We start from the raw sequence: 72089 nt of genomic DNA, 5'->3' as shown, positions 1-72089 counted from the left end.
GCTTCTTCCACACTGTGAGAGAAACAGGCTTAAAAACATTCTGCTGGAAGAAAAAAAAGTTAGGAAAGTTGTAGACCATGTGAGTTGTCTCTTTCTAATATATATTTTGTGACAGAGAACCATCACTAAATAGGATGGAAATACAATAAAAGGCATTGAAATGTCAACCCTAGCTTTTAAGAGTTTTTTGAGGGAGGACGCATGTGTGCAGTAAAGAAACCCTCTTACCGCCTCAGCACCATGGACAGTTCCGGTAGGGGAGCTTACCTCAATGCTCTCCACGGGAGCCCAACTTGGCTAATAGGCTCTGTGTGTGTCAGGCCGCTCCCCATTCACTTTTTAAGGCGAGATGGATGGACATGTGTCCTTAGATAATCCTCGTTGTGTGTGCGAGTGATGGTGCTGTGTGTGTCTGCGTGTGTGTGCATGTATGGAGGGGTGGGGGGTGTCTCTTGCGCGCGTGCCAATGCGTGTCCCTGCGTTATTTGGATGTGTTGTTTATTACAATAAGTCATTTTGAGTTATATTAGATGAAAATAAACTTTCATCAGTCGCTCACTTTAGCTGCTAACAGTCCTCTAAAGCAAATACAGCAAATTAAGGCTATATAGAAAATATATATATTGTTATTTTTCTTTTTTTTAATCATTATTTTAGCTGTTTGTTGTCACCTTTTCAAATGTCTGAAGTTTGCAGATGGAGACAAAGTTTTTTTTACGCGCACCTGAGTGTCAAAACTGTTTCCTTATTTATAAGCTGCATTTTTTTTAACCTTTTTTTATCCCGCACAGTAACGATTATATTAACAGGCGATGGAAAACAAATATCATCTCAATCCCTGACAAATTAAAACCAACTGCATTTCTCATTATCCCCGTTAAATTGTCGAGGGAACTTTCAGGCGTGCGTTTATTAGACAATCAGTTTTTTGAATAAGAAACATAGTAGACTTCCCCCCTCGTGAGGAGGAGGAGGTTCAGCCCCTAAAATAATTCCCTGTTATCTAATTCATTGATCTCAAAATGAAGCCTAAGCTGCAGTGTGTGTGTGTGTGTGTGTGTGTGTGTGTGTGTGTGTGTGTGTGTGTGTGTGTGTGTGTGTGTGTGTCAGCAGCCTACATGTCAAATTGCATACGCTGTTGGCTGAAAGATAGCACAACATAATTTAAAACTTCAAAATAACCTGAACATACAGTGGGAGCATGCAGCAGTATACTACCTCATGGTGGCTGATGAACATCACAACGCGCCGATTGGGAGGATTTGAGGAGCTTTTTCTTTTTGCAGGCATCCGGTCGGCTGTTTAAAAAAAAAAAAAAAAAAGAAAGAAAGTCGGGGGCGTCCTCAGCTGAGGGCTACATTGTTCTGCAGGTCGGGGTGAGGAGGATTTTCCTCCCAAAACGGGCGTATTTTTTTTTCTATAATTTCAGGGTTTGTAAAGAAAGATATGATGGAAATCTTCTTGTTACAAGCTGCCGATTGACGCATGCGTGTGAGGGGCCGGGGAGCGGAGAGGGAGCGTGAGAAAGAGACACAGATGGTGCTGAAATATGGGAATATCACAGGCAGGAAAAAATAACTCCATTTTGTCCTATTTTGGGTGCTAAATTAACCTGCTTTGGCCCTGCGCATGAGCGTGTTTTTCTCCTGTTTTTGCGCAGAATAAAACCTTAAAATACACGCGCCATAAATGTATTTAGCTTTAAGGTGTTCTTCATCTTTTAAAGTATTTTTATTTATCATGCAAACATATGAGAGATATTATGTGAGTGTGATGTGGTGACATTTTAAAGAATCTTTGAAGTGTGCAGCCCATGAACACACACACACACACCCACACACACACACAAACACACACACATACAGAGAAAGATGAGCTGATAATTGCAGTAGGATGTGGTCCACAACATCCGCGTGTGCGTACGCGCGCGCATAAACATATACATTTATAGGCATATAGGCAAAGACAAGCTTGAATAAATGTACTTAGCAGTGTAACTAACCGGAGAGGACTCCAGTGTGTCTCCAATCAGCGTTTTGACGCTGTTGGAAAGAAAGAAAAAAAATCATCTGTCTGCGTTTGGTTTAATAATCACAGCTGAAGGAATCATATATCACGCACATTAGCCCGAGGGCTATTAGGCAATGGTCCTCATTGAAATTTGCATTTTAAAACGATCACTCTGTGCCTCCTTAAAACCACACTGTCAAACTGATGCGAGCTAATGCAACAATTATAGACGCACAATGGCGGGTTTTTCTAAACGTTTAACAGTTGATGTAATATTTTCTTGCTGTTTGTAATTCTGTCACTTGCGCAGTTTTGAGCTCCACGTATATAGCCCACGGATGGCACGCGCGGGCTTACTATCATGGTTTTGCTTGTTGTTGTGGCATCATTTTATTTGGAAGTGTTGGAGAAGGCTGCTGAAACACTGCAGCTAAATGTGATATATTTTGCATCCTCCTAGTTTAAACACAGGGGTTTATGTGTGCGTGTGCGCGCCCTGCAGCTGGAGGACAGAGGTTAAAGTCCTGCTGAAGTGTCTTTGAGCAAGACTGCTGCAAAATGGGTGCCATGTTGTGTTTTATAAGAGGGAATGTTTTCATTTTAAATTATTTTTAAAGGCATAAAACTCTTCTTCTTATCATTAATATTATTACGCGTAGAATAAATGAAATAACAGCTGTGTCTGTGTGTGTTTAGGTGACAGCCCTCCCATATGCTCCTGTGTGAAGCTGTACAGTAAATTGGTTGCACGGTATAGTCACCTCTCTGGATTGAAGTCAGGTTTTAACTGGAAAAGAGGTTGAAGGTCCATGTTTGTTGCGATTCATTACATTAAATGGAATCGGGGAGGGATCCTGAGCATTACCCCCCTCCACACACACACACACACACCCCACACACACACACACACACACACACACACTNCACACACCCACACACACACACACACACACACACACACTCATCTTTCCTTATTTTTTTCTCCTACTACCACCCGCTCTTTGTTTATGTTGTAATGTACATATATTTTTTCGTGAAGGTATTATAATAGCCGGTCTTGGTGCTGATTGGGCGCTCAGGTTGGTGAGTGAACGCCCTGCAGATTATGTCAGATTGCGTGCAGAAACCAAACCAGCCCAGCCTTTGAACTTCACCGCTTTTGGCTCGTATTCACGCTCTTCCGCTCATTTCCAAACCAGGTGCTTGACGACAAACCTCAGAGAGAGAGAGGAGGAGTGTGTCGCAGAGAAAAAAAAATAACACTTTTACGACTCCTGCAAACTGACTGCGGAACATTGCTTTCACCTTTGTGGATTTTTTTTACGTGTGTGCATCTTACATGTATTTTTTTCCTGTATTGCTGCCGCAGGTCTGAAAGAGAGTTGTAACCGGACTTGAACGACCGCGCGTCAGTGTTTTAACTCTGGGAAAAGCAAACCGGGCGCTGGATTTTTATTTTCTTCTCTTTTCTTTTGGCTGTTTCGCAGACTCACAACATCCCAGACGTGGCATGACTGGTATCTGGCATCTAGACAGGTGAATAGTTTCCCTTCCTTCCGATAAGAACTTTTCCTCGTCATTAACATTGGGGATAAAAGTACACTTTTGTTAAAGATGTCAAAGCCCGCTGATCACATCAAGAGACCCATGAACGCGTTCATGGTCTGGTCCCGGGGCCAGAGGAGGAAAATGGCACAGGAGAACCCCAAAATGCACAACTCTGAGATCAGCAAAAGACTGGGCGCCGAGTGGAAGCTGCTTTCCGAGTCTGAGAAGAGACCTTACATCGACGAGGCCAAGAGGCTGCGGGCTCAGCACATGAAGGAGCACCCCGACTACAAGTACAGACCCAGGCGCAAACCCAAAAACCTGCTCAAGAAGGACAGGTACGTTTTCCCTTTGCCTTACCTCGGGGACACCGACCACTTGAAGGGACTCCCGGTGTCGGCCGCGGACTCTCTGTTGAGCCACTCGGAGAAAGCCAGAGCGTTTCTGCCGCCGACCACCGCTCCGTACTCCTTCCTCGACCCGAGCCAGTTCAGCTCCAGCGCCATCCAGAAGATGACAGAGATGCCGCACACGTTGAGCACCAGCACTTTGCCGTACGCGTCCTCGTTGGGATACCAGAACGGCGCGTTCGGCACCCTTGGGTGCCCCAGTCAGCACACCCACACCCACCCGTCGCCCACAAACCCGGGCTATGTCGTCCCGTGTAACTGCACGGCCTGGTCAGCGTCAAGTTTACAGCCCCCGGTGGCCTACATACTTTTTCCAGGTATGACCAAGACTGGGATAGACCCATATTCATCCGCACATGCCACTGCCATGTAACCCTAAAGACTCTTTTCTTTTTCTTTTTTCCTTTTTTTTAAATTCACTTGAATACTGAAATGCATGTAAATATATTATGGACAGCGCGCCCCATTAAAAGGCATGAACAGTATTAACTGCCTTGGACTTGTTATGGCAAAAAAAATGATTAAAAAAAAAAAAGACAAACTTTTCCAGAAATCCAACAAGTTCCTGAGCGGAGCAGAGGAGCTGGTGTAAAGGACGGTGCCCTGTGAACTGTAAGAAATGTAAATGTTATAATGGCAGCCAGAAAAGGAGGCCTTTAACTTTATTTATTGTGTACATTTCAATGCTGATATGCTGATTTGTGTTGATTATTGATAGGCTAACTCCTTTGATTTTGACAAATTTGGCTTGCACAATTAGCATTCTTATTTCCTGTATAGGCCTAAAGTAGTCTACATTTTGGCACTCGTGATTTTATGATGTTTGGATAGGGTCAAAATCAGGACCTATAGGCTGGATTATATACGGGTCATATTGTTTATATTTATCAAAAACTGGCACATAAAACCAGACGGTCTATTTAAAGATGACAAAAGAAAAGTCATTGACATCCAAATGTTTTTTTAGTTTGCATTTTTTTCCTGTGGTTCAGTGCTAATATCGCGTCATTTTTTAATTTTTATTATTATTATTTTGTTATTTCTAAGGATAACTTCTATTTGAATTCAAGGAGTTATATGTGTATTATCATCTAAGATGGTATTTTAAAAACCTGTCATGTTATGGAAAGGATAATGTATCTAGAAGGTTGATACCTCCTGCTCTTTGTTCAACTGCTGAGCAAAGGCATTTCGAATAAAGACAATCTGTCTTCAACGCTATCAATTTCCTGTATTTGGAGGTTACTGGGTGCTTGAGATGACGGAGATAGTGTGTGTAGCTGCTGCGGGGGAGCTGGGTAGATTTAAAATGCAAGAAATAAAAAAAGGCAGAATAAATAATTAAAAATAAAAGTTTGGAATATTTTTAATAAGACGCAATTTATGCATTTTTAATTTTAGACCCCAAACTGATCACTACAGCTCAAATCGTGGCAGAACAATAAGATGAGACTCCAGTTTTTGCACATCGATCCTCTCCCTGTGTCTCTGCAGTGTTTGATGTGTGTGGGGCTTAATTACCTGCGCGTTTGGCTGCTGCTGCTTTTCTCTTTTTAATGATCTGAAACAGGTTTGAGACATGCTCGGCGGTGAGGCAGTTTTTTTGTGACACCGGGATGAACCGGTTGTGATCTTTAGATGTTTGACAGTTCAGGAGAGGCCTCCCTGGAGGGATTCCGCCCGTCCGACTTGTCTGACTGCTTAATCACTTCAAGGAGGGAGCCTTCTGCTTAATTATAGGTTTAACTAATGGAGCAAACTCAATGTGATGTGATTTCTTTTTTTCCCTTTGTAACTTGCTGGCTGTTAAAGCAAAGCAGCCCACCACTATAGTGCGGTTTAGATATCTGTGTTTCCAAATTCTTTTAAAAAACAAAGGTGCTGCAGCCAAAAGCTAAAACCTATTATCACCACTCACACGTGTTTAAACCTGTCCAAACTTGTGAGTGACTCTCATTAAGACAATGCAGAGTGAAAACAGCTTACAGCAGGAATTAAAAGAGCATTTAAAGATTTAAAAAAAAAAAAAAAAAAAAAAAAAATCCTCCTCCCCCTCCTCCTCTTCCTCTTCTTCACTCCCAGGGTTTGCGGACCGCGGCCTCACATTAGACGACTGTAGTATTAATTAAAAATTTCATTCCACATCCAAATTGTTTACTTATCTGCCAGGAACATATGCTGAGAGAAGTTAAGATTCACGATTCTGCACTATTGCCCAAGGTGCAATTCAATCCTGGGGAGGAAGGAAGGGAGGAAGAGGAGGGGGAGGAGGAGGAGGATAGATTTTTATGACAGACTTAGTCCTTATCTGCAGCTGTAAATTAGGGTGATACTTCATTGAACCGAATGTGAAGTTTTACATCAAACCCCTAAAGCGTCCTAATTCAACTTTGAAATTAGACAATTATAATTACTTTCAGGAGTAACTGCATATCTTTTTCTTATTGCGTCATGAGCCGAATATTCTTCCATATATATATGTTATTTTTTAATTTTTATTAAAGCTGTTTCCGGGTGCGTTCACTACACCTGTAATTATCCACCTCAGCCACGGGAGTTGACTGTGGTTACAACGCCCTGGAATAAATAACCCCGACGATAAACGGCATGTGAGAGGTATAATGGGAGGGAAATTATGATTTGAAATTATAGGGAGGCTTTTAAATCTCTCTTTAACTCCCCCCTCCTCCTCTTTGACGTTTTTATTGGAGCACAACAGAGAGAATTCAATCTGCCTTATCTCTCCAGGACTCCTTTTCAGCGCCAGATCAGAGAAAAAGGAAGAGGATAATTGTTCTTTATTTTATTTAATTTAACGCGACAGCCGGCGCTTTCAGGTCATTTATATGCTTCATTTAGTGATAAAAGTCAACGAGGAGGGGGACACCGAGGAAAGCTTTTACTTTTCCCTTCACAACACTTCAAAAATCCCACCAAAAAAAAAAAAAAAAAAAATGTTAAACAGATGAAACAAAAAATAGCGGGAGGAGGGGGACAAGACATTTTTTAATTAAAAGCCATGGGTCATTTACATTATTGTCTTTTAATGTTACCCTGAAATCATCTTCAGCAAATGGAGTTTGATAAGTAGCTGTTGAGAATGTGGTTTTGTATTTAGGCGTGCTAATTTCCCCAAAATCAAAAGAAGGGGAAAAAGTCCCCTGAAGGAGAGGTTAGAAAAAAATACTCTTGATGATGATGATGATGATGATGATGATGATGACAGTGCCAATGTTGCTGCTTCCTCCCTCTGATGAGAAAAAGACACGATTATATCCCAAACACAGCCTCGCTTATCAAACATTCATTTCTGCCTCGTGTCAAGGCGAGATTTGACACAAATATATATTGAGAAATTATTTTTTTTGGTGGGGGATAAAAACTGATCTCATTTCAGCATATTAAATATTGTCTCCGGAAGACCAAAAAAAAAAAAAAATCATCACTGGCTAAATCCTGGTCTATCTAAAATTGAATCTGGGATACCATTTTGACGGGAGAAAAAGTAAAACCGTACAGTTGTGTTGTTTGAAGACGCGGGGGCTTGAATTTGGGGGTCCCTGAATTCTCATTTGAAAGAAATGAAATCGTGAAGGAGCTGATAAAGAAAAAAGGGAGCGGATGAGCTGAGAGAAAAGGAATCATGCCACGGTTGTTTAATGCGCTGTGCCAGTCGGAAAAGTGATTTACAACCAAGACTTTATTCCCCCGACACATATAAAGACAGTCCCTGTTTTATTTACCGGCCGCGCACACGCTTACGCACGCACGCAAGGGCCCCTATATGTGGTCAATTCTCTGGAGTTCATCGGACACAGATATGGAAAGCATCGACTATTACACGCTTCGCTCGGAGGCAGGCGCGCGCGCTCGCATCCATCAGGTTCATTTCCTGCAGCGGAAAGTTCACTCTGTTTCATGACTCTCAACAATTCTGCAAAACACTAAACTTTTTTTTAAATGTATTTCTTAATAATGCTCGTTAGATTCTGCAACTTCTGTGCAGCTGTCAGGCCTTCAGAGCTGCAGCCTGGTGTCTGGTGCTGATGCTGATATCTGCCCGGGCCGCCCTGCAACAAACACATCTAGTGTTAATCCCCTTATTACTGCACATTTATATTTATAAATTATCAGTGCTAATATTTCCACAAGAAGTACATCAATTAATCACAAGTTTTGCACACTTGTTTAATATTTAGATTATTTTATTTCCTCTACATTTCTTGAATAAAACGCCACCAAATGATTTTATTATCATTATTTATTTATCTCAGCAGGCAGGCCTGTAATTTAAGGCAGATATTAAATATAATTTAACATTTAAATCCCCAGGTTTCCTCAATTTGATTTTTATTTTGCTACTTTTTGTCACATTTTTAGAAAAAGTATTTAAATGTGTTTCATTGAAGCCAACACTGATCACTGATGTCAGTTTAATGTCACTTCCTTTAAAGTCTTTGGTTAAATCAGAAGTCACATGTGACCTCCAACCTTCCCTGTGACACCTTTATCTTCTGAACAAGTGCTTCCAATCTTTTTAGTGTGACCACTTAAAGTGAAGCCATATCTTCCTGGGTTCCATCATGAGTTATTCAGTTCCATACAATTTATGTGAATAGTTTTTAGAGACATAAAAAAAAGTTATCCAGTGAGATGAAATAAAAGTCAGAAGAATCCTAATTTTTGTGTGACAGGGCTAAGTGTTTTCTTCTTTCTTATCTTAACTATCTCACAACCCCTTAAATGTATCCCGTGACCCCTCACAGGGGCCCTGACCCCCATGTTGGGAATCACTTTTCATATCTTCTACATTTTCAGGCAGGATTAACATTTCCTTCGTGCGACCCAGCTGCTTCATTTATGGACAGTGTTTCAGCTCACACACTCTCAGTATCAGCCCGCGTGATTCTCTCATGCATATTTATTATCACTCTGCACGTCCTGCTTGCTCAGACACCTTCCATACATTAAAATGTGTGTCATAACTTACAGTACGCGTGGGCGTGTGAGACGTCACACACGTGTGTGAGTGTAAGTGTGCCTCATCTTTTTGAGTTATTGTGTCTTTTTGATGCTCGTGCACTCTCTGAATTTTCATGCGGCATAAACTTTCCATACATCACATCAAGCGGCCGCAGGAGTTTTTTGTCGCTGTCTTTGCTCATTAATACTCCAGATGCCTCTAGAGTCATCAAGTTGTTTATTTTTTTTACATGCATCCTCTGCATTTGTGTGTCATTAATTAAAATATAACAACTGCAAATTGGTCAGCGTAGATATGAGGTGTCATGAAGTCACTGAGTTTAAGTTATTCAATTCTAATAAGCTCCTTGGTGGTGAAACAGTTATGTGATATTAAATAAAGCAATTCTGCTGCACATATTCAGTAAAATTTGGATTCCATATTAAGTCAATTTCTTTACAATAACAAGATGTTTTTCCTCAAATCATCAGAGGTTACTAAAAGTTTAAGGCTGCCAATCTGTGACTCAGAACTTCATCTGACCACCCACCGCTACCCGTACCTTCATAAATAAAGTTGTATTTCTCAGAAAATTCATTGCATTGATTTGTTTTCTTTACCCGACACATTCAGAGTAGTTCAGAGTGTGATATGTGATTTATTTCTGCAGAGACTTCCTCACACTTTCCTTTGACAGCTTTATAATCATCTGAAGGTAACTGAGCATCTGAACAGGACGAGCTCACACACGACTCTTTAACAAAACTATCTCTGTAACATATCTTTACAAACGACCTGCTGCTGAAAAAACACAGGATCACGCCAGACGACACTTCCTGCTCGGATCAAATACATGATGGTGGATGCTGAACAGAAAGATGGATTCAAACTTGAGTGAATTCTTCCATTTATGTCCATTAGGAGTGGGAGAAATCAATACAGTGTAGTAGTGCGATATTTTTATGTGGCAATATCATATCAACATACAGATGTCAAATGTTGATTTCTTATTATTTTTTAAACTTAATTTTAAAAATACAAATTAAACTTTTTGAAGCCCACTGGAATAATAAAATCAATTATGTTTTCAGTCCAATAGATACAGTTTTCTGCAATAAAAAGTTTGCTTTGGGAACATTATTTACAGTTGATAAAAGGGTGATAAAACACAATAGATATTACTGCAGTACTCCTAATATCACAAATTGTGATAATATCGTATCGTGATTTAAGTATCGTGATAATATCCTATTGCAGGGCCTCTGATGATTCCCACCCCGAATGTCCATAGTAGCTGATCGCAGTATCTTCCACTTCACTCTAGTGTTAGCTGAATTTGTGTGTGCAGAGCCACGGAGGACACCGAGGTCACGGCCCTGCTAACATCTCTGAATCTGGTTGATATTACGACACAAGACGAGTTTACACTCTTGCACCCATGTTGCTCATTCAGGCTGTGAGACTAAAATGTGACTAAGTAAGGAAGAGGATTTGCCCCCAACCCACATGACAGAAACTATAAGTGAGGAATTAGATGAAAAAATAACGTGACATTTTGTGATCTCTTTATTAGAGTTTGTTACCAGAGCCTCCACGATACGATATTATCACGATACTTTTTAATTCACGATACGATATTATTGAGATAACATATATTGCAGTTTACGTCCCCAAAGGAAACTTCTCTGTTTTTATTATTCAATAGTACAAAGTTTTGGGTCTTTTCGTCTCACTTCAATCTTTTTTTAATGGCAGCAAACTGAATCTAATGGATGGACTGACCAATTGATTTTATTAGGGACTGTTTGTTATTTATGAGGGGGGAGGGGTGATGCAAAAAGGGGGAGGCATGTCAAATAATTTCTTTAAGCACTGGGGAGGGATTTATGTTTTGATTTTGGCTTAAGGGAGGGGCATACACATTTAAATGGTTGCTTTATATTTATTTTACCGCCAATTTAAAGATGTGTTCAACATTTAACTGGGCAAACTGTGCATTGACACCAAGAGATGGAGACTAAAGGGGCCTCTGAGTTTTACTGACGTGTCACAAGCAGTACAACCAAACGAATTAGGGGACTGTCTTTGGTTTGATCTTAAGGCAAAATGGGTTTGTGGTCTGATTGAATCTCAGATCAGCTGATAACATTTCCCTGTTTCCACTGTCTTTAACAACCAGCAAGAGCAACAGTGGAAGGTTGTGTTTATACTGGGAGTATGTCAAGTGTCACTGTGTCCAACTGTCAACATGTGAATTAAGAACTGCCTCATTCCTAGTTTGGCTCTTGCTATCTAGTGAGCTAGTGTTTAATGTAAGGGCATGTTTAGTACTTGTGAGGGGGGAGCAAAAAGGGGAGGCATGTCAAATAATTTTTTAAGCACTGGGGAGTGACTTATGTTTTTCTATTTTGGCTTAAGGGAGGGGCATATGAATTTGAATGCCTGCATTTTGTATTTATTTTACTGCCAGTTTTTAAAGAAAACATGGCTTCAAACCTGCCTGCATGTTCTCTTTAAAGATGGAGGGCGTATTTTCTTTAAAATTTGCCAAAAATACACCATTTATCACAGCTAGAAACTGTGAAAACAGAAATTATCATTGGATTTTCAAATTTCCATCAGACACACGCTTTCATTGGGAAAAAAAACAAAACAGATCTGAGTTTAAAAAATGCCAATATTTAATCAAAATCACTTTATTCTACGTCTCGTTTAAAATTTGGCAAGAAATGAACTGTTAGCACAAACTAACTAACATGAATGATAAGAGCGAAAAACTGACTCCAGGATTTCATCTTCAACTTTTAACTTTCAAACACCAAAGGGTAAGTTTTAAAAATCTAATTAATGATGGAGGGAGGGTTGTGCGATTTCCGCCAGTCACTCAGGGAGGCACAAGGAAAAATATTTGTAGGTTTGGGGAGGATCAAAATAAATAAAACAGACAAAAAACAAAGTCACACTGCAGCCACCCCATCCTCTGATAAATAAAGAACAGTCCCTTACTCTAGTAGACTTCCAAAAGTTTAATTTGTATTTGCAATATTGATCATTTAGACTTGCCGTCTGTGTATCAATGCAATATTGCCACACAAAGCATCACAATATGCTGTATAGATTTTTTTCCCCACCCCTACAGTTTGTTTGGGTGGGGGTGGCTCTGCTGCGGGAGTTTGAACTCATGACCTCAGTGTTTCCCCAATCCTTGACTTGGCCCTGACACTTCAGTCATATCATAAAATAAAGGCGTGCGTTGGCAAAACTGCCGATCAAGAATATTTAAGATGATATATGACAAAGAAGAAAAAATAGAGGCTTCTTGTGATATCAACACACACTCATGAAGGACGGATGCAGAAGCGCACACACACGCCACACACAGAACTACCTGGCTGATTTAGTGCCTTCAGCGACTCAGGTTGAGGGCAGCACTGGCAGTCCGAGCCAATGGAATCCCTCGGTAAAGAGGATGCTAATCGTAGCTTCTTGTGCCTGAGCATGTCTTCCTGGGCCAAATGAGATTAGAGGGAGTGGGATATGGCGAAGCGACGTGCGTGGGGTTCTGGAGGTGAAAGGTAAAGGCACTTATCAGGAGGGTTCCCCTCGGGGTCCTCGACGGCTGACTCAATCAAAACCCTGCACGCACTTCTCACTGGATTAGACTAATCAGGAAGGAGCAGGGGATGTATAGACCACTTATCTGAAAAAAAAACATTGGGCTCTCTTTCCCTTTGAAAAGACCCTACAGAAATGTTTGTTAATTTTATTTATTACAGGATGCTTGTCGATGTGGCAATCTTCCATGGAATCATTAAAAAGGGCTCTTCCACTCACTGAAGGCACGCACTGTTTACATGCTACAAAGATAGAGGAGCCTTTGATGTTCCAAATTTCCCCCCCGTTCACTCATTGTCATCATTATTTATATATTTACTTAGATTTTTTCCTTAATTTATTTTCACCATTTGTGTTTCTCGTGCCACAACAGATCACACTGATGGAAGGTAGTCAACATAACAAAGACCCTGAAAGGTATATGAATATTTATTACCGGGACGACTTCAGAGCCAGACAGGCCGTTAGCAGTCAAAGGAATAGTGAGAAGATAACAGCAATTTTCACACTTATGATTACCTTCAAATTAATCTCCATTTCTTGAAGGGATGTGGGGTAGTTGACTAGCATATCTTTCATTTCTCGATTAAAAAAAAAAAGTTATTTAATCCAAGTTTCAGCTACTTGTTTGACAAAATAATCCTAAAACAATTGTGGGTTTTAATGTGAGCTCGTGTAGAGAAGGTTAGAGTATGGACAGAATGATCAGGGTCGTGGAGACACCTGAAACTATCACTGAAGTGAGACCTTTTAATGTATCTGTCATGACTCTTATGACATGCAGCTTCTCACTAGTTTCCAAGTGTCTGTCTTTTAAAGGTCCAGTGTGTCGGATTCAGGAGGACATATTGGCAGAAATGGAATATAATATAATAAGTATGTTTTCTTTAGTGTATAATCACATGAAAATAAGAATTATTTTGTTTTCGTTACCATAGAATGAGCTGTTTATATCTACGTAGGAAGCAGGTCCTCGTCCACAGAGTAGCCCAGAACAGACGAACTAAACATTGGCTTTAGACAGGGCCAATCCATAGACTGTATGAATAATGGACGTAGCTATCGTGATGTCACCCGCTGATTTGTGGACTCAGGTTTTTGGCATTTAAGCTGTCACCATCTTGTTTTTTTGGTGCCAGACGGGACGAGAGGGTGGAGCTGTGGAGGAGTGAAGGGTCCAACACATTCTCACTCCGACCTCGTCACATATCGATGTTTGGTCATAGACTTTCCATGTCGACAAACGACGTGCAAGGTACCCCAGGTGCGTTGGTTGCTGACGTTCTGGCACATCATGTCAACTTCAGCCTGTTACATGCGTTGTCTGTTTTCAAAATACACTTCTGTTTTCATAGGAAATGTACAGTTTGCATACAGTCTCTTTCAAAAATAATAGCACTACTTCAGTACAACACCGCAAATTGTTGTTTTTTTATCTTCAACAACAAATGCACGTGGTTGGGTTTAGAAAAAAAGAACAGGGTTTGGCTTTACAATCTTACAGGAAGTGAACATTGACCTACCGGGTGAAAGTCGGTGGTTTTTGGACCTACCTGCCCTACTCAGTCTTTTCGCTGCCTTAACTTTGTTTAAGTTGTTGTCCCACTGACCTCTCTGACCTAGAGAGTGCAGTGACGCCTCGCAGATAGCCTGTCACTCAGTCAGCCCCGCCTTTAATTATGCGTAACTTTGGACCTTAATAAAATGTTAACGGGTGAGTCACAAAAAATTTTGCCCTCTGTTCAGTTGTCAGAAATGTTGTAATTATCTATAGAGACCAAAATCAGTTTTTTACCCAGGCTGTAAACATGTTTATTTCTGCTGTAAAGTTGGACATTTTAACATGGAGGTCTATGGGGGATTGACTCGCTTCTGGAGCCAGCCTCAAGTGGCCGTTAGAGGAACTGCAGTTTTTGGCACTTCTGCATTGACTTTGTTTTTCAGCCACAGAGGTTGCCACAGTTTTTGTGTCAGCCACCATAGTTCTTCTACAGGCTAGGCACATGGGAGTCAGGGGTAGCAATCTGCAACCTCACCACTAGATGTCGCTAAATCCTACAAACTAGACCTTTAAAGTGAGGCGATGTCACTTCTGAAAGACGAAAGAACACACCCTTTTTTTTTTTAATCAATGGAAAGTCAAAATAATGAAGCTACAGCCATACTTGGTCTGATATGGCCTGCAGTTACGATGGCTAATGTCAGCTAACATCGGCAAACATTCATCATCAGCCCAGGTGCCAGAAGAAAATGTTGATGTTGTACATTTCTGCAAACCTCAAATACATTACATTTGTACATTTCTATGTATCATTCCTAAAGTGACGTAGTGTATGAGCTGACTTTGTCATCAGGAGATGGAGGGGATGGTGGATAGTGTGACACCCAGGCGAGCATCGGTTTGTTTTTTAGTGACCCATGGCGGCAGCATTTGGGCCACTGCACCTGTGTGTTTTTTAGTGAGCCATCGCTGGGTTTTTTAAGGGCACACTGTGGCATCTCCAGCAGTATTTGTGCCAACAAATGTGGGTGTATTTTAGCAGCGCATCACTGCATTTCCACAGGCATTTGTGCCAGCTGAACATGGTCATTTCTTAGCCAAAACATGATCTTTCATAACCAAATGGATTTTGTGCTAAACCATAACCACACATTAACCACAGTGTTACTGAACCTGTCCACCACAAAATAATGTACAATGTAACTTATTTGTGGTTTGCAGCAACATACAATCCCAACATTTATTCTGTCGTTTGGGTTGGACATAAACTGCAGTATAACCAGCATTACTGAGTCACTTCACTGACTGTATGACTCTTTTCTACTTGTGCTACTTTTAAAGTACACACTTCATACGATATAGTGTCTTATAACTGCAATGTGTGACCAAAGTGGGCGCTGTTTAACAAGTTACATGGCCTCACTTTAAGATTCTAAATAGTCAGCAAAACCTTTATAAATAAGTTGTATGGAAGCCGAGAACAGCCATGCTTGCAATAATTTTTGCAATGCTGTTATATCGAGATTACAAGTTTATTACTTTGATATCTCGAGAAAACAAAAAGTTGCCTGTATGTTTCTGTTGTATGTTTAGGCACTTACAGAACAGGGTTAGAGAAAGATTGCTGTTTTGGTTTCAAACAGAAAAAGTCTACAGTGACTTGTTTATTGACATTTAACTGAAATCACAATCTTTCACTAACATTAAATAAAGTGCTTTTGTTGCCTAAAGGTGCCGTTGTGAGCATTTACAATTGTGTGGTGGTGTGTCTGTGTTGCTCTGCAGTTACACCTCCAAAACGCTGGTCTGCGGCAGGGTTTCTGTTTGATTGATTCAAAACACAACTAAAACACACATATAACATGGTTTAATAGTGACAATATCAAACACAAGTACAAAAATGTCTCCATTATAACTCACAAAATTCACATGTCTTTTGCTGGACACATTTTCCCCACAAATACAACATGCTAATGTTATTAGCACAAACCTATGACATTTTACACTGTATAAATTAGCCTAGCGGACTTTTCCTCTACTCATATAAAGCCAGGGACATTTAACAACAACATTTAACAACATTTAACATTTAACAAAGGTAACGTTACAAAATTAGTCTCCATTATAACTCACAAGGTTCACCAACAACACATTTGTCTTTTGCTAGACATGTTTTCTCAAATACAACATGCTAACATTGTTGGCACAGGCCTATGGCATTTTACATTGCATAAATTAGCGTTAGAGTGGTTAGTGGACTTTTACTCTACTCATATAAAGCCAGGATAAATCACGCACAAGACTTAAATGCTATTGTTTCTTATCTGTGAAATTAAGGTGAATAACAGCTTCGTTTTCACCGAGGGAAATGGTTTCAGCTTACAAAAATAGACAGGAGGTCTGTGTCGACGCAACGTGTAGTACGTTTCAGGCAAGGTGCACATCAGGCTGCGGCGTAGGGTGTGCGTGTATGCAGAGCCTAGGCCGTAGGTGCAGCCTCATCCTACTTAATTGTAACCACCCCCAGTCTCTGGTGTCAGTCACTTTCAGTGCACCCTGACCACGTTCTTATAATTGTGGAGCGCGACATAAGTGAAGCGTTTCATACACTTAAAATTATGTTTCCTCTCAATAATCCTCGCAGCAATAAACTGTGCCACCATGAAATAATTTGGAAGTCATATATAAATGTAATTTCTAGGAGACAGTTTTTAACATTTGTCAGTCTGTGAGTTACACTATGCTGCAGCAGAATACTGAACATTATAATAAAGAAATAAATGGAACAGCCCTTCACACTGTTATCATTTTCACTTGACACGCTACTGTTCGTGTGGTAACTTGTGTTTGTCCTTGCCTATTTATGCTGTAAGTCCCAGTGAATACAAGTAGTCATGACCTGATGGAACCAAATGAACGGCCTTGAGTGCCTTACAGCCACGGCTTCTACTCACATTGATTGTCTTAAAATTCTTAAATATACCAGAAAAGAATTTGCATGCAATTTAGATAATTTGCAGGAAACCTTGTATGCGAGCAGAAGGGTAATCTTCTGGCTCGCTGTATTGATTTACCTTGGCTCGGGAACAAGAGTCTGAATGAGAGGTGCCCCCTTTACTCTCCATTCAGTCTATAGAAACACAAAATGATGTGCACTGTACAACATTGTTATCACCACAAAGCAGTACAGTGTTGATTATGCCAACTAATTATGCCAGCAAATACTTGAGGAAGCGCAGAGCAGCAGATGAATAAGATATCAGCCTTGTAGAGCGGCTTGATTCTCCGTATTGTTGAATAATGTAACATTCAGGTGCCTCCCAGTACCTGACATGATAGTGAGCTTCATACAAGATGCTTGGGTAATTTCACATTGTTTCGATTGTTGCATTGTTTTTACAGGCCAAATCATCATATCACAACCTTCAAAGCTCAGAACACGCACGTCATGTTTAATACGTATTCATGACCTCTGTAGTGCTGAATGTTACTGAGGAAAGTGGGGAGAGACACGTGATTATCTTTGTAACAGGTCCTTCATGTCAATGAGTGCAGTTATACTGCAGCCACCACATGATTCACAGTAACTGATTTGACATATTATTCATATTTCTCTCTTAATTTTAATTTACTTAAGTCAGGGAAGAGTTGTTTTATACAGAACTTTTCAGCCCTGTAGCCCAAAGAAAATGTTGCCATTTTACGTTTCTACAAACCACTGATTTCTAACATTTGTACGTTTCATAAGTATCATATCAACAAAGTGACGTAGTGTATGAGCTGACTGTTTTATTGGGAGGTGGAGGGGATGGTGGATGGTGTGACACCTTGGAGAGATGCTGCAGACCACTGTTCAAAACTAAACAACAAAACCAGTTGTTTAAGCAAGTCATTGCTGTGTTTACAGCTGTTTTCGAGCCACGGAATGTTGATGTTTTCAAGTGACCCGTCTCTTTGTTTCCAGCCAGGGTAGTGCAACCAAAAGCCATTGTTTTTTTTTATTGCTGCTTTCCTGCCGGGATTATGCCATAAAACACAATTGTTTTTTACTGAGATATTGGGTGCGGTTACATGATGGCTTCTCATTCAGAATGAAATAAATCTGAATGAAATCATTCGGAATTAAAGTCTTTCCAGGTAGTTTACATGAGAAATATTCATTCCGAATGAGGGTTTACACGGGAGATCAGTTTAATCGCCTTTATTCGGGTCCGTGCAAGGTTTGGGGCAGGGAAGGTTTCTGAATGGATAGGGGGCGGGGCGGATGTTACTTTACATTTACTGGAAGAAAACACTGTAGTCCTCGTTCTGGATAACAAGATGCTTGACGACACCGTTGTTAGTGCCTTTTTCGGGCTTGGATAACAAGATGCTTGACGACACCGTTGTTAGTGCCTTTTTCGGGCTTTTTTTGCTTTTATTCTTGAAGCAGCAGTACGACAACAACCTTGTTCTGCTAATGCTTCGTCTGTTGAGGAGGAGAAGGGAGGTAGAAGGTCGAAGAAGGGAGATAGAAGACCATGCTTTGGCAAATGGAAACCGGTTAGTTTTAGAGTCGTGCGCGCGCTATATACGTCATCGTGCCAGAAGGGCAAGGAAACAAGCATGCGCAGAAAGACCGGAATGAACTTAGAGAGGAATGAGTGTACAAGTGCGAGAAATTCTTTAATTCGGAATTAGAAACAGAATATTCCAGCCCCTTACATCGGATTGAATTTTCAATCGCATTTGGCCATCTTCATTCCGAATTAGGTGTTTACAAGATCACTTTTAATAGGCATGAACTTTCATTCCGAATGAAAAGGGAATTAAACTGTCCATGTAAACGCACTCATTGTTGCATTTGTCCCATTAAAAGCGGTTGTTTTTTAAGTGATACGTCAGTGCATTTCTTGCCAGGATAGTGACATGAAAAGCAGTTTTTCTTTTTAGTAATACATTCCTGCCAGGTTAGTGCCCTGAAAAGTGACTGTTTTTTACCAAGATATCGCAGCATTTCTCGATGGGATTGAGTCACTAGAAGGGGGTATTTTAAGCCAAAGTATGATCTTTTCCTAACCATAGGAAACCATGAACAAGTGGGTTTTGTGCCTAAAGCAGCTTTGTTGAAACATAAGGAAACATAAAGTTCAGACATGTCTACTGAATGATAGTGTCCAAATTTAACATTGTTTTGCAGAAATGTACAATGACAACTTCTCTAACAAGGGATCTTATTTTGAAATGATATTTCTTTATTCCTGAAAATGAAAAACATGTTCCACTTTAAATAAAGCAGAAGTCCTCTGGGCCGATCACTGACAAATCCGGTCTGTCACTTGCATTGGTGAGATACATAATTGCAGCACGTTCTGTCAAAATGAGATCAGCAGTGTCGTAGATATTGTGTGTGACTGATGGATGAACAAAAATATACATTGTACATGTCTGCCATGCATTTAAAATTACTTTAAGTATAATTATTCTGTGAATGCATACAAAACCAACGAGCAGGCCAACACCATCAGCAATGATACAAAGATCGAAAAGCGATGAAATAACTTACTTATCATCTGTGGCAGCCGTCGCAGCACTTTACAGAAACAGTTTTCTAGATGGCAAAAAGTAGTTTCTCCCAAAAAGGACTTTGTACTCTCACTTCTCCCTCTGCTTGTTTTTGTGGCCTTCAAAAAAAGGGCTTCATGGGACTGAGGTAAAATAACTGCCACATGTGTTAAAGACAGGATGGAAGACAGGACATGTTTTTCTTTGTGTGTTGTTTAACCTTTTAAAACCTTTTCTTTTACTGCTTTCAGATGCCTTTCGCAAGTATTTAAACCTTCCAACCCGAAGCTAACCGGCGTGATTTCTTTTAAAAACATGGGAAAAAAAGGCATTGAGCAACTTGGTAAGAAATGTCCCACAAATTGCAAGAAAAGTAAAAAGCTAAGAAAAACTACAGTATATTTAGGATTATTATTATATTTAAAAATTATGTCACATAATTATAATAATTTTTAAGCACTATTTCCAGGTCATTTCTGTGTTTGTTTCTTTTTTCGGGTTTTCAAAAGTGGATCTGTGCAGGACTCTGGTCTGAGGCAGCTCTAAATTTGTTTACAGACAGCTGGGCAGTAACACGTTGATAATAATACTAAGTAATACTAAGCAATAATACATCTTTTTCCAGTAATAAGTAGTGTAACTAATTACTGAAGAAATTTTAGTAATATTACAGTTACCTCAAAACCAAACAACTTCTTCCAATATTACTTTTGTTTTACACCTCACTACTGACTTGAAATACAACATCACATCAGTGGATTTTTTTTTTTGTAATCGTCATGCTGCACAGGCATGTCACATGGCAGCACGCGAGTTTTGAAGATGGAAGCGCTTACCATAGCAGCTGGAAATATTCCCATACATTGATTTTGTCAGGAGGAAAGATGACAACACTCTTACTGCAGGTAGTTGGACTAAGACGCTTTCCACTGCGAAAAACGTGTCTTTACACACTTGGTATGAAACACCTACTACGACTGACAACACAACAGTGTGAAGCTCCAGGAAATACACCCCACCAAAGGTGAGCCCTCCTCGGCCGTAGAGGTTGGCTGTTGTTGTACGCTGGCTAAACAACCAGAACTGGATTTTAATTATTTGACAGCTGCAGCTACAAAGAAGTGATGAAGCTTGTGGTTGGATATGTTGTGGATGAAAATCGTTTGCACTCTATTTAGCCTTAGCTACACTTACCAGTGATTACCCTGACATTCACACAGAGAAACACATCTAAATTTTGGAGAGATACACAATTACCAATTTTATGGGGTGTAACATAAAAGTAATATATCGAGTAGTGTAACGAATTAAGTGGGATTTATACTTGTGCGGCAGACCCTACGCCTTAGTCTATGCATGTGGCCTATGCTGTTGTGAGCATTTATACTTGTGTGGTGGTGTGTCTGTGTCACTCTGCAATCACACCTCCAAAACACTAGTCGGTGGTGGGGTTTCTGTGAAGTGCTGTAAAGTTTAGTTGATTCAAAACACACATTAAACATACCTTAATAGGGACAATGTCAAACATCAGGACACAAATTGGCTTCACTATAACTCGCAGCATTCACAGGCAAGGCACTTGCCTTTTGCTGGACACATTTTCTCCACAAATACAACATGCTAATGTTTTTAGCTCAAGCCTATGGCATTTTACATTGTATAAATTAGCCTAGCAGCTAGTGAACTTTTCCTTTACTCATATAAAACCAGGGACAACAGCAACATTTGACAAAGGTAACGTTACAAAATTTGGCTCCATTACAGCTCACAAGGATCACTGACAAAACAACTGTCTTATACTAAACATGTTTTCCAAACAAATATTACACGCTAATGTTATTAGCACAAGCCTATGGCATTTTACATTGTATAAATTAGCCTAGCTATGAGCGGCGATTTCCTCTGCTGGTTACATTTCTGTGCACGTCGGGCTACACCGTAGGTACGACATCAATTCAACGCAGAAGCACTAATCCCATCTTACTGTTGACGGGAAGTAAAAGTAATATGATTATTTTTGTAATGAGTAATATATTACATTTTTAGAGTAACGAGCCCAACACTGTTTGCAGAGTAGGAACAAATTCAGGCAAGAAAATATTGATGAATCTCAGATTTCTAATACAACAGATTGGAATTTTTTTTTTTGTGAGAGAGGCCCGTCGTCACGGCCACTACATTCGTCGTGTAAACCAGAAACTGCGAGAAAGAAAACTTCCTGTGTAAATGTTTTACACTGTGCAATGTGGTAGGGAATGATTGCTCATCTCCACGTGTAGCACTTGTCTTGGTCCTGCTGTCTAATGCGAGCAGCTATCCTGCCGGGATCTTACGAAAAGTAGTAATTTTTTTTTTTAAGTGATAGGTCGGTGTGTTTCCTGCCAGGATAGTGTCACAAAAACAATTTTTTAACAATACATCGGTGCATTTCCTGCGGGGTTAGTGCCAGTTAAAGCAGTTGAGACATCGCTGCATATCACTACATGTCCTGTCAGGTTAGTGCCCTGAAAAGTGACTGTTTTTTACCGAGACATTGCTGCATTCCCTAACGAGGGATCTAATGCGAGCAGCTTCCTGACAAGCATTTAGTGTGAACTTGCAGTGACTCGGGCTCCAGGGGTCGGGGACAGGCCTACCATGAGAATGTAATGAATGTTTGAGATTCTGTCTGCATAAAGCTGCGGCTCAGACTTCCTCTTTGAAATTAAATGGGCCAAATAATGTGAATTCACAGCCAGGTTAGATCCAACATTTTGAGTTTATGGCAGAAGTTCATCCTGTGGTTACTGTGATATTTTACACACACTGGAAATGCAGATAATTGAGAGTATGAAGCTGAAGATATTAATTCTTTTATTTATCGTCCTGCTTTGCAGTCAGACATTTTTAACATACAGTAACTCTGCAGCTCGGCCCCAAGTGTTGGTGACTTTTGAAGAGGCTGCAGTGGCCACAGCTCCACACCATCGTATTATACCGGCCGCTTTTGTCTCTCTGGAAAATGTCAAGGCGTAATTGATATATTTCTCACTGTGCCCTTTATCTTTGTGCCATGTTTCAGGTTCTATGATCTGGGTTCACGCTGACCTTTACCAGTGCACTCTTTTCTCTCGCTTCTTTTTGGGCCTCACTGAAAATAGCTCAATAGGATTTCAATGGGGTGTCTTTCATTTGAGACAATCTTCTCTTCCTTCTCCTACCCGCAGCCCCTTTGACGGCGGCTATTTATTTCGAGATCCAACTTTTCAGCATGTTGTTTGATCTGAGATTTACTCCGGATGCTTTGTCCTCTGAGGTCTGAAAAAAGGCATCCCATTCCTCAGCAGCGATGGAGGAGATGTGCTGATGCTACTGTCCTCGGCTGTTCATCTACGTGAATGTGCTGAATGTTGTGTTATTGCTTGAACAAAGCTGAAATGTGTTTTCAATGATAAAAGGAACAGTAAAACTGGCACTATTAAAAGTGAAGGTGCAAAACACAAGTCCAGTCCAACACGCACAGAAATGATGTTAACCTCCTGATGTCGATTATTTCTTACTTTTTGTTTGTCCGGCTGGTTTCACCTTGATCGGTCTTTTTCATTAATCTTTTCTTTGCCTGACCAAGGACTAGCAACGGAAACTCTTTCTACTTCATGTGCTGAACAGGTACACAGAAAGTCACGAGTCAAAGGCCTTGATTAAACATCACTGTTAGCCCTCCACAACATCAAACATGACCACAAACTGCTGGTGACTGTGACCACCTGCACAAATTTAAAGCAACTACAAGGAACTTTCTTTTTTGTTGGTGATTCTGGCACCCCCTGTGGACAAAAGGGGTCACATGTCAAGATTGTGATCTGGCTAGCACGTTAATTTGTTTCGGAAACGAGTGAAGAAAGACAAAGCTTATGATGCCTCCATGCCAGTGATAGCTGTGACTGTAGGCATTATGTTTTCAGGTTATCTGTCCGTCCATCCTTCTATCCGTCCGCCAACCCTGTCTCACCCAGATGTTTAATCATGGACTTTCCACGTCTGTTTTCAAAATACACTTCTGTGTTCACAGGAAATGTACCGTTTGCATACAGTCCCTTTTAAAATAAAAGCACTACGTCGATACAGCGCCGCAAATTGACGTTTTTTTCCTTCAACAACAAACGAACATGGTTACGTTGAGCCAACACACACGTGGTTGGGTTTCGAAAAAAAGAACAGGGTTTGGCTTTGCAGTCTTACAGAAGGTAAACACCGGCATCCTGGGTGAAAGTCGGTGGTTGTTGAACCCATCCACCACCACTCCCGCCCGCACTACTCGAACTTCCACCCTCTTAACTTTAGCTGTTTTCCCGCCACATTTCCCCTTGACGCCACCGGGTGCCATAACCAGCGACCAGTCGCATTTCATGCTGACTTGAAAGGACGACTTTTTTGTTGGCGTCTGACTCCAGAAGTCACTGACCAAGCGCCGGGTTTTGATGACTTCAGAGTGAGACTAGGTTGTTAAAATCTGCTTCGTTTTCTCCCTCCATGTGCCACCTACTGGCCAGCTGTTGTAAGTGTGACACAAATCTCTCAAAACCAAGATGGCTGATGGAATGCAAGAAATGTTGTGCAGCTCAGGAATATCTTAGCAATAATAATACAGTAGGTAAAACAATGCAGGTAAAGTAAAAAAAAGAAAGAAAAAAGAAGTAACGTCTAAGGAGTAATACAGATAGTAAGATAAGTATAGCTACTATTGATTTTATGTTGGGAGAAAATTATGATTATTCAACTGTCCACTCAACTCGACATCATGCATCGCTGGCTATATTTTAACTACAATTTGTAACTTCATTGCAACTTTGTTGTTCTTAACAAATACTTAGGAGCTGAATGAGGGAGGGTGGAGTCAGCAGCAAGCTTCAGCACATTTATACATATTGTGTAAGATATGTAATTGTATAAATTAAATACATTTATTAGTTGAAGCGTCTTTAATCCGTCTACATTATGCCAATCTTGTTTTGTTTTTTTTTAACTGTCAGGGTGGGTGCGTCAGTTATCGAGGCTCTGTAGTTGATGTCTTTTCCAAAGCTCTTCCTGAAACAGCTGAAAATGTGTATGATGAAGACCCCTCGTCCCTTCTCCTTGACCAGCGACTATCTTCATCCCTCTCAGTGATATCGCAGCAGTGGAAAGCTCCCAGTTCTAGATGCTCGTGCCAGTATAGCAAACAGTGATGCAGAGTGCTCACATGCTCCTGTCCTTATCTCTCGGTCATCCACACAGACTTTAGCTGTCCTGCATTTCCTCTACTGCAGCACTTCTTTTGCACTGGCGACCTTTAGCTCAGGTCATCAGAAATTCCTTATTCAGGCGTCCGATGGGGAGCTGCGGCTCGCTCTTCTGTTTGCGGGGGGAAAAAAAAAAAAAACTCCAGGTTGTGGCTGATGTGCAAGTAAATCTACAATATCATTCAATAAGCATATTCTCAACAGAGAGATGACGACATGTGCGACTGTGGTTTTAAATCTGCGTGTAGCATCAACTAATGTGCTGCTCAGGCGTAAAGACATGCTGCATGAGAACATGTTCTGTTCTCAGATCAGATATGTTGCACATATTCATGCATTTTATGGCTTTTTAAACTTCTCAGATGTTAAATTGACTTGATCGAATAGTTGTTGAAAAAAATTGAATACAGTTTACAAACATTATATACGACGACACTTTTGTCTGTTATACTAGATTCTCAAGACTCAACAAAAATCTCGCAACAAAGAGGTCGCAACATCACCAGGATATAAAAATAAAGTGGAAAAAAATATGCTGTGCTTTTTCCAGAGTGTGTTCTAATCTTTGACTTCTACTCGTGAACTTCTGTGAGTTTATCTCTAAAATTGATTTTAAAGCTTCTGTATACGATCTTCAGAGCATCAATTGAGCGTGGCATTAGGTCAGGCAGGACATGATGTGGAGCTGGTGGCATCGCCCCACCACCACCCCCAGGTAACACTGACCGTGTTAACATGCACAGAATATTCAGTATTTGCCCTTATTTTGAAAAAAATAAAACAATATATCCTACTAAGCAGTTAACGTGGTTAATGAAAATGAATATTCCACTAAAATTCCCGTTAAATGCAGCCGTACATACTCTGATTTACGTGCCCTAACGTCATTTATCATGTCAAAATATAGAGAACAGCCGGAGTCATTCGTGCTAGAGTTTACCACCAGTGGCAGACTTGTTCATTCCTCATTCATTCCCTTTGGAGAAGTTCAGCGTTGTCATATTTGTGCATATCCAAAAAGCTGTTCATATTCACCTTTTTCATAATGTTTAAAGTAGGTGCATTTCTCCTTCCAACCGGAAATGTGCGCTTTCGTTTTGGGCATCCATCTCTACACCAGCCCTGCAAACTGTTGTTTCTGCACAACGCACAGAGCCGACTGTACACAGACATACATCCCAAATGTGCTGTTAACATGTCCAAAAAATGCCATTAAAGCTAAATGCTACATTCAGAGTAAGGCTTAATTTGGAATATCCAAAGGATATATGCTGTCAACATGACCTGTATCAAATTCAGAATATTCTCCTATCCAGAATAATAGTGGGATAATAAGTCTCGTTTCCACCAAGCAGTACGGTACAGTTCAGTTCGGTACGCATTTGTTCTGTTTCCACTGTGAAAAGTTGTGCATGGCAGCAATGGAACTGTTCCGTGCCATCCCTGTTTTTGGTCCCCCCTCTGTTGGGGTACCTAGCACACAGATCTGGTACTAAAAGGTGGAGCTGTGAACACAGCAGTCTGTTGATTGGTCAGTAGAGGACAGTCACTCTGCTCAGGGCTGAGTTGTGGCTGGTTTTGAGGCTCATGTAACCACTGTTCATACTGTGGAGAGTTTTATTACTGTAACTATTAAATGAAAGGATGTTTTGCTGCCTCTCACAGCAGCTGTAGACTGAGAAAAAATAACTTCATTCACTGGGCTGACTGCCGGCGACTTTTAAGGTGGAACGTTTACTTGTAATGTTGCACACCTTAAATTCAATATGACAACTTTGACCATTACTTCAGTTTTTATATGACATACACTTTCAGAGAAAAAAAAGCATCGTGGAGCGTCATTCCTGTGGGCTACGGCAACACTAAACCCCTGAGCTTGCCTGAGAAGGACTAAATGCACAAAGCTGCTATTTTTAAATATCCCATGGAGAGAGACTCTCACTGCAGCCTGTTCTGTTTTGTTCTGAAAATGTTGGCGTGCAGCCTCGTTCTGTGGACGATAAACGAGGTTCAGACTTCCATCTGTGTCACCGCTGATGAGGAAATACAGTGAGTGTTGGACGGAGCAGTGAGTGACAACAACCCCGCCCACATTTAAGGTAGTTTGTGGTGGAAATGCTTGACAGATCTAGGGCCTAGGTACCATGACTTAAAGGTTACTTTTGGTTGTAAAGGTACCATACCAAAAGTGATGATGGAAACGGGGCTTTAGTGTGCAGCACTGCTCAGGCGTGGAACATCTAAAGACTCCGAATCTCACCTGTTTTTTTGGCAGGCGAGCTAGCAGTAGATGCACACTTCCTTATGCACAATGATACAGTTGGTGATCGTCATCTCCACAGGCGATATCACCAACACTCGGCAAGTCACACCAAAATAATCTAGATTGCTAAACAGCACCACAGGTAAGTGGAAAAATATGTAGTTTTGAATTTGGAGTGAACTGTCCCTTTAAATTGTTTGAAAACCGATGAAGATCTGAACGTCTACACTTCCATGATAACTGAGCAAACGATTTACTGACCTCCTTCCTTCATGTTCACACTGACAGAGTGTTGCTGTGGCTCGCTGTTGGCTCTAAACAAGGCCAACGTTGTTATTAAATAGCACAGATAATTGTGTTTATAATTGCTGTGCCTGGTTGTTTGTGCCAGCTGCTTATTAAGTGTCACACCCGAACATCCTGATCATATTTTTTGAGTGAACATGCAGAAGTTTCAAGGCCAATCTATACTGTGTCGTTAAAGTATTGGAATTAGTTTGTATATTGATTTCCCAGCAGCAAAACTGGATATTGGCTGAATGAAATTAGATTCAGTGAGGAACACTGACAGATTCTTGTTCTGAGGCATGTGCAGCTGTTGTCATTTCCACAAGGACTCATTGTGTAGTTGAATTTGTAATCCCTTTTGAAATGCAAAAATATGCTTTATATATGATATGGTTGAATGCATCCAATTATGGCCTTTAATTTTTAAATGATTTGCTCTTGAAACATATTCCAGGCAAGTGCTCCTCACGAAAAATTCTTGTTCTCTTTAATCTTGCACAGAGTATGGAATGAAGGGGAAACTACACGGACCAAAATGGGCTTTCATAACTTAAGTGAAAATCACCCAACCTCACACAAGTGTTAGGCTGATGGCCTTGCAGTAGTGTGTCATTAGCATTCATTATAGTCCTATAAGCCAGAGTAATTACAGGCCCAAGTGCAGGGAGGAATAGCAGTTTACACTGCTAGTAATTTGATTTGCATCTACGCTAATAACTTCTTTTGTGTGTGTTTATGTGCCGTGTCAGAACACAAGTGCCATTTGGCTGCAGGCTGTATGAGGCAAAAAAAAAAGCCTTTTAAATTCTAAGATTGAGTTGCCTTTGCTTTCAGCACTCGAAGCTCTCAATCTGCTAAAGCGTTCAGATTAGCGTGATCACAGAACAAGTGATACTGCATTTTTCTGAAAGTCGTTTTGAAGGAAATGTGGGGCAGTGAAGAAACAGGAAAGCAGGCGGGCAGCTCAGAGTCTCTCAGTGTAACCTCCTTTATTCTAATCTAAGGTGAAATGGTATCACAGTTGCACATTTAACCCTGCACATGCATTTTCTTCTGCTTCTGCTGAAGGCCGTTAAAGCAGACGCCAGTGTTGCCACAAGTTGCAGTTGCTCGTATCCTGTTCTGCGAGTGCCCCGGTGGGCCCCGAGGGAACTAATACCTGTGGTGTCTGGGCAGTGTCTTCAAAAGAGCCAGGCTCCCTCTTCTGATGACTGACTGAGAATAGAGAAGCATTCCCCAAAGCTGATGAGGTCACAGGGTTAAGACTATGCTTTTGTTGCGGGACAATGACATCCTATTTACCTGGCGGGGTCCGCCATTCTTCTCCATGCAACTGTGACCTCAGTGTGAAAACCAGACCTTTGTCTCCTGGACAAATAGAGGCTCAACGTTCAGATTCGCTTGGTTGCACCTCAGTGGCCCCCAGCTGCGAGGCCTGCGGGCTCCTTATGTGGTCACAATGTTCACCTCTGCTGTAGATATACCTGGATTCTGATCAGGCTCCAGCAGTAAACCTGAAACTCATGTATGCATGTAGGTGTTTGACACAATTCTTGAATCTGGGGGAATATTCCTTATTGATTTTAAAGTTGATAAAATCAACATTTTTATATCATCAATGGATCAGTTGAGTTCGTGTAATGTTATGGTGTCGCTCATACTGATATACCAACAGAGAATAAACACCTGACTGCAGCTCCCTTGAGCTTTATGAAGCTAGCATCCTTTAACTCATTGTTTTGCTAACCCCATCGCGAGAAAAATGTTGGCATATGGCATTTTAGCAACACTGCAGTTAACGTGGTTACGTTTAGGCACAAAACCCACTTGGTTTTAATTGAGAAAAGATCATGTTTTGGCTAAAAATACTCAGTTTGGGGTTCTATGTCGCCTCGAATTGCAGCAGTGTCTCAGTAAAAAAGCGAGCACTTTTCATGGCACTATCCCTGCTGGATAAACAGCAATAGGTCCCTTAAAAACACCCATGTTTGGGGATTAAAATGCTGCTGAAAACGCAGCAAAGAGTTGTTAAATAACAACCTGTCGTGTTGTTTGTTGGTCTTAAACAGTGGTCTCTCCTACATGTCACTTCATCCACCATCCCCTCCACCTACCAATGACAAAGTTAGCTCATTTACTACGTTACTTTAGAAATGTTGATATTGTAAAATGAACTGTTTGTAGGGTAAAGTAGTGAGTGATCAGTTGGTAACCTTGTGCAACTTTGAGACTTTTAGTCAAGAGGACAGTAGGTGAACTGGACGTACGAACACTTCTGGCTCCAAAAAACCAAGATGAAAAGTCCAAACAGCAGTCCACAAACCAACAGGTAACGTCATTCAATATTTGTACAGCTCATGGTCTTGACTTGGGACTTGTACTTGTGCCATGCATAAAGCGGGATTTATACTTCTGCATCGAATCAACAACGTCACCTACACCGTAGTCTGAAATATAACTACTGTACACATTGTGGCGACGCAGACCTCCCGTCTATATTTGTAAGCTGAAACTATTTACCTCAGTGGAAATGAAGCTTTTATTTATTTCAATTTCACAGGTAAGAAATAATAAATTGTGAAGACAATAAAGCCTCCACAAAATAGCATTTTAAGTCTTGTGTGTGATTTTTCCTGGTTTCGTATGAGCAGAGGAAATCTCTGCTAGTTGCTAGGCTAGTTTATGCAATGTAAAATGCCATAGGCTTGTGCTAATAACATTAGCATGTTAAACTTGTGGGGAAAACATGTTTAATATGAGACAGTTGTTTTGTCAGTGAACATTGTGAGTTGTAATGGAACTGAATTTTGTAACGTTACCTTTGTTAAATGCTGCTGTTGTCCCTGGCTTCATATGAGTATAATGAAGTTCACTATCTGCTAGGCTAATTTATACAATGTAAAATGCCATAGGCTTGTGCTAATACCATTAGCATGTTGTATTTGTGGGGAAAATGTGTCCAGATAAAGACAAGTGTTTGTCTGTGAATGCTGCGAGTTATAGTGAAGCTGATTTGTGTACTTGTGTTTGAAATTGTCTCTATTAAGCCATGTTTAACGTGTGTTTTCAAACATTCAAACTTTACAGCATTTCACAGGAACCCCATCGCTGACAAGTGTTTTGGAGGTGTAACTGCAGAGTGACACAGACAGAACCACCGCATAAGTATACATGCTCACAACAACGTAGGCTCTGCATAGAGCTGACACACAAATATAAACTAACAATGACGTGGTCCCCCCTCAGACACCGGCCGTTTGGGGGTCGTATTAGTTAGGAGAGGTGTGTGTTTGGATCTTAGCTGCCAAAAAACTTTGTTTGCATTTCTAAAGAACGTGGTTGAGGTCTAATTTATTCACTTCTTTGTCGGCTTTCTCCTTCACATCTAACAATGGGGTCTCACACAGAAATATGTCACATTACAGACGCTAAAGTTGCTCTAACTGCCGTTTCACTGGGACTTTAAGAGTGTCACTGCACCTACTTCTTCATTGTGCTTACTTCTTTTGGCAGCTCCTCAAATAATTTCAAGACAGACTCATTATTTCCTGTCCCAAATGAGTTCTTTCATAAAGCTTTCAATTAATCTCCTGATTAAATGTCTGAGAAATATATTTGAGTAATATTGGCTTGTTTACCAGCTGCCGGTGATAGAATCTCATGGCACTGTCCCAGCCACTTTTTTTATTAAGAAGAAGCCAGAGGGTGTTGGGTGCCAGTAAGTTGGTGAAGAGTCTGAACTTGTTAAATGGGCTGATGCCGTGACCATCAATTCAGCCGCCCACTTTGCCTTTATGCTCTAGTAATGTATCGGCACTGTTGATGCACAAGTGGAAGACAGCCACTTCCTGTCGAGGTGAAGCTGTTCACTCTTAAACTGAGGAGTTTAAATGAAAATAAGGACAACTACATTTTACTTTCTGTTGTTTTTTGGGTAAAAATGACATCTTAATACAGTTTGATAAATAAGTTTAAACCGAGAGCTGAGCTGGTTTCTAACCCTGGATGGTCATCCGAGGACGTCAGTTATGAAAGCCACCTGATAGCTGGCCCCCGGAGCCCTTCCTCTTCCGTTTACCCGCTCTCCTAATCCGCCGCTAATGGTTAGCAATGGAGGCCCAGAGGAAGATTCAACCGTTGGTGTGTGGAAATCCCTGCTGGAGTGGGAGTGTCGCGCTTGAGGAAGTGCTCAGCGAAGCGCGCCAGAGACAGCGACGGGACCCCTCATGCCATGTGCACCAAAATGCTCAAGGTGACCCGGCAACACAAACCACACACTCACGTACACACTGAGGCGGAGGAAACGCTGGGACACACTCTGATTGTGATCGCTGGCAAAAGCTGTGCTGTAAAGAAGGGATCTTCCTTTCTGAAAATGTTCCAAATCTGGCACATTGTTGAGGATGAATTTGATTTGTTGCGGCCCCCCGGTTGTTGTAGTGGTTATGAGTTCTCGTGTATTCTGAAACGAGGATATCTGAGAGGAGAATCAACTTTAGGTGAGGCTCGACAATCAGACGGAGGCAGGACCCAGACGCCGACAGAAACAAAAGGCCTGAAAAAAGTGTTCAGTATCAAACCGGCTGCAAACTGCCCGAGGCATTTAGAGCAATTGTAGGGAAGTGGTGGCAGAGATGTGATATAGCATGATAGTACATAAACTGCTAATTAAATGTTTCAGGGTTGCAGCCGTGTAATTTCCTTCATCAGCTGATAAGGGACTTAAAGGTTTGTTCTCACCGTCTTCCTCGCAGTGCTTTGGCCTCAGCTTTGTTAGCCTTTGATGGATGGTTTTATGCCTTTATTTCAGAGGGTAACTTTTCATACAGAATTATTGTCACTCTCAGACACAGTGTGTGTAAGGAGCCCGGCAGAGGCCGTGTTGTTTCACCTCATTGTCGCAGCCTCGGGGCTCAAGGTCACGTGCGGATGCCATTTGTTAGCGTTAAGTGTTGCAGGTCTGAACTTTGACCCTGCTTATGTCTGAGTGGGATGCTGGTGTCAGTGTTAAACAATGGCAGGGTGACAGCAAACACTGATATGGTGTTGAGAACGTTGCCACAGGCCATTGGGTTAACGTTTGTCCAGCAGCGCTGCGGCGAAACACGAGCCTGAAGCTGTCGTTTTCCCTCCACTTTCATTTGAACTGTTTGGGCTGCAAATTTCAAACAAAGCTATTGTTCAATCGTGCATTATTCCCCCACATAATAAACTCTCTCTGTCAGCTGAGTGCTACAAGAAGTGATATTGGAAATGTGCCAGACATTTGTGTGCGTGTATGCGTGGGGAGGAGTATTTGCAATGCACATGTGAGCTTAACTGTACTCACAAAAATACCAATTTAGGATTTTATTCTTCTACAGCAAAGTGTGTTTCACACTGTCCTCCTTAGACCAAAATGAATGTCAGAATGGGGGGAAAAAGAGAGGTGCTAATCTCAATGAAGAGAAGGGTAAAAAGAAGATTGATATTAATATCAAATCAGGGCATGTGTGGGAGAGGCAGCGTAGCGCGAAATGCTCAATCTAAACCACGGGGACGTCTGTCGAGGAAGCACTAAATGTGGACTGACCTCCTTAACCCATCCAGCAGGATCCTTTTTGCTGTAATAAATAATAGAGGATTGGTCGGGTCAAGCAGAGCACCAGTGGGTGCCCTCTCCTCCCACGCGAAGGGTCCGTTTGCTGATCACCCCCGAAGACACAATGCACAATGTGTCCCAGAAGCCTCAATCAATTATTGATGCTTGATGAGAGAGGAGCCAAGACAATCTCTTAACTTCTAACTTCTTGGTGATATGAGAGTGAGATTGAATGGTCCTAGAGTACACGGCACACCCTCCAGGTTAATTGTGGTTAAGCATCATTTGTGTGCACGCAGTATGATTGCTGCCCAGCACAGCTGAGATGAGACTGACCCCGAAATGGGCGCTTTGAAATTGGTTCTGAGCACAGATTTTGTCTGGAGTCCTATTAAATTGTGAATTTATTTGAGCCCAATCCAGCAAGTGTGCATGCTAAAATATTTCAGCCACTTCCCTCTTCCTGCTCCTCTTTTTTTTCTTCTCCCCTGCTCTCTCCAGCCACCGTGTTCACTACTTCATCCCAGAAACCAGCCGCCACCTGATACAGACGCTGAACAAACATGTACAGATCAAAAACAACTCCTGTGCAGTCTCACATTTCAGCCTAAATGCATGTAGTGTCCTAAACAGAGATTATCTGGGCCACTGATCTTGATTGTCTTCTCCTTTTGGCTCCCAGGTGGCAGAGCAACGTCCACATGTTTGCACAGGCACAGCAGCAGTCCCTTGGGGGCAACGCCACTGCAGCTAAACTCTCTGATGCTTCTGATCGCACATCACTCCGTGTGTCTGTGTGTTTATCTGTCCATGCATACAACACACGGACACATACACACACTGAAGGTACAGTTGATATCACTCCCTATTACGCCACAAAAAGATGGAGATAGCACCTGGTTGGTACGATGCTAATCTCCTTCGTGGAAACGCAGTTTTTACCTGAAACTCGCGAGATAATCAAACACGAGACTTCTTAATCTGGCTGTTAGATATAATAGATATAATATTATGATAAAGTAATGAACAATAAAATTGCATTAGTGGCTTTGTGCTGTGAAAGCTGACTGATTTGCCATCACTTGGATCCATGACAGTTGTTTATTGATGCCTTGGGGCCAGACGACAAAATGATGAATAGAGAGGAAGTAATCAGAAGCACTCTTGAGATGCACCACAGATACGCTCTCTCCACAGGGTCTGCTACACTGGCATATAACAATTAGACTGCTGGATGATTTTATTAATAGTATTATTCCCATTAAAATGCATCCAGTCGAGAAAAAAAAATCTAAATTTTCCTGCTTTAATCTTTTAATCAAATTCAAAATCAAGAAATTGTTCACCACACTGAAAACAATGCAGGACAAACTGTTTATTTCCAAATTACTATTTGTGCTATTTCCTGTTTTTTTTTCCCATCGTTTATCTGGAGGTCTCATGATGTGGTTTATGTGGGGATATTGGTGCCCAAGGTTAAACACATTATGTCTGCGTTCAGCCAGCAGTTTGCTCAGCTTTACACAATTAAAGAGAATTAAAGTCTGTTTTTTTCTCTCCCAAACATAATTACAGGGTACGGAGTGAGTCATAGCCGAGTGTTAGAGACTCAACAATGGTGGAGGAAAAACTTGTTCATCCGATTGTGACTGCCAGAACATTGCCCCGTGGAGACAGCAGGGAAACAAACACACACACACACACACACACACACACATGCAGGGAGAGAAAAAATAAATCCAAATTCATCTCCTTATTCTTTCATTCTTGCATTCTTTTATTTGAACACAGATGTATTCACTCCTGTGTCAGTCACTCTTTTAAAAAATGCTCGCCTTGACTTTTTTACAGTAAAGCTGTATTTAGGGTGGGGGGCTGGGGGGGGNGGGGGGGGGGGGGGGGGGGGGTGAATGCCAAATATTTCGTCTTATTGTGACAAATTTGCTGCTGCTGGGAGACAGTGGCAGACTAAACTTTCTACCCCCCAAACTCCTTCTTTTCTCGGGTAAATAGAAACACAAGGACACAAAGCGTGATTGGGGTTTGGGGGGGTGGGGGGGACAGCGAGAGGTTGCTCGCCCTGTGGGAGGATTTGCCCGTGAAAATATTTTGCAATCAGGAATGAATCAAATAGATAATAAGTGTTTAAGAATCTGCAAACCCTATGGAGCGTGTTCCCTTCCCTTTTATCTGATGCAACTATCGGCTGTCTTGTCTTTATCAGCTTACAGTATGGGATGCCACACAGCAGCAGCAGCACATGTTGGAGGGGGGAAAATGCTTGGCTGCAGTGCCCTCTTGTGGCAGCTGGTGGTACTTGTGTTGTGGAAACTTGAGGAGAAGTCCTCAAAGAGAGCCTAAAGTTGTCTTCAACCAGAATAAAAAGTGTCATCATGTCTTTTTTGATCTGCTAAGACTCATATATTTTAAAAAGTGCATCTATTTTGGGAGGTATTTGCAAAGATTCACGATGATGCAAGCATGCTGGAGGACGCAGCAGAGCTTCCAGGAGGCTGCATGGTGTTGTGGTCAAGTTTAAAGTGTCTCTTGGAGCCAAACCCTCGTGCCTTGTTTGGCTTCTTTTGTCCACCGCCTGCCCAAATGAGCCTCTCTCCCTGCTATGGGGATGAGAGGACAGGAGATAGGATTATGCGATGACTTGTGTTCGCCGATGATGAACAAGCCCTCGTTAGCGAGCGCTTTAATGTGTGGACAGATAGCGCGCTCATTAGCTCTAGTAATGACCACTTCACAGTGTATTGCTGCTCTAATTGCATGTTTTGTTCTCTCCGAGGCTCCGGCGCCGCAGAGTGGAACACATCTCCCTCCTTTTCCCCCTTCCAAGAAGTGAGCCGCTATCGCTCTCTAACTTCCTGCCTTTTCTCTTCCTCCCGCCTCAGCCATCTATCACAGTTTGAGGACGCAGCATATTTGTGGTCACCGTTCTGTCGGAATGAGGCATGGCAGATTAGAAGCTTCCCAAAATCGTGTCGACTAAATGGAACAGATGAGAGTGGATGAAAACCCCGGTATTGTCCCTGTAGCTAGGGCAACAGAGGTTCCAACTCAATTGTACTTGTGTCGATTAATTCAGTTATGCGGCAGTAATAATTTTTGAAGATATTGAGCGATACGACGGAGAACTAGAAATATGAAAAACTTAAGATCTCACCTTTTGATGCAGAGGGAGAAAAAAAAATATGAGTAGCTTCCAGCATCAAAAGCCCTAATCACATCATATTTTCTGAACATAAAAGGCTCTCTTCCTTTCCCCATTTTATTTCCTCTGCTGTAGTGATATGTCATGTCAATCGTTATATTATGCACAAGTGCTGTCTTTTTTATTGTGAATTCCAGATCGGGTGGGACATTTGATATGGAGGCTCAGAGGATTCTGATGCCCTTCTATTTTCCTTGATTTCGTTACCAGTGGGACATTTTTGCCTCCATATTCTTTCATGTCCCTCCCTTCTCTGAAAGTAAGTTGTTTATTCTCCATGATGACTATCTCCGGCTCAAAAAATATCTTCTGAAAAGACTTCTGAGCAAATCTGTCCAGGCTTGGTCCCTTTTTAAATCTAAGGCTTGGGTAGAAGCCTACAATGGCTTAGAGTCCTTGGAGGAGGCAGCTTTCTTTTACTCTCTTTCTCCATTCCCAGTCATCTTTGTGATACTTGTGAACACACAGCTTTATGACAAGGAGCTAACTTAAATCAATTTAAAACAGCTTTTGAAATGCCTTTCGATATGCCATTGTGTTTACTTGAAAAAGAATGAAAAGAAAATCTGAATTGTAACATCTGTCATATTGGTTGCCCCCCCCTTCCCTTGCAGCTTTCGTCACACACACAATGAGGTATTGATCGATTCAAGTCCATTTAGGTTTTGAAATAAATATAAAAAAAAATATAATCTATCCGGGCTAGAAAGCAGAGAAAGCGGGAAGAAAGAATCGGAGGGCCTGCAGGCAAACAAACGCATTAAAGACATCCAGAGCACAGAGGCAGCCAAGCTATGCTAAGCCAGCAGGATGATTCATTTAAGCACATCTCTCGTCTCTGTAAGCGCCACAGTCATTGTTGCTCAGCTGTGTACACTGCGGCGAACAGCAGCTTTAAGTGGAGGAGAACTGCGGTGGTCATTCTTTGGAACAGCAGTAAAAACTATCAAAGTTTGCCCCATAAAGAGCCGCTCACTCAGTTCATCTGGTTACTGTATTTCAGACCCGGGCTTGAGTGCTTCTACTCCCCGAGCGGATCAAGTGCCACTTGAAATCATAGGAGGTACTGACCATGAAAAAGACCTTAGCCTCATGTTCCACATTATATCTTGTAGACCATCAGCCTTTGCGCACAATGCAACTCAAGACCCTTCAAGTGACATCTTAGTACGAACAGAGCGGGAGAATCGCGCCGAAATACCTCTTTGCAGAAGCCAACCTGAGCTACAAGCAAATCCTTTTAATCCAGTACAGTATACTTAAGGACTGACCATTGGTAAACCCTAGAGAAGAGAGAAGTATTAATAAGCTGTCACAAGGCTTACTCATTCTATGATTTCCACAGACACTTAACTGCCATGGTGAGAGGCAGGGGAGGGCTCGGGGATGAGTGCTCACCCCTGATCTTTACCCCTCTTAAAGCAGTAGGGAAAAATGGAGGCAGGCAGGGGATTATGGAGTGCAGTAATTGTGGAGAGGTGTTGGAGTCAGGATGCAGCGTTTCTGCTGGATTAAGACAAGAAGACAGGCTAATCTTGGATTGGGAGAGGAGACACAAGGGTCGGAGTTGTTCTGGAGCCCTGAGGCCGTTTGGAAAGCTTAAGTGGCAAAAAAAAAAAAAAGGACTGTTTATCCATACCTCTCTTGTGCTGCGAGACGGCCCTCTTCAAAATCATCTTTTAGCATATTAAACGCTCCCATATGTTGTCATTTAGTACGATAGAAGCAGACGTGCACAGTAGTCTAATTTTCTTGCTTCTCATGTTGCCAACGCAAAAGGAGCGGATGAGATTTTTTGGAGAATGGTCACTTTCTTCTCCCACTGCTGACATTCAGCAGCCCTTGATGCTTATTAGCAATAATAATAATGATGGAAAACGCTGGCAAATTGCATTTTTCCCCACCTTATTTCCCCCCTTTGCCTTCCTCGCGATGCCTTTGTGCCGGCACAGTCCCCAGTGCTTCCTCACTCCAGTTTTGTTGTTGTGCTTCCATTGTCTCCCTGAGGGGAGGTGACCCCGTGTCTGTTGGTTGTATCAGCAGCCCTGCATTGTACTCAGGGGGGGATTTAGACTCTCAAAGCATCTTCCCGCTGCAGCTTTCCCAGCAAACACCCAAAGTGGTATCTCGCCTTTTCTCTCGCTCAGACATTAATCTTGCTCTACCCTTCTACATCAAAAATGCTTGTATTGTCAGGGAGCGCTAATGTTTGCCTCCTATTCACTATATATACACATATATGTATTTTTGTGTCTGAGGGAATCAGTCGAACGCATTGTTCCCAAATCATTGTAATATCTATTTAGAGTGGCAACAGCACTGGCTGCCGATGCTCAGTATTCATGGAGCATAAACCAGCCTTAAGACTTAGAAAAGCTGAAAGGGCTTATCCCTATATTCTTAAACTCCCCTCTTTTATGTTGGTCTTAGGCATTAAGGATAGGATTGTGAATAGCAATTGTTCAACTGCTGCACTGAGAGTGAGTGTGTATACGTGGGTGGGGGTGTTTTATTCCCTGGCAAAATCCTTTCCTTTTCTCCCATTTTTTTCCAACTGTAAATATTAACTGTGTTCTTAACTCTTAACGGTGTATGGGACAGAGTAATGTGCTTTTAAGGATATATTATGTGAAAGATTTTCCACTGCATACACTGCTGCTTGAAATAAGAAAAGGCTATTTTATGGAGCCTGAAAACAAATTTGCTACGGCGGAAGAAAAAGAAGAAGACGGGCAAAAAAAAAAAAAAAAAATAGATAGAACTTTGCAGTATCAAGTCGTCAGCAAACAATGAAGGAGAGATCTCAAGGGGGCCGGGCAAATCTTTAAAAAAAAAAAAAAAAAAAAGAGAGAAAGATTGCATCCTGCTTTTACTTATTTATTTTTTTCTTTCTCTTTTTTTGTTCCGTCGCTATGTATCAAATCCGTGCTTGGTCTTTCTTCAGAAAGTGTGTAGTGCTAATGCATTTCAAAAGCCCTTTTTCAAAGCACAATAGAATATCGCCATAGAAGTTTAGTGGTTCCGCTAAAGAAAGTGGCTCAGTCATTGAGAGCTGTACTCCATTGTGCCCGAGCCTAAGACATTCTCGCTGAAAAGTCGCCATCGTTTTTTTTTTTGGTTTTTTTTCCTCCCCAGTTTTCATAGCTGCGGCTGGAGTTAAAAGGTTGTCGAAAAAGCTTACATATCCCTGTGTTGCCTTATAACCTGTTATAATAATTACCGTTGTGAATCTAATTGTGCGGGCGGCAGAATAAGATCTGGTGGGAGAAAGCGCAGATTTTGAAGTGAAGTTCTGAATCGCGAGGCTGAATCAGTGTCCTGGAGGTCGAGTTATTTTTTTTTAGGGACTCCTAAGTTGACTTAATCTCTCTCAGCGTGGCCTGTATAAACATTTCATTTATGTGTAAGAGAAGGATCGAGGAACCCATTACTTGTACTGTAAAGTGCAGTCAGCTGTGTATAATCAAAATGGAGAGTGGCACTTGGGGGATTGTGACAGCTGCAGCCGCTCCTGTTGATATCAAATAAGACCTTCTGAAACCTTAAGGATGAGTTAGCATGAAACAAATTGCTCCTAATTGTCAGGAGGATAAATTGTGACTGTGAGCGTTTGTAATTCTGTCAGCTACCATTCACCCCCTCATCTCCATTCATCTGGGCCCAAGCGCTTTAATTGAGAGGGTCTGGACTGGCTGAGTGAATTGGTAATAGAAATAAGGACCCAGTGTGGATATTTTAATCAGCACTGACTTCTGTACCGGGGCAGAAATGAGCCAGCGCGCCACGGAGCGGCAGGCCATCCATCTCCGCAGCCTCAGGTGGAGATGGAGGAGTGGCTTCTCCATTGGATGTGACAGTCACTCAGGGGGGCTAATGGCTCAGCACTCACTGCTGATGGTTATTGGGATTTATGCTCCCCATCAAAAACAATAAAGTTACCTCTGTGATTCGGCACAGGCGGCGCTCGGAGAGATTCTCACGGTCAGACACAAGAGGTTACTCTCGGTTACTGTTTGAGGTACTTGTGCTTTATCTGAGTATTTCCATCGTCCGCTCGATGAGGAATATCGAACCTTTCACTCAACATTATTTATTAACACCTGAAGTTACTTGGTACAAACAAAACATGACCAGTTCAATAAATCTGAAGCACTGTTATAGATTAAATATTCCGTATGTGACAATGAGAGCATCAACAAATCAGTAAACCATGTTGTAGCATAAACAACACGCTGTCCTTTAGGCCTCTCCAGCACTTGTCTCTCCTGTGTTTGACTTCCGTGTCAGTATGTGAGTCAGAGATATTTCGATATTTACCTTCATTCTGTTTCATCAACACCCTGGCCTGCTGGTCGAGCCTTTGTGTGGTGGTTCAGATGGTACCATGTTGAACGCCTTCCACGTGGACCGCAGCTAGTGTCGCCCAACCCTCTCACTTTGGCCAACACATTCTCACTCCAAGCTGCAGCTGGCCGACCTCTACCTACCAACACCTCTAAAGGTCACAAATTCAAATATTATATTTTGTTTATGTCATCTGTACAAAAAGTGCTAAAATGACACAGTTCAGGTGACGACAAGACTCCAGGATGTTATAGGCACAATTGTTTTTATAACTTTCTGTATGGATTAAACAACAAGACATAATGTGTTATTAAGTGAGCTTCAGAGATGCTGATCGATTTCAGCTAAGCTAAGCTAAGCTAACATCTCCTGACTGTAGACAGACATGAGTGTGGCATTTGTCTTTTCATCTACTGTTTAACAGGTATATTTCCAAATTAAAATTACTGTCTCGATATGGTTTTAGGCAGCCCAGTCTACAGAAGAAAAAAAATGTTGGCATTGAACGCTCCTTTAAACTGAGAATACGTTACATTTGCATGTTATGTGTATCATATAAATGTTTCTAAAGTGACGGAGTATATGAGCTGACTGTGTCATCTGGAGGTGGGTGGGATGGTGGATGCCATGACACCTTGGCGAGACACCTGCCAAGCTGAAGACCACTGTTCAATTCAATTCAATTTTATTTATAAAGCCCAATATCACAAATCACAGTTTGCCTCAGAGGCTTTACAGCATACGACACACAGGACCCTCACAGCGGATAAGGAAAAACTCCCCGAAAAACCCCTTTAACGGGGGAAAACAGAAAACTGAGGAGGGATCCCTCTTCCGGGACCGACAGACGTGCAATAGATGCCGTACAGTAATCCAAACAAACAGCAAAACCAGTTGTGTTTTAGCGAGCCACCACTGTCTTTCCAGCAGGGATAGCGCCATGAAAATAGCTGCATTTCCAGCTGTAGTAGTTCCACAAATAGCTGCTATTTTTAGCCAAAACGTGATTGAAAAAATTATCATTTTTGTGCCAAAGTAATCACACATTGTGTTCTACATAAAAACGTATAAATGTAACATATCATGGTTTGCAGACACGTACAATACCAACGTGGTTTTACTGCTTTTACTCAAGTAAAGGGTCTGAGTTCCACCACTGCTGCTAGCTCAGTTTAGCCGTGCTGACGACTTGATGTGTAACAATAATCATTCACTCCGTGTCTGCAGTTATTATCACACCTGACAGCTGAAGCCTTTGTCCATATAAAAACACATACTGTAGTAGTTCATAAACAGGCCGACAGGACTATTTATAAAATTGGACAACAGGGAGCGCATGTCTATTTATTTAGCCCGGGGATATTTGGTGTGGCCTGCACATGCTAACTTCTGCATATTCTAATTTGTCCTTGTCATGTTTATCATTAATCTTTGGCCCTGGTTTGCTTGAGACGTGGTGATTTGTTGAGACGTCCCCTGGGAGAACTAAAAACATTCTCCAATATGATAATGGCATTATGCCCGCCTCAGTGAAAATGTGTCATATAAATTATACATTATCAGTGACTACATGCATCATATGTTGATATGACAGTCCTCATTCTGCGGCGAAACACTTGGATGTGTCGCTCATAATGCATTTTCACCATCCCAGGGCTCCAGTTAGGTCACCTATCAAAGCTCCGGTGTGGTCTTTGATTATAAATCAGTTCATATTTATTCATTGAAGGATGTAAAGAACTCTAACAGTGAAATAATACACTTCAACAATGACACAGTTGGATTTTATCAAGCATTTCTTTTACGTCACACGTGATACACAATCATAATTTCACTGTAATGTGGCGGACATATTGACAACGACGATGCGTTAAGTTTTGGAGGTTGTTGGAGCCATAAACATGTTTGAGGTGATATTAGCTTCCTCTTCATTAATCATTCATGTGACAGATGCATAAACTGTTTTAGGCTGTCGCTTGACAAAACTCATCAATCAAATGACACAATGCAGCACACACATCGGCGCCTGAGCAACGGAGCAAGTGGAGCAAAGCATCCCCATTATTCAATTAGGGCGAGCAAAGTTATGTTTTCGCTGCTCCACTTTTCCTTCTCTTTAAAAATATATCATCGTACAGTCCCTGCAGTCAGGTGATTGTATTTAAACTGATCATTTTACTATTTTAAGCAACTGACAAAAACAAGTAGCAAAATAAAGATACATTTTTGGACCAGTCTTTGAGTTTATTCCACAGATCTGTTGCCGATCACACAGCTGATCGATGTTTAGGAGCAGACAGACAGACAGCGCCGAAGAGTCTGGATCAATAACAGTCAAATGTTCATCAGTGGAAAGTGACTTCTTTAGATTCAGTTTTAAACAGAGTTTAGATGGAAATATGAGAACGAATTGCTCCGTCTCTCCTTCCATCCTGTACTTTGATCATCAGGGGCGGATTTAGTAATTTAGGGGCCCCAGACAAACTGCCTCAGTTTATTTTCACTCGGTCTGTCTTAAAATAATCATCTGATTCAAACAGACCTTCATTTGAATGACCTAATATCAGTTCATAAAATCAGATATCAAACTTTTAATATCCTCCTGAGACCTGAACTTTTCTTTGGTTTGCATTTTTAATTTCTCCTAGCTATTTGGGATCAGCAGTACCCGATAAGTATAAACAAACTAAACATTATCAATTATAATAAAGTCCCAATGTCCTCAAATGAGATGACACTAAAATAAACAAGTTTCAACCATAAAATGTGATCAGGTTTTGGACCTTGTCCACTTTCGTGCCAGAATCGGCTGCAGGCTGGCTTGGCAAAGATGGCTGCCATCTTGTTTTTACATGGATTAGTGTATTGTGCTCTTACTACCACAAGATGGCACAAAAAAGTGTACGAGGACAACGGGCCTAAGTTAAGTAGAATGAAGTGTAAGGTCAAGTAAACCAAAATGTCCTCATGTGAGGACACAGGGTCTCAGGAGGATTATACACTTTTTCCCACGAATGTGTGAAGCTCTAGCTTCTACCGTTAGGGAAATCTGATGAAACGGTAAAACCAGGCAGTGCTGATCGAATATACTGTAAAACTTTAAATAAAAGCCCAGTCCCTTTTACTAGCCCAGTGTGGCTACACATTTTGACTAGTCTCGCTCACCAGACCTTTCTCAAGAAAAGAAAGGTCTGGCTGCGCCGACTCTCACTTTAAGATTGGAGAAAAAAACGCCCCGGCTTTTTTTATTTCTTTCAACCAATCACAATCGTTCTTGGCGGTGCCACAGCAACAGTGCGCTTGCAAAAATATTGCCGGGGGGAAACAGGTTTTGGTGTAACACGGCCACAAAAATATCGCCTACAGGACGCGAACCATGGCAGAAAAATGGCTACATCCCCGCAAGATCAAACGCCGTAAATGTTAGTAAAGAACGTGTTGAAAACTGCTACACAACCGGAGGTGGTAGGGCGGGACTTCAGCGGGTGGCTCGTTCCGCCCAATGAGAGGCTGATCTATGCAGCGAACTTCCGCCCACTCAGACTACATTTTGACAAACAAAGGCCTGTCTCAATCAGAGGCCTGGTCTGGTTGCCAAGCAGTTCATTTTTTTTATAGAAGTTCTTTGGCTGTATAAAGTGGGGATGTTGGCCTTTACTTTTGTTGTTGTCCAGCTGCATTTCCCCCGACGCTACCTGGCTCTGTTTAACAATAACGGTACCAGGCTGCGTATCATGCTGTCATTGACCAAGGGCCATTTTCAACAACTTCGGAGTGAGACCATCTTGCTGAAGTAGAAGTATACAGTTGCTTTTTTCTTAAAGGGAGCTTTGGAGGCCTTCTAAGTTATTTTGAGGTAAAATTAGTCAGAATAGTAACATGATTCAGTATTATTCATATCTGAACATCATAACAGATCTGTAACTATGTAGTGATTTTTCAACAAAACAAAATGTCTAAACAAGCCACCAAGGGGCGAACGGGTCGACATGTTCTGGACGCGGGCTCTTGGTTGCAATAAACCAATGTCTAGTGCACGTTATCTCTTTGGATTTGGCAATTCATTTATTCTCAATACAATATACACATGCTCACCATAACATAGAAGGGCGACAGCATTGTTCATATGTAATCATTATTCAATTCAGCAGTTCAGTTTTACACGCCAACATATGTAATCATTATTCAATTCAGCAGTTCAGTTTTACACGCCAATACTTCAAGCTTTTCAACATGCTTCCAAAACACGGTCAAAAACTGTTTGCTTCCCATTCCTCACCTGATTCAACAAACTGTTTGGGCCCTAGCCAGTGATACTGTTCTTGGTGCATTCTTGGTTTTCACAAAATCGAACTCACCTAGACTCGTGCACGTGATGTAGAAATGCAGGAAATTTGTTTTAAATTACCTCTAGACCCGCTGCCAAATATGTATCTTTCAAAGTTTGCTCCTGCATTTTAAAACATAATCAAGGGCCCATGACCACAGTTAATATTACTGGGCATTATTCAGCATTGTCCCTGAGTGAGAACACTTTCTAAATATCGTCGGCTCGTACATCAATCACAAGCATTGTAAACTATTGATTATTTGAACCAGGCGGAATCACAAGATTAAGAAGGAATGATTAATCATGAGAGTTTCTCTCTGTGTGTTGTTGTTGTTGTTTCATCAGTCTGATGCAGGTTTCTTTCTTGTTGTTGTTAATGTTACTTTTGCATAAATGAAAAAAAAAAAGCCGAGAGGCTGACGACTGGATGAATCAGTGGACTTATAAGGCCTCATTTTGGTGCAGTCGGGAAGAAAAGGAAAGTAGAGACATGCTGCTGGCAGAGATGAATTAGAGCTGTGGAAAAGCACTCTGATACTAGCAGGTGACATTTTTCGCCCTGCCTCTCTGTTCCCGCTCTCTTCCATTTTTCTCTCCACCGCAAAAAAAAAGGGAACAGAGGGTAAAAAGGGTTGCATTGTGCGAAATGGGACAAAGTATAAAACATATTCAAAGAAAGTATGAAATTCCCCAACTTCAGAAAGCCATTTAGATCATCCGTCCGAGTGACGTAAGGGAAAATAATATACTTGACCCTTTTGTCTGTGCACTTTGAGAAGTTTGTTATAATGGCAAGCCCTGTAATAATTCACTGTACCTCATGTATATTAAGTAGAAATTCACTGGCTTTTATGATAAATTGCCAGGGTAACGCCAGGACACCTCTTTTGCATTTCAATGCGAGAGAGTGTCAGATTCTTATTTCATTACCAGGCGACACATTAGCTGATGGATTTTAATTTTCTTTTTTTTTTCCCTCCTGCAAGCAAGAATCCTCAGAGACCGGGTCGAAACAGAAAGGGTTTGAATACGAGGATAGGTGAGAAATGAAATAAATAAATACAAATCAGTGTCAAGAACCTTTATTGCAATTTTGAGGCCATCACCAAAAAAAAAAAAAAAAAAGGAAGTCAGTTTATGTTCCTTTGCATACCTTTGCGAATTGCCTGTCCACAGTGTGAAATGATGTATCCCCAATATCACTGGTGGAGCTCTCTTGCTGAGTGGACAGAAAATCAAGGTTTAATTCATATTGTGATAAAAATCTGGATGTGGTTGAATCTAAGACATGCTGAGCAGGGGCAATGTGGAGCAGACGTGAGAGCGTAGCCTTTTCAGAGCGTCACACAGCAGGGTGCTGAGCTGCTCCTCAGCCCTCTCTGCCGTCACTGCAAAGCTCCAAACTCTGCTCGGGGATTCTTTCTGCTCGGCTGCAGGGAGACGAGCACAAAACACAGGTGCCAAAAGCAATTATCAAATTACCTAAGCCTTTCTTGCTCCTGTTTAATCTGTTTTGTAGCAAATCCAGCTAATAATGCATGAGGGTATTAAATGTGGCCCTCAATAGAGGTAATAATTACAGTAGCTTCAGTTTTCAAAGAAAGGAAAAAAGAATGAACAAAACTAGGTCAGTGTGGAAACTCTGCTAAAACATCACTTCTCTTTCAGGTCGTGGCCTTTCTGGTGTTTGGTGGAATTTTGCTGGCAGAGGAAAGTCAATGAGAAGTGCTCACAACTCTGTCAGTGTAAACGTGCCCTTAAGCAAGGCACATAACCTTCCACTTTGTACTGAACAGTAGCGTTCGAGCCTCGTGCAGTATCTCCCACTCATCATGTGGCACATGACTAGCTACAGTGTGTATATTTATGTTTATCATATTTAATTTAAAGGCATTTTCAAGTCTCACTCATAAATGAGGCTGGTAGGAAATTCAAAGAAAATGATTTTTAAAAAACAGCCTCACCACGAGGTTCACTTCGCTGACCTGGAGCGTTTGATCGTATGACGTGATCATTATCAGCAGACGAAGTTGTCATGGAATTTAGATGTGCACTGTACAATGTTCTTAACACCTCTCGCTCTAGGTGTCCACTGATAAACTAATCTAAGTCAGGGGTGTCCAAACTTTTTTGAATGGGGGCCAGATAAAACAAGGTAAAAATACCTGGGGGCCAATTGATTCTCGCATCAAATGGGTTTAAAATTATCTGTAACGTATGTTATGTATGTAACGTAAGTTAAGTGTGTTACAAAAGTTAACTCACATCAATAAGTTAAAATAACTCAGCGTCAACTTTTGATTTCACGAGACACGAGCAGCAGCCTCCAGTGTTTTTTCCAATCCCCATACTACCATACAGTATAGTACGCCAGAAGTAGATTTAGTATGTTCCAATACATAGTATGGGAAATGCAGTATGCCAAAAATACCAGGATGTTCTGCTACATCCCGTCCAAATTTGCAGTATGAAAGCCAGCATGCTTTTCTGGCAGTTCTGACCCACAATCCACTGCACAGCGGACAGGCGGATCAGATATACAGGCGGATGACAGCACATTTAATAACTTAAAAGTTAAACTACATACATTGCAATGTAACAACAGCAGAGCTCTCCGGGTAAATCTCCGTTGGTAAGTGGCATTTGTTTTATCTCCAAGGTAACAGATATAAAAGCACAAGGGTCAAAGTTCACATACTTTTTAAGGGCAGCTGCGGTACCTACTAAAAGTAAAAAGAAAAATTGTGCGATTCGGGACCCTATGCCCTACATCACCTGACTTCCTCCTTTGCTCTGGTCGTAATTACTATGACCACTAGAGGTCACTGTAACTATAAACATAAATATGAACATTAAATATAAAAGATGCTTGCGGAGGACAGTCTCCACATGACCCAGTCCTGATCACATTAACCTGATCTTGATTGGGTCGTACCAACTACTCGTAAATCCATTACGAAGTTTGTGTGTTAGCCCTATGTGGTCATTTAGGCTAACGTCACTGCGGTAATGTTTTGTCATTTTAAGTGTGTTATTTTTGTGACATATAATTAAACTCTAGATCAGGGTCCAAATTTCTCCTCAGTCATTAGTTCAAGGTCCACAGAGTTTAATATATTCAGCGTCATACTAGCGTTTGGCCATGCCGTCGAGCTGCCTTGTTGTCTCTGTCACTGCACTTCAAAATAAAGTGTGTTTCTTTTTACAAACTTGATGTGTTTGTGAGTCATGTGCGGTCCATTCAGAATGGACCTGCGACCCTTTTTTGGACCGCGACCCACCAGTTGGGAACCACTGCTGTAGATCATTACAGCATTTCAATCTTAGCTCACTGTTGTCACAAAGATGAGTTGGCAACAGCTACATCGATAGTTCCTGGGTTTATATGTATGTACAAGAACTCTTTGTGTGGTGCAACCCCATTTTAATTTCGTGATGTGTAAAACTCCAGTGTAACTAAGTCTGTACTCGCTGGTGAAGCTGCCTCCAGGTGTTGTTTAGCAGGATACAGCAGGATCGTGGGCCATCATCAGCTCCACGCACTGAGCTGTCGGTGTTTGGCCTGATCCACTTCTGTCTGCTGAACATTTCCATAGTCGTGCTCAGAGGAACAGCACTGCAGCCTTTCCGCCTCCCACATCCGACTATATTCACACTCAATGACAACAAGAACCTCCCCTCACTTCATACCCAGTCCTCCGTCTGCGGAGCGTGTTCCTACCATCCATTGTCACCGCATTAACCGTAGGCTAGCATAAAAGTAATTGGAAACTGATGCAAGCCAAAGCTTCAATTAATGCACCACCAAAGTCCCCGTTCTGTGTAATCGGCAATAATGGTTTCATGTTTGGGAGGGCGTTTGGTCACTCGCATTCAGCACTCACCTCCTGACAGAGACTGTTAAACCCTGCTCAAAATCCCCACTCCACAGTAATCTTCATTTCAGTCATTTTCCTTCTTTTTCCATCTCTGATGACAGCTCCAGTGTCTTCGCATTGCTTGCAGTCAGATCGTGCGCCCGAGTGAACAGGAGGTGTAATTGACTACTGACAACTCAGCGACAGGATTCTTAATTATTACTCTAGGGTATGGTGGCTGGCTGGCCTGGGTTCAGCTCTCTTACTGAGTATGCTAACAGAGTCATTTTCCTCTTCTCTGTGAATATTGAAATGCAGTTTTGTTCGCTGCATTTCCGCGTCAGACCCCGAGACTTTGAATTTAGGGGATGATTGCAAATGGAATGCATGTGCTGTTAGTTTAATGCTGCACAGATTTTACACGAGTGCACTGCAGGCTACAGAAGTGGGTCCCTGCCACTACAACCATATCAATTATTGACCCTATCAGTGCTGCCGTAACCCACTGCATTAACAAGATATTACAGTTTCCTTTGTGAGAGTTTTTTATCTGATACGCATGTTTGATTCTTACTTACTCACTCGAAAATATATAATTTTTAGGGCTCCAAACATGAGACTACATGGCGCCTTTTGTCTTCTCTGCCTTTGTGTGTCAATTCTTCATCTGCCCTTACAGTGATAAGACATTACACTGACGCTTCTGCTGCTACTAGTACTACACAAGAGCATAATTCCTCTGGTCCTCGCCTGTTTGTGGCTGCACTGGGCCTGCTCAGTGTGATAGAGCAGAGTAAAGAGGGTGAGCATCGCTTTGTGCTGCAGTCTGTATCTTTTGTGCGGGTGGATATGGAAGAGGGCGTGAAACAATTGGACAAAATGGCCCTAATGTGCTTAAAGAATCTTCTGTCTTTAATCAAAGCTCACACACATGCACCACAAAGGCAGACAGAGCAAACCCAATTCTCCGCTGCTTCTGCCGACTGACTGTTCCTCCGCTGGCTTCAGTGCTTCTCCTCTCTGTGCTGGAAATCAGGATCAGGTTGGCTTTGTGGGGTTTTTTTCTCGGCTGCCATTCACACATAGATTCATTGCCTCATCTCTTAAAGAAGGGACAACGGGGATTTGGCTTTACGACCAGACGGCAAAGTGTAACTTTGTGTATGTGGTGTCGTGATTATATCCCATTGTTAGATCGATTTGACGGCCACCTATTTCACTTATTCATCATGTCTCAAAAAGTAGCTGCAATGAAAAGAAAATAGTCATAATTAAAACTAAACTGACCATTAGCTAAACCTCTCCTCTGACCAGTGACTGTTCATTCATACGTTAGCAAACATAACTCGGCACAGGAGGCCTGTCAAGCTTTGGCTTTGTCCACATGTCGAAGCAGCATACATGAGGCTGACGAAAGAAACACTTCACCCTCCAACAATCATGTTTATGTTAATTACTCACCCTGTGTTACATTGAATTAGGAAAGAAAACATATGCCTCTGTGGTGAACAGAGAATCCAAAAGCTAAGAAAATTCTTGAGCAATTGATGTAAACTGGGACCACGGATAACAACATCATGCCCGATTTTTCCCTAAAACCTCACAGTTTAAAACACTTCTGCACAAACAGCGCAGGCGAACTACTTGTCCATTCAGACATGTTTCAAATATTATGGTTGTAGCGAAAATGCATGTGGTTGAGAAGTACTGATCACACAACTAGATAAATAAGATTCGGGTGATACTGCACGAGTTGTGTGACAGTTTGTAAACAGATACTTTGACATAGTTTTGCTGTTGGTAAATGTGGATTTACTTCAATTCATCGAGAATGTTTGCCTTTTTGGATTCTCCGTTCAGCGTGGAGGCATGTGAGAAAAACAAAGTCTTCTTCAAATATTCAATGTAACACAGGGTGAGTGATATACAAATGGTCTTATCTTACATTTTTCCTTTTCATATTTGAAATCTAAGAACAATGCTGTTTCTCCATTTCCACGTCTTCCACATGATTCATCTGGTGAGATTATTATATCAGGTTTTTAACTGTGAGTTGCTGTCCATGTAGAGTGACCTAGATTAGTAAGAAAAGTTATTTTTTGACATTTACCCTGGTAACAAGTGAGGCAACGCAATATTCTATTGGTTTGGGGCAATGTTCTGGTGCAGAAACAAGCCTGGGAAAAAAATCACAAGGGTAAAATGGGGGAGGACGCCTCTTATAAGATGTGATATGATTTTAGCGTGTCCAGGATGATGATGCATAAACATAAATTGGTGCAGTTGCCAATTTTGTTGTTGAAGCACAGAAATGAAAATCTTGTAAGAGGGCATCTTGCCCTACTACTGGGGCAATACCCCTGAGCTCAAAACAAGATATCTAGCTAACTAAAACAAACTAAAATCACAACCCAACACGTTAATGGACTATCTAGAACAGTGGGTCCAAACTGGTCCATCCACACTAATCTAGAAGCAGTGTAGCTTTTCCCTCGGACTAAGTGTTTCTATTTCAGGATGTTTTCCTCCAGCATGCTAGCTAAAAATGTTTGCTAATTCTAGATAGCTAGCAATGCTAATGATGGCTAGCTAGCTAATAATGCTAGCAAGCTGTTGAAACTACAGTACTATACTACTACAATATATAGATATGAACTATATAAAGTCATATATGACTATATACTAGATAAACTTTCTAAATAATATTTTGAAGCACGATGATCAGAGGGGTTTTGGCCCAAAGGGTCTAATCTATCTATCTATCTATCTATCTATCTACATATTAGGAATGCACATAATATCGGCACATCAGTATCAGCAGATATTGGCTTTGAAATAAAATATTACAATCGGCCAACATGCTTTTTCTTATTTTGCACAATGAATGAATATTACATACATTGAAATTGTATTTCATGTCTCCATCTGCTGTTGGGCCGTCATGATAAGAGCATGCATGCATGATATGATGTTTACATACATACAGTGTATGTGTACATACATAAATACATATATCACTATTTTCCAGTGACAAGAAAATAGATCAGTTTAAAATGACTGGTGGAATAAATTTCAAGAATGCAGCAATCAGATGAAATGTCAGCATTCACTGTATTCACATTTAATACAAGTGTTGAGACTATATTTAGTGCCATGTATTGGTTAGGAGAGGATTCAAGGAGGGAGGGGGCATCTTACCCCATCGTACCCTAATATAAAGCTTCAAATTGTTTCACTTTACTTAATGCAACACATTTTCTTTGTCGTGTCAGTGTTGTTTCTACATTACGACTTAAAAGCTCATAGTTGAACCATCTGAGGAGCACGTTAATGCAGCGGCCATAAACTGCATACATGCCATGCAGGCCCTGAAAGCTTGACAGGCTTAGCAACCGTTATACCAAGCGGGGCGAGACTTAGCAAATGGTCAATTGTGACTTTCAAATGTATTCAGGCTTTGTTTATGATCGTCGGGCACAGTTCACATGGCTATAGCGATTACAGGATGGCCCGCTGACATCAAATTTCTTTATTCCTGGCGCTGCCTATCCGCCACAGTTAAGAGATCAAGAGAGTGATCAGAAATGGCAGCTCATCTCATCTGTAATTTGATGATGAAATAGATGGGAGTGAAAGGAAGAAAGGGAGCATACCTGGGAGCGTAAAAAGCATGATGGTTGCTTCATGACCGCTCCTCTTGCCCTTAGTGTAACATTCAGGGGAAGAGTGTCCCTTTGTTATCGCCCCCCTCTCCCTGGCAATTATCACAAACTCCACTTCCCCTGCCCTCCGGAGCCCAGAGAACTGAGCGGCCGGAGTGGGAGAATAGCTACATTTATAATTTTTTTCTTCTCTTTCCATAGATTAATTTTCTAGGAAGCCCTGTCACTGCTGTACAGGAAAGCGGAGAGAGAGGAGTAGAGTGTAAAAAGGGGGGAGATGTGCGTGTGTGTGTGTGTGTGAGAGGGGGGGAGTTGGAGAGATTGGGGCTACAGTGCACAAGCCTTCTCGCTTTTTCGTTTTTTTTCCTTGACAGATCATTTTCCATGCAGGGGTATCAGGGGGTCTGGCCGATAATTGGCATGCAGATTGCAGCTGATGGCGTCCCGCAACAGAAGAAAAGAACTGGCTAGTTAGAATAATGAGCCAGCCTGCCTGATGGATGGGCGAGGGAGGAGGTCATACAAAATGTTTCAGACACAATTCCTAACCCCCCCTCACCCCCTCCGTCCTCCTCCTCCTGCCGCACCCCTACCTGCACCCCCCATTTTTATTTTTCTATTTTTCACAAAGCCCTGATATTTCATTATTTCCTCCTCTCTCTACCCTTCTCGGGCGATGAAAGCGTCCCATCTTCCTCTTTCTTCCCCTCGCCTTTTATTTTTTTCTTCAGCACTTCCTTTGCGCTGCAGCGAGGAACTCTCTGCGTCTGCTGTGGCCAGCGCATGGTGACAGTACAGTTTTGGGTACACCGAGCCTCTAAAATGTCACAACTCATTAGGAGCCTGACACCCTTAAGAGACTCGAGTGTTTTAATTACAGTAAAGGAGTTAATTACTGGCCTCTCAATGGATTTCTGTTTCTCACCCTCACCAGCGACCACAGTCCAAATACAGGAAGTAGGCCTCAATATAATGGACTCTGACATGCTCACATATGTAAAGCTTTTTTGTCCAAAACTTTTAATAGGATTTGCACGAGGGAGGGGTCTGAATCTATTTTACTTTTACTTGATTGGTGAATAACATTTTAACCCTTTGAACTCTGCAATAGAATGGTCCACCAGTGCCTACATGGGTATTTTTGCTTATTGTGATGTCATTTCTTGGAGTATCTTCAAATGCTTTATATCCCTACTTTTTTACAATTTAAGCTAAAAGGTTATTTAAGTCAATAAACCATAATATGTAATAAAAGTATTGAATTTGTGTCATAAATTTTTAAAAAAAAATCGTCAAAAATTCATCACATTTTACAAAATAAAAATATAAAACTTATTGATCCATCCTTTGAACATGTGCAGCTGTCCCTCAACAATAACAGCATCATATTTGCTTTTATTTTGACGAAATTAAAGACATTTCCACCTGAAATTGATACAAACTGTTTCTGAAAAATTTAGTGTGAGTGTGGAAAATTAAGTGTCTGCTATATGTGATCTCTTATAAGTAGATGAAAAACTCTTTATCTGTATTTCAGGTCAACGTATCCTGACGCTTTGTCTGTAATTTCAGCGTCAGACACCTGATGCCAAAAGCCCCCTTTCGTGACAGTGTGATATGATGTGATATGATATGATATGATATGATATGATATGATGTGCTGCCAGTTGGCTGCATGACAGTAACAAGCAAATATAAGGAGCTAAAAAATTCCCATTAGGGTAGGTGGGAGCTATGGATCCAAGAAACCCCAGACTTTCACCTGGGAGGCCAGCATTCGCTCTCCGAATGAATTTGAAGCCAAACCATGATGTTTTTTCTAAACCTAACCACGTGCTTTTTTGACGTCCCTGCTTTGGTAGTGGCGTCCTGGAACACCAACAGCAGACACAGGAGGACACCTAACACGTAAAATGTAGACGTGAAAGTCCACTGACAAAGACTCCCTTGACACCTGGCATTATAACATACATTTTTTGTGACTGGATTGCAATCGGGTTGCTCTTGACCACATGAAAGTACAGGTGTAAATACACTCGAAACGCATTGAGGGCGGATTGTTATCTGATCTGCCAAACGACATCTGAAGGTGGTCAGGGACGCATTGTTACCACATCAAACACAAGTGTAAATGCAAATGCGTCTCCAATCCACATGCAACAACCTCGTGGGCAAAAATACGGAAGCGAGGTGCACCAGCTGGACACAGGAAGAAGGGTGAAGAAGACAACAACAACAACCCTCACTGACTGCCAAGAAAAAGAAAACATGGACGATAGCCAAGGATGGAGTCACAGTGATACGAAGTGTCTGCTCTCCGTTTGGTCCGACAAAAGTGTCCAGGCAAAACTGGACACTTCGTACCGCAACCACGCCATCTATGAAGATATGGCAAAGATAATGGCGTACAACTGCTACAACCGGTCCTGGCTCCAGTGTCAGCGAAAAATAAAACATCTCAAACTTGCGTACGGAAAGGCAAAGGGTACTAACAAAGGAGTGCTAGGGGCAGGGCAACTTGTCCCTTTTTCGAAGACATTGAAGCATAATGTACGTTAGAAATATGGTGTGTGACGTTGAAAAACAAGGAGGAGTCCATACAATAATGCGACTTCACGGGCGGCTAACATCTTCTTGTTGTTGTTGTTGTTGTTGTTGTTGTTGTTGTTATTGCGGCGCACAGGATATGGCGTTTTAGTCTGCTGCTGGAAATTTTTGCAGAAGAAGAAGAGGAGGATGTGACATCAGCAAAACGGAGCGTGATCGGATAGCAAACGGATCTGGATATGGCACCAGAGACTCACGTTAATACCAGGTGTAAAGGGGGTCAAAGTGGCGATGTGTGATGACTTGGAATGAGAACGTGTTGGCGATACACAATGGTTCGTGACATGCTGCAAATTAGCAGCCCATAATTGATGTTACGTTCTTAACCAAAGTTACGTGAAGTTAGGGAGGTTAGATTTACGTCTTCAGGAAAAAAATAAACATGGTGACAACGTACCTTAAAATGACTTGAAGTTCACCCAAATTTCACACGATTCCTAACACTGGTCACCGGGCCGCCAAAACTGGGCCACCAAGGACCGCTTCCTTCTTAACTCTCCTCAGCACCTTGGTCATGTGATCAGTCCTCCAAAATACACACAGACTACTGGCTCATCATAACATGGGATATGTATGAATTTTGGTGCGTTGCTTTTCGTAGGAAAACATACAAACAGTTTATGAGAACATCCTCTTCAGGTTGACTTTTTACACTGCTCCCTTCTCTGGATGAGTCTCTGTTAGTATGAGACCTCAGGCCTTCCCCTTTGAAACATGTTCTACCTCTCTGCCACCCTCGGGGTTGCATTTTATTGTGAATTCCTCTAATCCTCGCAGCTTTACAGATAATTAACCCAGACTGTCATTTTACCCTGCACATCACGGCGCTTTGGATCTACCTCCCAGGTCAGGTAGCTTCAGGTAAACACAGGAATTATAATAGCCTGTAAGTGTTATTAAGTAGCTCGTCGTGCATGAGAGGATCAACTTGTTTTCTTTGTTTTACTGACGCGTTTGGCTTTGTTTCGCTGGTTGAGCTGCTGCGGTGCCTCACCTGAGAGTGCACTGAAGTCAAAATCAGAGTAAAGTAACACATATGACAGTCTGCATGCATGTCATATGGTGGAAAGTAACTAAGTACATTTACTCAAGGACTATATTTACATAGTGAAGCAGTTTCGAGGTACTTCATGCTACTTAATACTACTGCTCCACGTTTTGAGGGCAAATATTCTACTTTTTACTCCTCTACATATATACTGTACATAACTTAAGTTACTTTGCAGATTTATGATGCAAAAAATACATCAGCTAATAAATTATAATTTAAGGTACCCAGCAGTATATAAGGTAATTCAAATGATCTCCACTTTAACCGGCTAAAACATTCAGTATCGCATCAGTAATTATAATCCAGTAATATAAGATACATGATTGAAATGGGCCATTCTGCATAATTACTTTTGGGACTTTATGTTTATTTTGATGGTGATACTTTTGTACTCTTACTTAGGGAAAGTTTCTAATGCAGGACTTTCACTTGTAACAGAGTATTTCCACATGGTGGTATCGCTGCTTTTACTTCAGTAAAAGGTTTGAGTACTTCTTCCACCACCGCAGGTCATGCAACATAAGTTTGAGCCTGATAATCAGCGGTGAAAAGTAAATAAGTACATTTCCTCAGTTGTTGTACTGAAGTAGAATTCTTTTTTATGCTGCTTTTTTATACTTCTTAACACAAAGCAACACAACCAGTAATCTTAGATCATCATGATTATTATTTTTGCCATAACAAGCAGCCCTAATGCATGCTAACTGTATACAGTGTATATCATAAGCTGGTCATCATACTACACTGTTAGTTTAGGATGCATTCACACTGGTTTGGTCCGCTTTAAACGAACTCCAGTCCACTTCCACGGATAGTTCAGTTCATTTGTAGTGGTGTGAGAGCTCATTCAAACACTGGCCCGCTTGAAAACTGTGGGTCTTGGTTCACTTGCAAGTTAATCAATTCATATTTTCTTATTTTCAATAACATAATAACATCTCCAACATTCATTCTTTTTGCAGCAGGAAGCTCAGACTATATTCTTCCCCGTCAACACATCTTGACCTCACATTACTTTACCTTATGTGTTATGCAAACGTGGTGTTTAGCTGTAATTATGCCGGTATTTCCCTGTTATGGCCACGGGAATCACTGTTTCCCTAATCCTATATGTCACTCTGAAAAAAACATGATAGCCAGAGCATTCATTCTTTTTGTAGCAGAAAACTAAGACTTCTGTGTCATCATGTCATTACCTGCTGTCAACTTACTCTGCGTGTGGTGCAAAGCCTGTTCTCGCTTTAATGGTTTTTATTACATATATATATATATATATATATATATATATAATAAAAACCATTATAACGTGAACAGGCTTCTGTCTTCTGTGTCATCACATTGTCATTGCTTGTCGTGACATCACTGCACTACGTCACATTTGGTGCAAACACGCAGGGTCGCACCAGAGGAATGAAAGATGAATCCATCACAATGCCTTTTCACTCTGCTCCTAAAAATTAGCATATCTCAAAAATTAAATGATGTAAATAGTTCAAATAACTTTTGGAATATTTTGTTTATGTTTCTAGATTTTAAAATCTGTTGGATATGTTTGTGTTGACATTTAAAAATGATTAGAGAGAAAATGAAGCACACTCAGGGTGATGCTGTTGTTGGTATTCTCAATTCGCATTTTCGTATTTGTTTTATACACGTGGTAATATTGGTTATCAATGTGTGGTTGATCGATGGTGAGGAGAGTGTACTTATGTCATAGTTTGATCAGTGATGGATTAGTATAGGTTAGGACTGTGAATCAAATAAATACAATTTTGTAAAATTTGATGGGAAAAAGTCAGGTTTTTGTAGATTTTTTTTTTTTTAATTTATGACACAGTTTCAATACTTTTTTCTATTATTATAGTTTACTGACCTATATGACCTTTTAGCTTAGGTTGTGCAGATTTAGGGATATGAAGCATTTGAAAATACTCCAAGAAATGACATCACAGTAAGGAAAAATACCAATGCAGGCCCTGGCAGACCATTTACGTTGCAGTGTTTAAAGGGTGAAAACTGTCTATGAAACTGGTAATTAATACATTTATAAATAACCTTGAATGAACAAGAAAAAATGCGAATGAACCAAAAAAGGATCTAAGAAATTGTAGCAAAGTATGGTCTTTGATTATCTCATAGAAATGCCTAAAATCAGGAGAGTTATAGGAATAATCAAAATGAAATCATATGGCAAGTCAGGTCACAAGAGTTACATCCTCTCATCAACATCAACACAAGCAGCTCTGCGGATGGACCTCAGAAAATAAAAAAAGTTTGATGCAAAGAGCAAGAAAAAAAAATCTTGTCAACATTTGATCAAGTCGTGCGGCTGCAGCAGCTCTCCCAGCAGCTCTGCAAGCTTAATCTCACTTGCACCCTCATCAACACGACACAGAAGGGAACAAATTTACTGTTTCATCCTCATTCTTCCCGGCACGCTAAGGAGCTGTATACAGTACACACCAGATCAAAGCCTTAATTGAAAAATAATTATAGGTACTTAATCATAGAAAGCACTGGGCTAATTGAAGTGAAAACAAGGAGGCAAACGCAGACCCTCAGAATCGTGGCAGAAAGAGGATATTGTAAAAGCTTCTTCTTCAATCCCCATTGTCTTCCAGATTAAATAGGAGAGGGCTATTAGCAGAGTTAATTGGCTCTCTAATTTAGATCTCGCCCCACTGAAAGCATAACGGATGCGAGCCTGTCGACCAATGATGTGTGCACTCTGTCACACTGTCCTGCTGGACTGTGATTGGTTAATTGCTCAGGGATTTTTGAAGTTTTCTCTCATTCTTCAAATGTAACAGATTTGTGTGGATGTGTGTGTGTGTGTGTGGGTGTGTGTGTGTGTGTGGGTGTGTGTGTTCGTCTCCCAGGCTGCCCAGGTAGTGTTCATTGTTTGGAGGTTTGAATTTGTACCTCGTGACTCATTTAGCACACTCGGTCTGGCTCACGTTAAACCTGTTTTTTAACCCAGTGCTATAACAGTGTTAATTCCTCCTGATTTCTGTCACGTGCACCCTCGTGCACAGAAGGAAATATGTACTGAAATCCTGATTGTCCTCCTCCCGACCTGCTCATATTTTGTAGAAGTTCCTGATGCCCTCAGAGAAATAGCACATTCACTCCAGGCCATGCTGCGTGAAAGGACTTCTTATCACACTCCCAGCAAGTTTGCTCCCTGCTGCGACGGCCGCCTGTGTTCTCTGCGCTCACTCTGCCCTCTAGTGTCCGCCAGGCAGCAGTGCACTGATTACTGAATAAAAATCCATTTAGACACCCAAAAGGTGGAAGAAAGTAAATGGGCCATTTTTCTACCATTTTCCGAGACAGCCTTTCATCATTTCAGCACATCTCTTTCTAGTGTTTTCTTATTGTAGCCTGAGTGGTAATGGAGCTCTTGACTGAAGTTCAAAATAGAAGTTGGTGTGGAAATTTTCTTTCAAGGTCTGTCACCCAAACTTTTTCTGAACAAAGTCCGAGAAAATGACAGCAGATTATGCTACACACTTTGCTATATGACATGCTGTTTGTGGGGCTGCATCAGGCAGGACTCACTGTCTCATTTTAACCCCTTTATATACTGTTTCCCCTTTTGTTTCTCGCCTTAAAGGGACAGTTCACCCCGAATCACAAATGCGCATTTTCCCTTTTACATCTAGTGCTCTTTATCAGTCAAGATTGTTTTGGTGTGAGTTGTCGAGTGTTGGAGATATCAGCTGTAGAGATGTCTGCCTTCTCTCCAATATAATGGAACTCAATGGCACTCGGCTTGTGGTGCTCAAAGCACCAAAAAATACATTTGAAAAACTCAACAGCAATGAGTAGTTTCATATAGGAAATATTTTCTTTCTACCAAACTACACCCACCAACCGTATCACTGGGCAGAAGGAAGCGTGCATCTACTCATGGATGAGAGGCTCGTGCTCGTTACAGTGTGAGATGTAGACATTAACGGCGTCCTTCTCGGCTGAGCTGAATGTTGGCTAGCTCGGTGGTGCTCGGTGAGCTAGCAGTAGGTACACACTGTGCAGTGATACTGTTTGACACAGTTTTAGACCAACAAACAACGCCATTGGTTGTTATTAGCACCAGGTGGCCGCTTTTCCAGCAGCTTTTGTGCTGCAGAATTGGATGTTTTTTAGCAACCCGTCTCTGCTTTTACAATGACTCCTTGGCTGCCAAATGTGGCTGTTTTTTTTTGGGACCAATCACTTCTTTTCCAGTTGCTTTTGTGCCGCAAAACATGGGTCTTTTTTAGCGACCCATTGCCGCTTTTCCAGCAGCTTTTGTGCTACAGAATATGGAAGTTATTTAGTTACCTGTCGCTGTTTTTGGTTCGATCCCGGGTGTGGGAGCCCTTCTGTGTGGAGTTTGCATGTTCTCACCGTGTCAGCGTGGGTTTCTCCAGGTACTCCAGCTTCCTCCCACAGTCCAAAGACATGCAGGTTAACTGGTGACTCTAAATTGTCTGTAGGTCTGAATGTGAGCATGAATGGTTGTCTGTCTCTATCTGTCAGCCCTGTGATAGTCTGGTGACCTGTCCAGGATGTATCCTGCTTCTCGCCCAATGTCAGCTGGGATAGGCTCCAGCCCCCCCGCGACCCGCAAGAGGATAAGCGGTTAGAAAATGGATGGATGGATAACCGAGTGGATATTGTTCCTAAACATAACCACATGCTGACTGCAGTGTTGTTAGAATGTAAAGATTCAACGCATATGTATTTGCGTCGTATCCATTGTGCCGCCTGGTGGGAATTTGCGTCTAATCGCGTCTTTACATTGACTTTATATGTAATTCACTCACGCATATTGTTTTATTTGCAACATACGGCATAGGGCGAGTGGTGTTTCCTATCTTACCTTTCAATCACCAGAAAGGACTTCAACATAACTGAACTCTGTGTCGGTCTCAATTTTTCTCAATCCAGTTGTAACTCAAGGTTTCAAATTAACCACAAGAGATGAAAAACAGAACAGTTATCAGACCACAGAATACACACCCCTTTCCTCTCAAACATAGATTGTGGCGATCTCGTGTCGTCAAGTTGACTTTGGTAATGAGATGATATGTCATCATTGTGTTAACAGCTTGTTGTGCTGCCCCTAAGTCGACAAAACATCTTTTTCCTTATTGTCTGACTGAATCGTAAATCATCATCTGTTTAAGCTTGTTCCAGCTCTACACACTGTGTAACCGTTACACTGAGTCACGTGTCAGACTCCATGTTTTTTAATGGCTACAGGATGTTCTACATTACTTACTTTGCCTCCAAATTCAGCCTGACATATTTTAGTATATCTGACAACATTTGGATCTCCAAAATAAAGTCCTGTGTGTGCGAACAATATTTGGGTGCAGAGCAGGAGGTGACTGACCAACTGGCAGTTTGCTACTTGTTCAGCTGCATTGAATTACTGCTTCTTAAAATACTTTAGGAAGCATTTTATTATTCACGGCAGCCACGACTCGACAGTGAATAAATCTTATGATCTTAGCCACTTGGCAAACACACGTGTGTGCAGTAGCTTCTCTTTTCATGTATATTTGTCAGGGCAGCTCATGATAAGTAAACAGCGGCTCCTGCAGATGCTGGAAAAGTTGTTTGCTCAAGGTTCAGCCTGCTGGGAGACAAATGGCTTCGCACAGCAGACAGAAAAAAATCATTAGCGCAGTGTGCTACTTTTATTTCTGTTGCCTGTGATCAAATCAGGTCGCCTGTGTGAATGTGTGCTTCACTGGGTGGGTCACTTGAAATACTTTCATCAGTGATTTACTGTGTAAAGAGCTGAGAGGCCAGTCTGCCTTTGAAAATATTTATCTAACCTCATTCTCCACTTGTCTTTGGCTCAGGTGGAGTTTTTATTTAGTGCTTGCACTGAAAGTAAATGCTGAGACTCTGGTGATAGTTTGTGGAATAAACAGAAATTATCCAGGGTTACCTTTCAAAGTATATATTTTTCCTATGTTATGTTATTCTGAAATGACTAAATAATAATTTGATAATGGCCGTCTTTTATTTTGAAGTTCAAAGGTGAGTAATTTGTGCTTGTTTCACCACCAGCAGTACTAACTTCATAAGGGTTGTATGAAAAAGTTTATCATAATTAAAAGTCTAATAATTGTTACTGTCCATGTTTGTAAAAGCAAGAGCACTAGATAACAGGGATGCACGATATATGTCGAGCCGATAATGGGACATTTTTGTTATTGTGCATTATTCCGGTAAGTAAAATTATAGCAGATAAATAGTGCCAATAATATAAAGCCAAATTTGGTTCGGTCAGGGCTACAGAATATTAAATCATCATAATTTTCTCACTACATCTCAGCCTTTTTTGCCTTCGGGTTAACATAAACTACAGGTTATACACTTCTTTTTAAAATACAAAAATGTGAAATTATCGGTTAGAGTTGAAAAAATCCACATTGTTGCATCTCTACTAAATAAAGTTAGAAAAACAACTGAACCTATAAGACGACTCTCATACACCTCTTCCTGAAACACCTGACATTAACTCGAGTTAAGCAAAGGTTCAGTTTTGTATGTTCATTTTATATGTAAATATGATGATAATACAGGCTGTGTTTCGCTCTGAACGAGGCCCAACTCAGTTTCAGTTCCGTCCTGGTGTCTCATACGTTCCCCTCGACATATCAGCCACAGGCAAATTGGTTTCAGTTCACTACAATCATATCAGTATTTGCTTTTGCCTGAATGGCTGCTGGTGCCACAACGATACAGAGCACCCACCCAAACAACAGTGTCATCTAGTATCGCCTAACACAGCCGCAGATGTTCCTCAGTTTAGTTTAGGCTGCTCATAATAACACTGAAATAAATTAAACATAACTGTAGTAAGAAACTTAATGAACAAACCAACTGAGTTAATATGTTTGTGTATTGTTGAGCTCGTCTCGCTGCCTTGATTTCGAGGTGTTTCTATACATCTTCTTTTTCTGGATCATAACCATCAGTGTTACTGTAGAGAAACATGTCTGAGTATGGTGGCTGGTATCGCTTATTACCAGCCCATCCCAGGTTTCCCATCACTGGGATATGACTCAACTATGAAGCTGTAAACAGGATACAGTGTAACTTACATGGTTTTGTCAGCCATTAAAACATGAAACTGTGTTGAATGTCCAAAGATAAACCCACATGGACGGCAGCTAAAGTCAGGATATTATTCAGAGAATAACAGCTCTTCAAAAGCCTGATTAAAAAGTATTTATTTAATATTTATGACTAAATAAGCAACAGTCAAAAATATAGTTAAGAAAAAAACACTTAGATATCATTTATTCGGCCTAAATGCATTGTTGAATATTTTGGGAAATACGCTCATTTACTTTCTGGTGGAGAATGACATGAGAAGTTAACTACAGGACTACAGCTAGCAGCTGGTTAGCTTAGCTTGGCACAAAGACTAGAAACAGAGGGAAACAGCGAGCCTGGTTCTGTGGGAAGGTGACAAAAAATACACCTCAAAAGCTCACATACACATTATGTCTCATTTATTTAATTTGTACAAAAATTAACAACCCGGTCCCACTCCAAAGTCATCAAAAATTGGCACTTGGTCAGTGACTTCAGGAGTCAGACACCAATGAAAAAAGCCTTCCTTTCACATCAGTATGATATGCAGCTGGTCATCGTTATAGTTTAATGTGGCAGGACAACAACGAAAGTTAAGGCGGCAGAAGTCCGAGAAGGGTGGACGAGAGTGGTGATGGATGGGTCCAGCAACCACCAACTTTCACCCAGGAGGCCGATGTTCGCTTCCTGTAAAAAGGCAAAACCAAACCCTGTTCTTTTTTCCTAAACTCAACCACGTGTGTGTTGTTGACAGAAAAAATGTCAATTTGTGGTGTTGTACCAACGTAGTGCTTTTATTTTGAAAGAGACTGTATGCATACTGTACATTTCTTGTGAAAACAGAAGTGTGTTTTGAAAAGAGACAATGCATGTAACAGGCTAAAGTTGACACGGCATCCCAGAACGTCAACAATCAACACACCCCGGATACCTTGCACGTTGTACGTGGACGTGGAAAGTCCACGACCAGATGTTGATCCATTACCTGAGTGTCAGTTGAGGCAGAGGGTACTTGTTGTAGCTCTGGCTGAGGGTGAGAGGCTGTCAGTAAATACTTTGTTGGGCACAGATGAACTGAGAGGGTGGATCATGGGGAGTACCACCAGTTGGTCCAGGAGCTTCGCCTCCATGATGGTCGTTCCAGGCATACTTTAGGATGACTCGGGGACAGTTTAACAACCTGCTGTCTATCGTCGGGCCGTGTAGCTCTGGGTATCCACCAATTGCTACCATCAGTTTCTCCTCCATTGTATACCAACTGTAAACTTGTTGTTGTGACCACCACAGAAGGCCCGCCTCTCAAATCAACCGATTGGACAAAAGAAGATGACGAGGGGTGTTTTTCCGCTCTGAGTTGAAGTTTTTTCAACTGGAGGAGTTCAGAGTGCTCCAGCAAAAATGCCAGGCACCTAGAGCTCAGAAATGCAAGTGCGTCTCAACGTAAAAACCGTGAGCAAAAATCTTCATTCTTTTTAAAAACAATTACAAAAAGTCACCCAAAACACTTTCTGTATGATCGTGGATTTAAACTGCTTCATCAAGACTGTGTGGGTGTGGTTTGATCTGGTTTGATCGACAACAGTAAGACAACATAAACACCCAACCACACAACGCACAACTCATCACGTTTTGATTAAAATAATGCTAAATCCTGTTTGGTGCACAGACAGACGTGACCTAATTTTTTCCAGCTGGTTCAAAAAAGTGACAACAACCCAGAAAATAAAAGTATCATTCATGTGAAATCAACAAACTTTGGAAGAAACTTGCAGGACCATGTAGAACCCCATCACTCACAGTAAGAAGCTGATTGAGAAAATAGGTTTCGGGGTCTTTACGCTTCGTGGTTTGAATTCAAAACAACTTCTACCAATACCAATTTCAATTTAAAGTAGTAATCTGGGACATTTTAATATAAATCTGCCAACAGTACACACCAGCAGCAGCTTGACACTGAATTCAAGGTTCATTTTGAAAAACACCATTAGCACAATAAAGTAACTCAAAGTAATTAGCGCTTAGAGTGGGTCATGTTCCCGCTTCACTGACCAGAGTTCGTCATCAACATTAATCATATTTTAATAATACGCTCCACCCAACCTCTCCTGTACACCACTGGACTGTGTGCAAACAAGCAGGGTCACTGGTGGAGTCCTTCTTGACTTCACATCTACAGATATCATATTCAAACACACAGCCGCAGCGCTGAGGAGAGGCCGTTTGAGCTTTTCAACCCAGAAAGTATTCTTTACCAGCAGCAGAGAACAGACAGCACCATGGCAGCCACCCTCTGTCAAGTGCTGGGCTTCATTCTGAGTTTGATAGGTCTGGCGGGAATAATTGCAGCAACAGGGATGGACCAGTGGGCAACGCAAGACCGACTCGACGACATTGTGACTTCTGTGTTCTATTCCTCGGGCCTGTGGAGATCGTGTGTGCAGCAGAGCTCCGGCTTCGCAGAGTGCCGACCGTATTTCACCATCCTGGGGCTGCCAGGTGAGCTCTAATTTGTCGTTAGCAGAAGTAACATGGATGAAAATACCAAAATAAACAAATTAAGATAATTTGTTGGTTGAATGCAGCCACGTCTACAGAATATAAGGCAAATATGGCTGCACTTTTATGTTCCATTACTTATTGGTAAATTATTGGGGTGAAAAGTTTATTATCACTGGTAAAAGGAATTAACTCACTGGGAGGATTAATATATCAGAACCAATTCAGTTCAGTTCTTCCTCAGAATGATGGGAAAATAATGACGGAAGGTCAAACCACACCCTTCGTTACTCAGTGGTGGAAATTCTCGTCGCCACCGCTTCCCGAAACCGACACAAAGAAAATTAGGTAAACACCTGATAAGACCTGTTCCCTGTTGAAACACACATAAAGATAAGCAGCAGCTCCGACTCTGCCATTTCATGACTCCACCACGGCGTTGGCGGTAACTTTGTTTTGCATCTAAAATGGCTGCCTTGATGATCCAGTTAATCGGCTTCATGTTGTCCGGGTTGGGGCAGTTCTTAATATCAGCCGCGACCGCGATGGACATGTGGAGCTTGCAAGACCGATCTGTGAATGTGGTAACAAACATTTACACCTACTCCGGGTTGTGGAACACGTGCGTAGGGACAGCATACGGTACGACACAGTGCAGGCCGTTTTTCACCATCCTGGGACTGCCAGGTAAGAGAATTACACTCTGAGAGAAAAAAAAGACATTTATCAAACATTTCTCCACATGTTGGATTAAGCAGAACATTTTTCCAAAGGACCTTGGAAGGTACTTTAGAATATTCGGGAGGTTTTAGGGCAGATTTTCTCCATTTCCCTGCTGCATGAAAAATGCAGCGGACTGCAGAAAAGATGGTGTCTCTCCGGAATCAAATGGAAATTTGATGAGACATCCAAAGCTTAGCTGAGCAAGCACAAGCTTTAGCAGAGTGTCACACAATGTAAAGTACATTTCCACACTCTGTACTTAACAGCTGAATGTAGTGTAGAGCATATTGTACATAAGGTCTTAAAGGCTTAAGTGGGAAAGAATACAGGTACAATATCTGAGGCCATTGAAAGACGACATTTGGGTCAATATGTTTTACTAAACGCTGCCTTGAGTTATGAGTTTTATGTCGCTGGAAACATAACTGCAGTTTTGTTTTCTTGCTTTTCACTTTAATTGCAAACAGATGCCATGAACACTGAGCTCTCTGAGCCTCTTTTGATTAATTCCTGATACACGTGCAAAGATCAAAGATTTTGATCATTTAGGAGCGACCTACAGCCTTTTAGCATCACCTTAAGTAATTCACATGTTCTTGCATGTATATGTGTGTGTGTGAGCATTTCTGTAGATATATCTGTATATTTGTATAGATGTCTTTCTGCTTTATTGTTGTATTATTCTTTAAGGCATCCTGAACTGTGTTTGTATGAAATTGTGCCAGACAGGTCAAATTTGAACTTAAGATAGTTCAATAATTTGATTTTTTAAAAACATATCTTTTGTCTCTTGAATAGCTGGACAGTTGAATATTTAAATAACAACAGGCCTACCATAGTACTCCAGTCAATCTAATTAAAAATGGGCCCAGCTAGGGAGAAACTGCAGTAGTAATGTTTCATGGTGACATGATGTCAATATTGGAGGCTCTATGTACACCTATCCTACATATGTGGTGTCTTTTCCAAAGCTGGGGGTCAGTCTTTTCAATAAAACACTTTTTAAGAGAAAGAGCCAGAAAACAGGTTAGTAAACAGTAGAAAGCAGCATTGAGGCAAGAGAAATATGTTGCAGTGGTGCAGTGAGCGTCAGACTGAATTTACCAACGCACCATGTCAGGTCACTCACCCTCCGGGACCGCCAGTGTTACATGAATAAGTAAACACTGACCAACGGGACCAGACTGGCCGACCCGTGTGCTCTCACTCAGTGGATGGATGATGTCACAGGAAACTTTGTGGTTGATTACTATAGCAATCTTACAAAGGAGGACGACACTTGAACGGTTTTCTTTGGTTTGTTTTGTGATCAGAGCTAATGTTAGCTAATGTGCTAAAAAGTTAGCGTTACAGAGAAATCCAGCATTCCTCTTAATCCCTCCCCAGTTTCTGATGAGGTGGACATGATAACCCTTAATACACATAACGTTATTCATCCGTACAACAGGAAATACTTTCTCCCTAACCTGATATGAAGTGTGCGCTGCACGTGAGCATTTTTGATGATGGCCTCCGTCCAGTCCTTTGGTCTTATCTCATTTAACCATAGCTGTCTTTGTTTTTGTTGATGGGCAGTGGCGGCTGGTTTTGAGCCATGACTCCTTCTATTCTGGCTCCCAATAACACAACAAGACTCCTATGCAGACTACAGCCCTGTGGGGGAGAGGCAGGTTTGCCTTTAGCTAATAAAATGATGTCATTGTGATGTCAGCCCTGTAGGGGTCTATGAACTATCTGTAGATACCTTAATAAAGTGTTACTGCAGTTTATGTTGCAGCTGGTGGAAATTGAGCTAATTTTAAATTTTAATAACTTTATTTACTTATTTCATATGTAAAAATATATCATAATTTATTGCGATAATTATTGAGTAAAAATGTTTTCCTCTGAAATGTTGTGGAGTTGAAGAAGAAAGTAAAAAACATACCGCAGCACACAAGTCCTTCACCTTATTTCCAACCACTCTACATTGACAAGCTGCAGATCAGTTTTATGAGGAAATGTGATGAGAAATGTTCTGACTGGTGTAACTGTGACTTTCAGCTCTGCTTCAGGCCGTTCGCGCCCTGATGATTGTTGGTATTGTTCTCGGAGCCATCGGCTGCCTGATCGCCATTTTTTCCCTGAAGTGCTTGAAAATGGGGAACATGGAGGACAACATGAAAGCGACAATGTCTCTGACATCTGGGATTATGTTTCTTCTTGCAGGTGCAGTAGTGTTTTCAGTGTTCTGTCAGTTATTAAAGCTAAACCGCTCTGCACTGATCTCATTATCTGCTCTCAATTTGTAGGTGTCTGCGGCATCGCCGGGGTGTCGGCCTTCGCTAACTTGATTGTGCAGAGTTTTCGGTTCACAACATACGCCGAGGGTGGGTTCAGTATGTTTGGAGGAGGGGGTGTTGGCGGACTTTCAGGAAATCTCGCTCCAAGGTAAAGTCTTCTTAAGATGATGTTTTATCTGATACAACACTTTGTGATGTTTTACTGTAACCACTGTCTTCTTTCAGGTACACTTTTGGCCCCGCTCTTTTCGTGGGCTGGATCGGCGCAGCTATCCTGGTCATTGGAGGCATCCTGATGTGTCTGGCCTGCCGTGGGATGACTCCAGATAATCGGCAACGGTATGTTTCATCAGTGAAGGAGGAAATAACTAATCTGTGACCTTTAATGACCTTTTACAGAAATGGTGGGGTCTGTGAAATATCTGTCTTTGACAACATTGTATTTAAAAGCCTCTCGGCTTTAGTTTTATAATAAAAAAATATTTTGATATTCATTTTGCTTTTAGGTGTAGGGCAGATATCAGGGAACTATTATTGCACATTTAGGGTGCTTTCACACCTGCCTTGTTTGGTTTGGTTCAGTTGAACTCAAGTTCTTTTGCCCCCTAAGTGCAGTTCGTTTGGGCAGGTGTGAACACAGCAATCACACTCAGATGTGCACCAACACAACCGGACCGAGATCTTCTTGAAGAGGTGGTCTCAGTCCGGTTACAAACAAACTCTGGTGCGGTTCGTTTGTGTTGAGAACATCTTCCAACCTCAATCTGAACCAGCTGCAGTCACATGACACATTGTTTGGGTTAAACATGAGCATGTTACAGTCCTGGAGGATTATTAATGTGCACCTCCTCCTGTACTGCCTTAATATGCACATTCAGCACATCCAATGCATCAAAACATTGTTTTCTAGTTGGAGCCGCGCCTCGTTTTCAAACTGTATGGTTTGACTAAAATGAACAATGACAGCAATATAGTCCACGATGAGCAGCGCTAAAATCAACCTGCGTAGTTGTCCCTCCATTGTGACATTAGAAAGTGTCACATTTATCTTGCAAGTGTACTCTTCTTCAACGTTTGCTTTACTTCCTGGATTTTTCCCACATGGAAATTCTGACCAATCAAGAGCAGCTTTCTCACACAAGGCATTTGATCTGGTCCGCTTGTAAATGCTGCCGTGAGAACACGAACCAACTCTAGGCCATTATACAACTTTGTAACAAAATGAGTCCCTGATTCAGACCAAAGCAAGACAACTCTAGCTCGTTGGCATTATACGCTTCTGCAAACCATAAATACATTTCATTTATACATTTGATACATATCCGTTTCTAAAGTGATGTAATATAAGCTGACTTTGTCATCGGGAGGTGGACAGGATGGTGGTTCTCATTCCGAAGTCATCAAATACCGCCACTTTGTCAGTGATTTCGTCGTCAGACACCAACGCCAAAAGACACTATTTGCGGCGATATGATTTGTCATTGAGTGGCATCAGTGTGTAACACGGCTGGATGGAGCCTTTTGCGATGTTATAATACACCGCCACTTGGCTGGACGGCACCTGTCGCGGCGGTATGATGTATTGGTGGACGGCAACAATGTAATTTAAGAAGCTAGAGAGTCCCTGTAGGTGGAAGGGGTGGTTGATGGTCCAACAAACCTCGGACTTTCACCCGGGAGGCTTGTGTTCACTTCCTGTATGAATATTGAGCCAAACCATTATGTTTTTTTCTAAACATTACCATGTGCTTTGTTTACGTCCCAGCGTTGGTTGTGGCGTCCCAGACCATTAACAGCAGACGTAGAAGGATACTGAGCCAGAAATATATAGACATAAAAGGCAACTGACAAAGTGGTGATAAATGACGACTTGACTTTGTTCGACTTTATGCAGAGGTATCTGAAAAACTAAAGTCTATTTGAGGACTTGTGCCTATACTGTGTCCCCTCTACCTCTGAAATCAAACTCCCGCCCCTGTAAAGCACCCCTGGATAAATTCTATTATGCTGTGGAGCAGTAAAAATCTTTCTTATGAAAGTTAAGGACACAAACTCAGCAAAATGTAAATGCAAGTCATTTGATGTGTTTGTGTTTTTTTTTCTCTGCATATACATAATGCAGAGTTGCAAATGCTTGCGAGGCTGCTTACAGAACAATACACAGGAACCCTAATATTCTCCTGGTCACACTTTTTTACTTGCAGTATATTTTCAATCCTGTTGTTTATGACAATTTTAATATTCATGAGGTGAAATAACCAGACTGATGAGTAGTAGTTGTGACTTTGGATATTTTATTTCACTTCAGCAGCTAAAGAGACTTCAGACTAGACTCTTTATGCGTCTGCCTTTTATTTAAAGTTGTTTATTTTCTGATAATCTCCAGGTACGACGGGATGGTCTACAAAGTCCCCTCTCACCACACTATCTACAAGTCTGACAGACCCCGTCCAGCCTACAACGACTCCTACAAGGCCCACAGTATGGACGGACCTCAGTCCAACCAGAGATTCGACTATGTGTAGAATCATTTCACTCTTGTAGATACCTCTCTTTTATATTTTGCCACTCTGTGATGATTCAGCATTTTTCTCTTGTTTTATCGTATTAATGGAAGAATGGTTGTTTATTTTTTTTTATTTCTCTCTAATTTGCCTAAACTGCTAAACATCTAGGGTTGCAACGGTATGAGACTTTCACGGTACTGTCTCAGGAAATATTAAGGTATAACAGTATTACAGAATTATTATTATCAGTTACAATGATCCTTAAAGGAATGAAAACACAAAGGTACTTTTTAGTTAAACAAATGTTTTATTATTGTAACTGAAACTTCAAACCATTTTTTAAAATTAAAGTATGTTTAAAAACTCTCCCTTCTGAACATAACTTAAATTAAGGTTATATTCTCTGCATTTTTCCCAATACTGTCATTAAGTAATTATACATGGTATGATATGTGAGAATTTACATACCACAATTAACCTTGAAACCAATATACCACCGCAACCCTTTAAACTTCTATGGTGTTTTTTAATGTTTGTTTGTTTTTTAAATAACATTACTAATTATCAAATGCTGTTTTGTGATTTGTATTGTTATTTTTGTGTCAAATAAAAAAAATGTGATTCTTATTTTGTCTAATTCAAAATTCACCACCACAACATACAACACAAAATAAAGATAATGGCAGATTAATTAGAAAACTGGAGCCCGTCCGGTGCACCCGGTGTTTGTAGTGTCAGTTCAAACTTAGCCTAGTGTACTGTTAGTGGAGATTTACAAATCACTAAATCAAAAGGGTCACACCACACAAACTGTTTACCATCTAGAGACTCAACCCAAATCACCAGAAAAAAATGTTGGCAATGTACATTTCTGCAAACCACGGATATGTTACATTTACATTATTAAGTGGCAGATACATAT

The 72089-nt window shown here is 41.3% G+C and overlaps 2 protein-coding genes and 1 long non-coding RNA gene across 5 annotated transcripts in view; 2 read left to right on the top strand and 1 right to left on the bottom strand.

The window, feature by feature from the left end:
• LOC126397240 (uncharacterized) overlaps positions 1–1334 on the bottom strand; it is a 10909-nt gene extending 9575 nt beyond the window's left edge. Inside the window, exon 1 of one of the 3 annotated variants that reach the window (XR_007570627.1) lies at positions 1219–1334. This is a non-coding gene — a long non-coding RNA (uncharacterized LOC126397240). Of the gene's footprint in view, positions 1–267; positions 392–1218 lie in introns of those variants that run through there. The other 2 variants (XR_007570626.1, XR_007570625.1) reach the window with 2 other exon arrangements.
• A 1714-nt stretch (positions 1335–3048) lies between these two features.
• sox14 (SRY-box transcription factor 14) lies at positions 3049–5186 on the top strand. Its single transcript, XM_050055863.1, has one exon. The coding sequence runs from the start codon at positions 3625–3627 to the stop codon at positions 4339–4341; it is 717 nt and encodes a 238-aa protein (XP_049911820.1). The 5' UTR covers positions 3049–3624; the 3' UTR covers positions 4342–5186.
• Positions 5187–65435: 60249 nt separating this feature from the next.
• Positions 65436–71693, top strand: LOC126397238 (claudin-18-like). The gene is made up of 5 exons (XM_050055862.1): positions 65436–65655; positions 68422–68586; positions 68670–68808; positions 68886–68999; positions 71047–71693. Exons 1-5 carry the CDS (start codon positions 65436–65438, stop codon positions 71183–71185), a joined length of 777 nt encoding a protein of 258 aa, XP_049911819.1. The 3' UTR covers positions 71186–71693.
• Positions 71694–72089: the final 396 nt, after the last annotated feature.

The sequence above is a fragment of the Epinephelus moara genome, chromosome 10 (genome assembly GCF_006386435.1).
Source record: "Epinephelus moara isolate mb chromosome 10, YSFRI_EMoa_1.0, whole genome shotgun sequence".
Taxonomy (NCBI): domain Eukaryota; kingdom Metazoa; phylum Chordata; class Actinopteri; order Perciformes; family Serranidae; genus Epinephelus; species Epinephelus moara.
This window is presented reverse-complemented; position numbering and strand designations above follow the sequence as displayed.

Excerpts from the sequence above, each read along its gene's own strand:
- LOC126397238 (XM_050055862.1), top strand. The coding sequence starts at position 65,436 with ATGGCAGCCACCCTCTGTCAAGTGCTGGGCTTCATTCTGAGTTTGATA. Across the intron at positions 65,656-68,421 it reads CACCATCCTGGGGCTGCCAG|CTCTGCTTCAGGCCGTTCGC; the intron begins GTGAGCTCTAAT and ends TGTGACTTTCAG. Across the intron at positions 69,000-71,046 it reads ACTCCAGATAATCGGCAACG|GTACGACGGGATGGTCTACA; the intron begins GTATGTTTCATC and ends GATAATCTCCAG.
- sox14 (XM_050055863.1), top strand. The coding sequence starts at position 3,625 with ATGTCAAAGCCCGCTGATCACATCAAGAGACCCATGAACGCGTTCATG.